Source organism: Typha angustifolia, chromosome 4 (genome assembly GCF_048772165.1).
Source record: "Typha angustifolia cultivar Huaian chromosome 4, ASM4877216v1, whole genome shotgun sequence".
Taxonomy (NCBI): domain Eukaryota; kingdom Viridiplantae; phylum Streptophyta; class Magnoliopsida; order Poales; family Typhaceae; genus Typha; species Typha angustifolia.
Window position 1 is genome coordinate 8,729,179 of NC_133242.1, and position 72,089 is coordinate 8,801,267.

Sequence of the window (72,089 nt, forward strand, 5' to 3'; positions counted from 1 at the left end):
CCAACCCCAAGTTACATAAGGAGTCATACGTAATTTTTATTCCGTGGTGCACACCAGACTGTTCTAGGTGCACACCTACCCTACAGAACTGAAAGTTTAGTATTTTGACTTAATTTCTTGTTCGATCTTTGATATTCTTCACACAAGCATATTTTTCATAAGATATATGTTTTAATCTTACCTTAAATCTAGATTGTATACTATATTTCAAAGTATTTCATATCCAGGAACTTATCATTACATAAAAGTTATGCTCACAAGAAACATTCTAAGACAAAAATCATATAAAAGGTAACGATACCAACCTTCCTATTCATCCCCTTCGTCTTCTAAGATACCCTCATATTCTCTCTTTAAAAATGAAAAGATCCAATAGGTCTCCTATGTATCATCTTAAGCAATTGCTTCAATTCCCCAACTACAATAGAAGTGAATTTTGTATCAGTGTTAGATTTCTATTTCGGTCCCTTAAACTTCCTTCCATATATTGTTTTCTTTGTTTACAACACAACGCAGCAAATCGGTTTTTAGGTTGGGCCCTTCCGTCTCTTGCTCTCCAAACTCCCATCTTTCTTGGGCCTTCTATAGCAAGCCCATTATCCTTAGATCCTTTTGGGTTATGGCCCATAATCGAGAAGTCGGCCCAACCTAAGTCCACAAATGTGTCTTGTAGGCACCCATCTTTTTAGGCCCTTTAGCAACTTGACCCAAGCCTTAAAAAAAAGCTTAGATATGTAATAGGGAAGAAAACCACTAGGTACCCTAGATACTCTAATTCACCTCGAAAAGTCATTCTTAGCCACATATATGATGCAAAAAAAATTGTGAAACTAACTTAAAGACCGAAGACAAATAGAAAGAACAAAAGGATATGATTTAGGTTGGTAACAAAAGTTTGCTCTGCTTTGCAGAAAAGTACGGCATTGTTAGCAAATTAGAGAATAGCCATTCTGTCATTTAAATTCAAAATCAATTAAATAAAACTCAATTACTAGCCTAATCATTCTAGATAGGAGATCTAGAATGAATAGTCAATTTGAAAGGGTGTAGATCTATCTGATCCATCTATTAGGAGACTGATACTTTAAAAAGATCTACATATTGATCCAGTGAATCAAAGGCTTTATTGAGATCCAATTTAGTTACCAAATCATTTTATTTTTGACACATCATTCAGTGAATGAGTTCGTGAGCCGTGAGAAAATTATCTAGAATATATCCTTCTTTAATAAAATATAAGTAAGAAGAAAGACTAAGGTCATCAAGAAAATGGGCAAGTTGATTTGCAAGTACCTTAATAAATATTTTGAAGGAGCTATTGATTAAGCTTATGGGTCTAAATTTATTGAAATTCTTTTTTCCATCTAACTTGAGAATGCATATGATAAAGGCTTTGGCCCATCCCTTAAAAGAAGATCTTTGTGATGAATGTCTCTAAAAACTCTCATGAAATTATTTTTTATAGCTGACTAGTAGCACTGAAAGAAGAGGGTTGGGAATCCATCTAGTTCAGATGCCTTCTTACGACCCGGATTGATGATTGTTTGTTTGTTTTTATCATCAGAGAACGATTTGTTCATGTCTTAAAGATTAAAGGACGCTAGGTCAAAGGGTTTGACCCAATCAAGATCAAAAGTGTGCTGTCTACTGGATTGAAAAAATTCTAGAAATATTTTTTAAATAACCAGAGGATTTATTGTTGTCTAAAGAAATATGCTCATGCACCTCGATAAAAGGAATAAATTTTATTTTTTATTTTCTACTAGTAAAACGGTGAAAAATCATAGTATTTTATCCCCCTCTCTAAACCAAAGTAGTTAAGCCATTTACTACAATCCTTTAGGAGGAAATTAGACATTGAAAGTCTGCTTTTTAGAGTGGGACAACTTCTTTTAATAGATCAAGGAGAGTAGCGTTCAGTTCTTGGTATATTATAAATTGGAGGCATATTATTTTTTGTATTTACCTTGAAGGAATCTAAGCTTGAGTAAAAAAAATTAGTTATTAAGTTTTCACCAAGGGATACCTCATCTCACCAAGAAGCAAAGAAGAAGTCAAAATTTAATTGGCTCATCTAAACTGTCTCAAACCTAAATAGTCCAAAAGATATCACTATGGCTTTTATGTCTAACTTGATAAAGAGTGATTCAAAGCAAAGAAAGAAAGGATATGTGACACCATAGAAAGGAAAAAGAACTCCTAGTTTATTAACACCACAAAAACAGTCCAGTTTATAAACGATAGGTGTAGGTTGATTGTTACATCATATAAAAAAATTTCCTTTAAGGAATTGATAGGTCATATTCTTTCGTATAGGAGGTAACAATGTTGCAATCTAGTAAGATCTTATTGAGTTGAAGTCACTTCAAATGCACCATAGTGTGTACCATATTCCTATGTCAAGGTGTATAGTTATATTTAAAAATTCTCTTTGAGGTAATCGTCAGTGGGACTATACACATCTATAGTTTGGCAATTACGATTGGAATCTTTGTCATGAAAAAGAAAAAGTAAATAGCGCACTTCACCCCTATGAATCTCTAAAAAGAGGGAAGATATCTACCCAATAATGAATCCCCCCGTCGATTTATTTGTATCGTGTCATTCCCAAAAGTCTAACCTACTAGTCTCAAGAAAAAATAAGAAGGCAAATTTAATATTGGACAAACATAAAATTTTATAATTTGAGAGAGAGATCATATCATATAGATATCATTTCACTTATCTTTTTCATATTTTACTTAGGAATAACAGGCCCGGCACGGCACACAAGTCGAGAGCCATCACTCCTCAATAAGCCCTTAGACGAGAGGAAGAGGGACAGAGAGCTGAAAAGGAGGCTTTTCTAAGCCTATATAAACTAGTTTTGCGGATGAGAGCGCACAAAGAAAAAAACATTTATCTTATTGGTATCTAAGAGAGAAAAACTACTAATCTTGATAGGATTTTAAGCATAAACCACTAATCTTATTATTATTTTAGTGGTTTGATTTTTGATATAGTTTAGTGCTTACATGCCATATCTTATGTTTATTTTCTGATTTGATTGTTTGATGTTTAAATATTTATATGTGATATTTTATTTCTTAGATTGCCATATTATATATGATTTGATTGTGTTTATATGTTTATTTATTGTTATCTCTTTCAAAAATTTACTATTATTTATTGTATAACCCTTTTAGGTGTAATTAATCCCCTCTTTTGAATTTTCTATTTTTATATATAATAAATTTGATAATTATGTGTGCTTTACCTTGTAATGATAAATTTAATAACTAATCAATTTTAGTATACATATAATAAATTTTGTGGGCTTTTTTTAAAAAATTATTTATCAGAATAATCCACATATTAAAGTTATTACTAAAGGTGACCTATTTTGGCTAGCTCAGCTGTCATGTCATAAGTCGCCCTGAGAACCACTAAAGTGTTTAGCTGTTTATGTAAAAAATAAATTACTAAACAATTTATATATAAAGTAACTCAGTACAATTATAAAACTTTGTATACAATATGAAAGATAAAATATTGAACTATTTAGCATTTTATATAACAGTGAAACCATTGAATTGTTTGGTGGTTTATCTTCTATATAAACTATAGAATAATCCAATAATTTTTTTGGGCGACTTATGATATAATAGCTGAGCTAACTAAATCAGATTTCCTTTAGTAAAACTTTGGCATATGAATTACAAAAAAATTTATAATTTAATTGCATTTCATTTATCGATTTACAATAATAGATTTTAGTGTATATCACATATATAAATTGTGTACTCTATTATAATAATATGTATATCAACGATTGAAAATATATACACTTAGTTTTATATGTTAAATAAAAAATAAATATAATTGAATTTCAAAAACACCATAGGTAAGTATTGACGATTAAAATATACCTTATACACTTAATTAATCAATTTTAATATACATAAGCAAATTGTTGACGAAAATAGGTATTCTTAAAAAATTATTTACTAGAATAGTCCACATATCAAATTTATTACCAAAGTCGGGACTTATTTTAGCTAGCTTCACTATCATGTTATAAGTCGCTCTAAGAACTAGTAAAATGTTCAGCAATTCATATAGAAGATAAACCGCTAAATAGTTCAATGCTTTTATTCATAATAAAAAATGGTGAACAGTTTAACGATTCGCATATAAAATAACTCAATACAATTATAAAACTTTGCATACTATATGGATGACAAAACATTAAAGTATTCATAGTGAAACCGCTGAATTATTCGGTATCTTTTATCTAAACTATATAATAATTTAATGGTTTATTTGACGACTTACGATACAATAGCTGAGCTGACCAAATTAGACTTCTTTTAATAATAACTTTGGTAGATGGGTCAAAAAAAATTTGCAATTTAATTGTACTTAATTTTTAATTTACAACAATAGATTTTAGCGTCTATTACATATATAAATTGTGTGCATTTTATTATAATAATATATACATCAACAATTGAAAATATATACACTTAGTTTATATGCTAAATTAAAAATAAATATAATAAAATTTTTAAAACACATAGGTAAGTCTTGAAGATTAGCATAACTTATACATTTGACTAATCGATTTTAATATAGATATAGCAAATTATTGGCTAAAATAAGCTTTCTTAAAAAATTATTATCAAAATAGTCCACATATCAAAGTTATTACAAAGGTGGGGCCTATTTTGGCTAGCTCAGCTATTACATCATAAGTCGCCCTAAGAATTACTATATTGTTCAACAATTTTATAAAAGATATACTGCTTTATAGTTCAATGTCTTCTTTAATAGTAAAAAATATTAAACAGTTTTATAGTTCACATATAATATAACTTATTACAATTATAAAATTTTGCATAACATATAAAAGATAAAATGTTGAACTTATCATCATTTTATATAACAGTGAAACGACTAAAATTATTCAGTAGTTTATATTCTATATAAACTACACAACAATTAAATGATTTATTTGGTGACTTTATAATAGCTGAGCTGACCAAATTAGACTTACTTTATTAATAAATTTAGCAGATAGATCAAAAGTGTATATCATATATATAAATGGTGCACACTCTATCATGTCATAAGTCGCCCTAAGAACCACTAAAATATTGAATAATTTATATAGAAAATAAACTGCTAAATAGTTCAATTTCTTCATGAATAGTAAAGAATATTAAACAATTTAGCAGTTCACATATAAAGTAACTCAGTACAATTATGAAACTTTACGTATTGTATGGAAAATAAAACGTTGAATTGTTTAACATTTTATATAAGAGTGAAACCACTGAATTGTTTGATAGTTTATCTTTTATATATACTACACTATAATTTAATAGTTTTTTAGGCGACTTATGATGTAATAGCTAAGCTGACCAAATTTGACCTTATTTAATAATAACTTTGGCATATAGATCAAAAAAAATTTGCAATTTAATTGTATTTAATTTTTCGATTTGCAATAATAGATTTTCGTGTATATTATATATAAAAATTGTGTGCACTTTATTTAATAATATGTATAGCGACAATTAAAAATATATACACTTAGTTTTATATGCTAGATCGAAAACAAATATAATTAAATGTAAAAAAAAAAATACCATAGGTAAGTCTTAAGGATTAAAGTATATCTTATACACTTGATTAATCAATTTTAATTTTAATATACATAATAAAGTTGTTGATGAAAATTAGCATTTTTAAAAAATTATTTATCGGAATAGTCCACATATTAAATTTATTACCTCGGTTGGGGCTTATTTTGGCTAGCTTAGTTGTTATGTCATAAGTTGTTCTAAGAATCAATAAAGTGTTTCGCGATATATATAAACCGCTAAATAGTTCTATGCTTTCATGAATAATTAAAAATGTTGAACAGTTTAACGGTTCACATATACAATAACGTAATACAATTACAAAACTTTACATACTATATGGATGATAAAACATTAAATTACTTAGATTTTATATAATAGTAAAACTGCTAAATTATTCTGTAGTTTATTTTTTATATAAATTATATAATTATTTTAATGGTTCATTGAATAATTTATGATATAATAGCTAAACTGATCAAATCAAACCTCTTTTAAAAGTAACTTTGGCAGATGGATCAAAAGTCTTTTATAATTTAATTGTAGTTAATTTTTCGATTTGCAACAATAGATTTTAGTATGTATCACATATATAAATTATGTGCACTCTATTATAATAATATATATATCGATGATTGAAAATATATACACTTAGTTTATATGCTAAACTAAAAATAAATATAATTAAATTTCAAAAGCACCATAAGTAAGTTTTGAGGATTAAAACATACCTTATACCTTTGACTAATCGATTATATTATACATACAGCAAATAATTGATAAAAATGGACCCTCTTAAAAAATTATTTATCGAAATAGTCAATATATCAAATTATTATAAAAGGTGGGACTGCTTTAGCTAACTCCATTGTCATGTCATAAATCGCCCTTAGAACCACTAAAGTGTTCTGTTATTTATATAAAAAATAAATCATTGAATAGTTCAATGCTTTCATAAATAGTTAAAAAAATGTTGAAAAATTTAACGGTTCATATATAAAGTAACTCGGTACAATTAAAATACTTTGCATATATAGAAGATAAAATATTGAACTATTCAGCATTTTATATAATAGTGATACGGCTTAATTATTCGGTGGTTTATATGCTATATAAATTACATAACAATTCAATAATTTTTTAGGGAACTTATAATATAATAGCTGCATTGACCAAATTAGACATCTTTTAATAATAAATTTGGTAGATAAAACGAAATGGTAAATTATTTTAAAAGAAACTCATTTTGGTTAAAAACAGTTCATACAACTGACACTATCTTACTATTACAACTTTCATAGATATTTTAGTGTCTTACTACTATTGGATCACTTATTTAACCCAAAAATAATGGTGAGTGGAAACTTTATATTTCAACTTGTTTTTATAATTAGAGCAATCTATTGTATGCTAGAAACAATATTGGTCATCCTAAGAACATGATGATTGACGTACAAATTCATACGTTAGAAATATTCATCATATAATAGATTAATCTACTATTCATATCAAAGGAATATTATTAGGTATTGAGCACTGCTATTCAACTCCAAACATTGGATAACTTTATTTAGTTGTAAATATCATGATTTTCAAATATTGTAGTGAGAAACTATTTATATATATGCAGAAACCTAATGTTGATAAGACTGAAAAATTAAATAGTGAGAAAATATCCTTAATTCAGTCTTAATTTTGCCAACTCTTTATAGAGGCATTAGTTCACGCTTCTAATTCATCTACACTTTATTTTTTTTATCTTAATTGTGTTTCTTGTTTGCTTATCTGAGAACTGATTTTTGTCATTCGAAAGCCTTTCCAAGCAAGTGTTGTTAGATATACTGTTCCCTTTGATGTGCCAATTAAAACTATATGTAAATCCTATTTTGCTTCATAAAATCAAGGGGAAAAGGTATTTGATGTGCCAATTAAAACTATTCAACTTATAAGCATTTTATCATAAAATACTAATATCTTTGGCGGTTAAAGCAATATATAAATTGTTGATTGTTTAGGGCATTTTTTAGTTGAAATGAATAAATTTCAAGTCTACAAACTAGACATTAATCAAATCAAAGTTTTATTTATGATAAGATCAGTCGCTTACAAAATCAGTGTTTTATATTTTTATATTAAACATAAAATACTAATGAGATCAACAGTTTATGCTTGTAAGATCAACAGTTTATTTAGTTAAGTTAACAAATTACACACGTAAATGCTTATATGAATTTGAAGGAACAGGTTGGTGCATTCAACGTTTTATGTACAATATAAACGCTCATCAGTTGATAAACCCCTGATATCAACCTTTCATCTTGTTAACTACAAACTACACACTGAATTCTCCAGCATATTAAGTTTGTGCTGTAGTCCATTTTAATATATAGAATCTGGGAGAGGGCTAGTTGGGTCAAAAACTCCTATTTTGGCACCTGATAGTCCTGAATCAGTTAAACTTACCTGATAGAAAACAACATGAATATGCATACACAGACACAGAGAGACGTAAGCATACATAAATTCGAGTACAGACAATCTGTCACATATACACCCACTTCAGATTTGTAACACAATGCATCTAACAAACTGACATATCAACATTTTGATAACGTGATAATCATTTTTCCAATTTCCAGCTCTTATTCAACAATGTAACTCCTTTTACAAGCCCATTTTGGACAGAAAATATATTTGTTAGAAAAGAAAATGAGAACATGATCTACACTGGACCAACTAGGTTGAGACACCTCCCTGTGAACAGCCTAAATGATGCAACACTATACATATCAAAGAGTTTACTTTGCAAAACTACCAACTATTTTCTATGTATCCAATGCTTTAGAAAACCTAACTAATCAATGTGCTAGTGTCTCTTTCATTTGCATACTTCCATCATCACCTGAAATAGAAACTCAGCATCGTGAGTTACAGGATTTATAAAACTAACAATGGTGATGTAATGGTGTGTCCTGAATTGTAGTAGTCACCATCAAAATCATGTTCTACGAGTTGATTGATGTGTTCAGTGGTGGCAACTATTTTACAGAGAAGGGTTATGCCCTATGCTGGGGGCAGAGAACGCCGGCAAGTAGGACACTCCATCTTTATATCCATCCATCTTTGCAAGCAGCCAGAATGGAATAAATGATCGCAAGGTGTCATCTGCAGGAATGACAATCAAGTGAGTATATTGTTCGAGTCTTATGATTTTCAGTGCTCTAAAAGGATTCTGTAATACCATATAGTCATTCGTTCGTTGTGCAAGGTCAATTCCTGTCATGCATATCACACAATCGGTAGCTTGAGTTGTATCATTCTCAAGCTTCCTATGATAGCTGTATTTTTCAGGTAAGATCTGCAAACATTGACCAACAACTATATGTTATCCAAACTATAATTTACTCAAGAACTTATAACAATTTCTGTAGTCTAAGACATTAAAAACTTGATAATTCATAATAAGAACATCCTATTTTACAGCATCCAGCTGTGCAAACATGTATTTTAAATGATGATTGCCTAAGAAAAACCAAGGAAAAGTTGCTCAACTTTCTCACAGCTCCTCATTGGCAGCTTGCACAACGTCTTAGTATTCCACTTAAAAAATAAAAAAAATAAAAAAAAAACTAACAAGACTCAAATACAAGTTATATCATTTTTCAATTCTTGTTTAGGAAGTTAAACGAATGAGCAAGATCATAGTCCATTTTATAACAGGCAATTGAAGACATGAGAAAATAGTCACATCTAGCTCCCCTTCCCCAAGGATATCAGAGATGAATTTTGCTTTACATAATAAAATAGAGATTTGATAACTAACTATATCTAGAGTCTATTATTGGGAGCTCGAGACAGCCATGAGAAGTAAACATAGAAATAAGATCGACGACATGTTTCTTGAACTATAGAAATAATTTAAAAGGGGTTATTAGGTTGAGAGCTTCTCTAGATATTGCATTAATACTAATCCAAAAACCATTGTTTAATTTGGTGTACCAAATCTGAAAAATAATATTTTAAAAAATTTATTAGACTTAGATACAGCCTTTTGATATCCACTTAGATTAAATTGATGCCAAAAAAACTGTATTTAGTCATCCCAATCTGACTCATCTTTTTCCTCTCATTTTGATCCCAATCATCTCCTTCCTCTCATTTCGATCTCAATCCATCTCTCTTATCTCCTCATTTTCATCCTCAATCCTAACTCATCTTTCCTAACCTCTCTTCTATTCTCCTCTAATTAGACACTTGTTTACTAAATACGTCATAATGAAATATAATCAACCAAACATGTGTTTCACAAATACAGCGTTATGAAATACAATTAACCAAACAAGCCATTTATTTTTGTAAATACAACATCTAGAAAAACATATATTTTTTAATACATGTATTTCTAAATATAAGAAACTAAACAACACCATAGTGTCAGAGAGAGATTAGAAAATTATCTTGCCATGAGCATTAGATATATAGTAAATAAACGGTAAATTATCTCATTATGCATGAATTCAGTAAACAAAGAAAGAATTTTGAATATCAAATTTAGATACCCCTAAATAGAGATTTCTAATTCATAAAAGAGATTTCTAATTCATCTCAACAAATTATGTCACACTTGAAAAGACATGCCAGGGAATTTCAAGCAAGTTAATAGAACACTCAAATGTAAAAGAGATTTCTAATTCATCTCAACAAGTTATGTCACACTTGAAAAGACATGCCAGGTAATTTCAAGCAAGTTAAACACCTTCCTGCATTACTCTCCAAGCAAAGAGAACTTCCAATTCCATTTATGATGCCACATTGCAGCATTCTAGTAATGATTTATATCCACTTATTCCAGTTTTTCAGCTTAACAGAGCTTCCATAGGTGACCAAGTGTTAATCATTTTTCTGCCTGTAAAGGTTCTTTGGTAGTTCTATTTTTTTTTTCTATTTCTTTGAGTGGTTCAAAGCCAATTACCCAACATTTTCTGTAGCATAGATCTTATCAGTTTTTGATGGAAAAAATGGAAAATGTTACATATCTTATTTATTATTATCTACTAAGTGAAAAAAAAATTACGGTTTCTGCAAATCATTACCTAGATTGTTGAGATATTGCCCAAAAACAAAATTAAATTTTTACAATTCAACTCTTCTATTTTAAACTAAAATTTTCAAAAGCCAACTTCCTTTAATTTCTGTCAGCTTCTAAGAATATTCTCACATGTTCCAACTTCGAACTAAAATGGCAGTTTAATTAAAAAAGGGGACAAATTAATGAAACTTAAAGGGAGTTGCTTTCTGCAAAAATAATTGAAAATCAGAGGTTTGGATTCTCAGTTGCTGATTATAAAGATATTTTCTTCAATATCCTGATAATCCAGGTGGCATTATGCAAAAAGGCCAAATAGCTATTCTAGAATGAAGAAGAAAAGAACTTCTGTCATGGTTGATTAAGCTTCGGAAATGCTAACCTGATGAGGAATGAACCAACGAGAACCAAGGTAATGCTGTGATATAAGGATTAATGCTTGCATTCCCATGAATGATCCCAAATATATGCACCATTTCATATCTGGCTCAATGTGCATGAAGTTGCTTGGACAACCAAATATGTATAATGGAATTGCAAGCCGAGTGACACTCATGCCTAATATGTACTGAGGGTGTAGGGGCTTTCTCGTATCCCGGATGACATTTGTGACTATTTGCGGTGTCCAAAAGGAATACATGATGAAAAGAATAGGGCGTAAGAAATTGTGCAACTCGTACATGATAATAATGCCTCCCAAAAGAATGCCATCTGAAAACAAAATTTGGTTAGGCATGTTGACAGATAAAAGTACAATTGAACACTGACTTGCAAAAAGATATGCCAAAGTAGAAGTAATTAGGCATCGACAAGGAAAGAAACGATAAAGAAAGTATGAACATGGACTTTGTACTTGAAGTTTTATCATCATAGAGTAGTTATATATTGCACCAGTATCACTACAAATTAGTGACAGGAAAATAACCCAATTCGCACACACACAAAGAAAAGAAAAACTAGTATCTGACTAATTAGGAAATAATTTAGCTTAATTATAAAAATATGCTGCAATGATGAATGTATTTCTGCCATATACGGATAATGGCAAGTCTCAAATGTAACTTGCCACAAAAAAAAAAGGAACCAGGCTGCCACACTAGCTAAACATCCCCTTTTTTTCTGGCTTGATGATACTGAATGGTAGAAAGAACAAATTATGATAAACAACAAGTTTATATGGCACAAGCAGAATGAATAACTTAAAAAGTAGAATAAGATTAAAACTCATTCCACTTATTGAATAGCTTTTGCAATAATAAATTGCAATAAGAAAAAGAAATTCTATCTGATGCACTAGTTGGTCAAATTCTACCAGCAAACTTGCACAAGAATTTTCATGCTACACTTCTCGGTTTTAGCTTAAGATCCACATTTTCTTCAACATGCCTCTATCAGACAAGTGACATAAGCATGCAATCGTATGTATCAGATTTGGACCAATAATGACAAAACTCTAAATTAGAAGGGTCATGTCATGGTGTATGCTCTGATCACAGCACCTTGTCTATATTCAAATTGATCAAATTGCTCAATAGAGGAAACATCATATTTGTACATTGATCCTTATCTTGCTGTTATATTTTTCATGGCATGATCAGTTTCTGCCTTTGCCATGAAAACGCTCTAGCTTGTACTAAACTTGGTCAAGTTGTCCAACAAACCACACCATCACATTTGGACACGGATTCTTTATCTTTCTGTTCTGGATTTATGTCTGAATCGGCTTTTCCTGAGTTGCCTTTGCCAAGAAATAGTCTAGTTCATATTCAACCTGGCCAAGTTGCTCAATAAACCAGACAATAATATTTTGACATTGATTCTCATCTTTCTTTTTGGGTTCTTTTGTCAGGATCAGTTTTTGACAAGTTGACTCTGCCATGGAAAAGGTGTCAATACATGCCCTGTTGTTGGACTTCAAGCCAGTCAAGACAATTATTTACCATGAGCTGGTTATGCTGTGACCGTATTTCCATATGTATACATCCACATACATATAGTCCTGGCTTTAGTAGCTGCAATAACACCTACATCTCCTAAATCTCCTAAACTATCACAAATTTTCACAGACACCCCTCATTTACTTTCTGTTGCACTTTTTGCTACCTCAACTATCTAATATCTCCAAAATGTCCTATCAGTTTGTTGCTCATTTAGCTTTTCAACTAAAAAATGTCACGTGGCTATCATGTAACCAATTTTAGACACTATGAGGATTGTTTTCCTTATACCCTTATTTTAGAGGGAAGAAAGAGAGCTGATTGCAGAAGGACAAATATGGAGGGGAGCAGGAGATGTTCAATAGATGAGAGGGCCAAAAGATTAAAAATAGCTGAGAGGAGGTGACAGTTCAAGAATTCTAGGTATAATTAACCCATTAAACGATTAGCAAAACAATTTACTTGGAAAATGAGGAAAATTGAAAATGAAGTTGAAAAAAAAAATGTACTTCATTACCTCAATAGCAAATAAAGCCAAAGCTAGAAATAATATACAATTAGGAAATGTAAATGAACCATGAGGAAATTCTGAATTCTGATATATATTATCATGGAAAAGCAAGATTATATTAATATTGATAATGGTAAATGAAATGGAAATGAATTATCTTTACAAATTGGTCTATTTGGAAAGTTATACTACTAAATTAATATTAAGGTCACCTTTGCATGCTTGCAGGTAGTAATGGAATCATTGACAGATTTTCTTAGAAGCATGAAACAGGCATATTTTTTTATAACAGAATGGTGGTGTTAATTAGGCAACTATCTACTGGATACTGGAGAAAAGAAGGTGAATCTCAAACTTTTCTCCAATCCACAATGTAAACAATAGAAGGTATCTAGGAAGCACGGATACTTCCATAGCCTTGCCATAGCTATATCAGATACTATATTGCATATGATACATATCAAATACTTCTCGATATGTAGCATATGCTTCCGCAAAGTATCCAATTTTCAAACAAAAAAAAAAATTAACATTATGGATACTTCTAAGATACTTTTTGGATATTTCAGAGAGTTCTACCAAAATGAGCCAAATTGAAGGAGACTATTACCTTTAATTTCTTATCCGATCATGAAGATTCTCTTTGTGAAAACATTAAGTTTGCTTGTTTATTTTATGACAAATATTGGAAATTATGTTACAATGGTCAATTTCTTATTAAGTAACAACTGTTTATCTTCCATCTTATTTATAATAGTAGTGTAATACACTATGTAACATAGTGGAACTTATGGTATGAATGGTAGTTCTCTTAAAGGAAAATTGGAGGTATCCTTATAAAGTTATAAACTATCAAACACAAAAATAATGTATAATTCGTCAATTAAGAAAATGCAAGTATACATATATGAGCTAAGTATCCTAGGCTTATTGTACCCTTATTTTTAAAGATATGCTATATTGTGTCTAATCCATATCCAATATTCATATCCATGTTTTGTATCAAGTTATGTAAAAATAATGGCAGTTAGCAAATTTACTTACAGAATCGACTATATAGAATAGAGAGTTCCCGCCTCATTGTTTCCCACCCTTCTCCACTGTTCAAAGGTCGACTTGCTTTCCATATAGCAAGGAGATATCTCATCTCAAAAATAGAAAATACGACAAATTTGAAGAAGGCAGCTGTTGCAAAAGCATTAAACAGTGATTCTGCAGAGACAAACCAAACAATTAATAGCAATCTAAAATTTCCATTCACTCCCAGAAAATTTATCAAGGTAATATGCCTAAAAATTAAATGACAAAAAAGATTATCAACAATTGAGTATAGTAATCTCCATGTTGAGAAACACTAAAGAGATATAATTTGCTTATGATATTTGCTAGAAGAAGAGTCATCATTGAAAAACATAACAAGGCAAAATAATATTTGCAGAAAATTGAGGTAAAATTGTTTTGCTACAAGATCAAATATATGCAGAAAGAAGACAACAGTAAATTGTATCAATGGCAATGAGAAATCTGATTATCATCCTGGAGAATTTCCACTTCTATTCATGTTCTAGCCACATCAAGTGTTGAACTTTTAAAATGTAATGAGATAAATCATACATGTTTAAGACCCAGAGGGATTTGACATACAATAAGATGTTGTTTGGAAACCCTAATATTACCAAAGTAACTGAGTAAAACTCTAAAGGTAATTAAGTTTGCAGAGTATTCAATTTCCAGGACCTGTTTGAATGACAAAATAGAGTTAGAAATACTCTTCTTCTACACCAAAAGCTCTGGAATTTTTGGATAAAAATAATATAGTCTGACCTCTGTAAACAGAACTCTCGAGAAGAACACTCCTCCCAATTTGCCTGTATATAATTTTTATTTCTTCTCACTGATAGCTTTAACTCAAGCAAGATATATAGGTGATCTATATCAGCATAATATAGAAAATATCTGAAAGAGGCTTTTATTTAGGTTATTCCTCCTCAATTACAACATAAACAAAAGGTTTGCCCCTAAAGCATATCCACATCTGCTACCATAACTCTTTTACAACTAAATTAATGACTGTTTATTTTGATCAAATGTTCCACAATATGACAAGTTACTAACTGAACTAGTTACAATGAATTTACTTTAGTAACAAGGTTGACTAATATACTTATCCACATTTGAAGTCAAGCAAGCGAGCAACTAAGCAGAAACAAACATTATGGCAGTTTTTTCAGATGCAGTGCAGCATCAAAAATTAAAAACAGTAAAACACATTTAAAGTCAAGCAAAGTAAGTAACTAAGCAGAACCAAACATTATAGCAGATTTTTCTGATGCATTGCACCATAAAAACATAAACAACAACTGAAGTAAATTTACTAATTAAAATTCTAAAGTTTGATGTTACAAAACAAGCAGAGCATTTTCATGGAAAGCAATTGATTATTATTATTATCCCTTGATATTTTTATAACATTTGGCCACTGGCATACCATCACTGAATAATCATTATGCTATTAATCGAGGAAGTCACAGAATATATTAGCATCTTCAGAAAAGATGGATAACAAGCATTTCATCTGTACAAAAGGCTAATGGTGACATATAATTAGTTATCATCTTACAGGCAGATTATTACCTGTTAGACAAAAAACCAGTAATGTTATATAAGAGTTACTCCTTTTCTATCTAGAAAACAAGTATTTCATTTGTACAGAAGACTAACAGTGATAGAAGGCTAAAAGATGAATAACAGGCATTTCATTTGAAAAGAGCTAATAGTGACAGAAATTAGGTATAATCTTACAGATAGATAACCTTTTGAACAAATTACCTTTTAAACAAAAAAGAAAACAAAGATGTTAAAAGTGAGTTACTACTTTTCTACCCAGAAAAATGGCTCACTCATCTTTTTCGTGAGCTGAATGAGTTTACAAACAGCTATATATTCCCAACAACCCAATTAAAATGAGAATTTTACTGACTGACATCACCACTAAAGATGCTACTGGAGAACATCATATTCAAAGCTATGTGCTATGCTAGCCTAACTTTTTCAATGAACTTAATTGGCATGGACAAACAGTACGCAGAAGTAGGAAGAGTCTTGCAGGAATGTTCTTGGCTGCAAGACTCATCCGTCATTTCACAGTTTGCTATCAATGCACATGAGAAGTCTCATACAATGGAGCAAGATTCACAAAAGCATAACTTCCAATCCTCTGTCCTGGCATCCAATTCAAAGTAAATATGTTGACACCCATAAAATCCCAACTTGCTTTTAAAAATAATTGTAACAAATCCATTTGGTGTACTTGTAAGTTATAATAATCCAAAAAATTTAAAATTATTTTTAAAGTAAAAACGTCAGAGATAATCTTTTATATATATAAATAGATTTATTTTATTCTTTATATATTTTTAGGATCTAGAATAGATCAAAATCTTTTATATATTAGGTATCTCCTTGAATAAGAAAAGAGATTAAAATCTAAATCCTACATTATTAAAACTTTCTTTATAGAGAGAAAAAGACAGCAAGTACAGAGAAAAATTGGAGAGAAAAGAGAAAAAGAGAAAGGAAGAAGAGGAAAGATCTCATCTTGAACGCTACCGTCTCTCCGCTGGATATCAAATCATAATTAAATTTAGTGTGAGAGATGACAATTCTCTCTCATACCTAGATATTTTACGCAAACAATTTCCACATAAACCACAAATGAGCGGATTAACTTAGTTTTACTCCACTAAGTACTGGACTTCTTTCGTACCTAGATTTTGATGCAATACAAATTTGGTTGCCTAGTACTGAACGTCTTTCAAACCTTTGGATAAAAAAATATATTAACTAATTTGGAGTTATTGATATATATCTAGTTCTTTTAGATTTTAAATTTTGTGGAATTTAATATTAAGCCTTTGTGCATCTCAAGTTCTATTGAGGTATATGATCAGTCATGATTTCGAATTTAGATCATGACGGTACTAAAATCATACAATATGGAAAGGAGTTATTCCTTTTGCAAATAATTAGTTAATTACTAGTATATGCTTGCTTTTGCAAATAGTTACTAGGATCATAAAATGTTATAAACTACCAGTGGAATCGCAACAGGGATTGTTAGAACCAAAAAAAAAAAAGAAAAAAAAATATTTGGGTTGAGAGAGGAGGGTGCACGTGCTCTGCACGTGCAGCCCCTCCCCCCTCCCTCTCTGGTACGCAGCGAAGCGCGGAAAAGAAGGATTTCATCTAATCCGAATCGGATTAAATTTAATCCTCTTCTAATCTATAAATTAACCCTAATCCTCTCTCTCCTCAACCCCCCCCCCCCCCCGGCCCTCTTCTCTCTCTCCTTCCTCCCTTCTTTCGCTTCTTCCTCACCGTCGGAGTCGTCGCTGTGGGATCGGATCGCCGGAGCACCGCCGGAGGAAATTGGGACCACTACACTCCTCTCCGGTGAGCCCTCTCTCATCCCTCTAGTTTAATTTAAATTTAAATAGGTAAATCAGAAATACCTAATTCGCGGAATTCGGCCTAGTCGGCAAATCTGGCCGGCCGGCAGCTTCGAGTCGCAACCGCATCGTCACCGGAGGCTTCGTGCTCCAAGCCTAGTGTCGGAGATGTCTTCTACGGGGCCCTCGTGGCTCCGATCGGCGTTGGCTTCCGCGTCGGCTGTCGGTGATGAGTTATCCTCCACCTCGTGAGGACGACAGAGAAAGAGTAAGAGAGAGAGGGAGAGGAGAGGTTGAAGGGTGGTCGTGATGGGGTCGCCGGCGAAGGGTCGCCAGCGGTCACCCTCTCCCTTAGTCACCTTCTCGCGTCGACCGCGAAAGGGAAGAAGGGGTTGGCTGGGCTCGGGTGAAACCCGAGCAAACCCCCTTTTTCCTTTTAAGTCGGGTTCGGTTCGGGTTTGGATTTTGGATCCACAAACCCGAACCGAACCACTTAAGTTTGGTGGGCTAGGTTAGCCCATAGCCCAGTCCACCTAGTTTTGGGCTGGGCCTCGATCCAACCTGATTAATTAAATTTTTTTGGAATGGGCTGGGCGCAATAGCCCAGCCCAATCCAATGGGTAATTTTAAACCCATTTTAGTTCTTTTTGGTTTTTAAATTTTAAAAATATTGTTATTATTCAAATTAAAAATTTGAATATTATTTATTATTTAAAGTGGTGAATTCTAGTACGTGAGCTAAAGATTTGAGGTTTCGGTTGTCTTACCTAGACTCAAGTGAGTGGGTTCACTCACATGTTTATTTTATTGTATTTTGTATTATTTTGTCAGAACATATAAATTTTCTGTGTGTAAATTATTTATTTCACCCTTATGTGTAAAAATTAAATTGTTGCAATTTCTGTGTGCAAGTCCATTTATTTTATCCGTACGTGCGAAAATTTAATTGTTTTATTTTCTGTGTGCATTTAATTATTATATTCAGTACATCACCACACTTCATACTAATATTGAAATTTGTGAAAAGAAAAATGAGACTAGTATTAATACGACTTAGAGAACAGTCCCGGTATAAATCGTTTGCAATTTTCCGTGGTGACTCAAGTCTATCTGGAAGTCCAGGGGAAAGTCCTAAATTAGATCACTGCGGTGACTTTCTTAGATGACTCTGGCGAGGTTAGGGAACAGTCCTAGGAAGAATGAGAAAATTTCCTAGGTGACTCTAACTTCTCTCAACGGTTAGAGGAAAAGACAGTGTGTTGATCACAGGGTGATACCCTCTGATGACCCTAACCGGATCAGCTATGAAGAAAAGTCCCGAGCGTCATCTCGAAGTGACTTCTAGTTGATGTGGATCCACTGGGTTTAGACCCATTGAGACATATGACAGTATAAATATCAAAAAGATGTTAATATGTTTAAAATGTGCAAGGTTACAAGTTGTGACATCTCTCTATTGTTATCATTGTTATTATTTAGAGAGCATGCCTATTGCATATTGTGATGGATATTGTTGCTTTTAGTTTAATTTATTCAGTATTAACATGATTTAAAATTTATTTCGCTTTCAAGTGGATTCCACTCACTGAGCTATAGTTGTTGGCTCATGGGTTCTATTGTTTTTTGTATTTGTTTATTTATTTCAGGTAATAGTCAGCGGGGCGACTAAGCGAGATGTACCCGGATTCCACCTCCACTTAGGATTCACCTATTTACCTTTACGCTCTTTTAGATTTTGTACTTTAGATTAGAAGTTTTTATTTTTATTTAGTTTAGAGACACAAAAACATTAACATTATTTTTATTTTGATTGCAATTAGTTATAAAATTATAAATAAGCACATTCTCATTTTATTTATTTATTTTGTCATCGTATACGTAGAGAGTATTATTAAGGCTTCGTGCATCTCAAGCATATTGAGATGGATGGCCGGTCATGATTCCTATTTTAGGTCGTGACAGGGATCATTGTTCATTAACCACATAAATAGGTAGAATTTCTAAGTGCCAATTAGGATGTGCATAACATGTAAGCACTTGATAATATTTCATAGTAAAGTAGTTGCATAGTCAACATATGGCAATGATAAAAGAAATTCACTCCTGGTCATTTAAAAGGTTCATTGAGAGGGAATTTGGTCTGCTGCAACATGTTGCAGCAAGATGCATTAATTGCAGTGCTTAGCAATGGAAAAAACATCTATTATAAAAATTGGCAAAGAATTATCATGCAAACCAACGATGGTCGTGCCGGTCGGCATGCCCCGCCGTGCCAGTGGCACGCCCTACATGCCACTGGCATGCATTTAAGATATTTTTAATAAACTTTTTAGGATATTTAAAAATATTTTTCCGTCTTTGATAAGTCAATCTTTAGTTTTTGGTTTAATATATGAATTAAAACATTAAAACCTACATTATAGTGTTTTATCTTTAGATTATTTTTGTAAATAGCATATTTTATTAAAGATAAAGCAACAGTTAAATATAAATATTATTTAACACAAACTATGATAGAATGCATTCATTAAAACTAATATTAATGATTGAACACTCCATAATATATTTGAATACATAATAGTCTTTACACAAATAGAAATTTTATAATTCTCCTATAATATGATATGAATATCGTACATGCACAGCAATAAATGGCACTGGCACATACAAATCATAAGCATATGCTGATTGTAGATATAAAGTATAATAATAGTGTTCTAGCTCTGGTGGGTATAATTGATATGATAGTAATTATGATGAACTCTTATTATCCTATGGGTGCATCTCTCATAATATTCTGCTACCTACAGACTCAAGTCCTCTGTAAAAAGAATACATCTCTAAGAAGATTGTGTAACAGGAACGCATGTCTCATCTCCATTATCACCATCACCAGACTGAGTCTCGTTATTATCACCATCACCATCATCATTATTATCTCTAGTTTCATTATCATAATTTTATCTAAGTCTTCTAAATGATCAATTGATCAGTTGATTCGATAATGACTGATGAAAATAAAAAAAAAAATTTAAAAAAAAATTGGCTCCACATGGCACAATGACTAGTACGAGGCCGTGCCGAACGGCACATAGCCGAGCCAGCCCGACACGGGTCAACACACTTCGGCATGGAGATGTGTCACTGACACACCTCGTGCCAAGTGCCATGCCATTACTGGCACGGCCATCCATGATGCAAACCACAGAATGACAGACTTGTGCAAATGATTAAATCTGGATATTTTGAAGCAATTTGTGATAATCCACAGAATGACAGACTTGTGCAAATGATTAAATTTGGATCCTTTGAAGCAGTTTGTGATAATCCGTATAACATGAACAAGAACTACGATGGCCTGTATAAGGTGTGGGCAATTACCAACATCAATTTGCCAGGATGGCTACCAATAGTCAGCATTCAATCAATGATAATCAAGCATGGATACTCACTAAATTTCAAATCTATGGATGCTGCAAGCAGCTTTGAAGGAAAAGAACAAGTAAATAATGTGATATATATGATATAAGTTTGTTGAAGGAAAAGTATGCTAATGAACTGTACAAAGTAAATAGCATGAAGAATGATATAAGTGCCTAAGATAGTAAGATGTTGCAACTAAATATCTATGATAAATCCTTCAACTATCAGTACTCATTGCTTGATACTCATAATATGTAATGATGTAATGGCAGGATGATAACTAGTCTTAAAGAGACTCACCAACTAATATACCAGCAGTCAAATGCAAAAGACAGAGGTATGCATCCATAATAGCTTGTTGCCCAATCATCAAAATAGACACTTTAGCTGCACCCTGCAAGAAAGATTACAATTCCATATTTCTTAAAAATATCATTTTATGATTTTGGGCCTTTGGCTGACTAATGTAAAACAAAAAAAACATTTTATACACACTTCACATTGCATACACAACACAGACTGCTTATTCTAGAAAAGAAGTGCACTTCGAAAAAAAAAAAAAAAGACAGAAGAAATTCTTACAGATTGGGTGTTACTATGCTCCATTTGTCTGATCAACAGTAGCACTTGAAGAAAAGAGATCTAGTGTACTTGTCTTAAGGAACAGAACCATAACAATAATAATTATTAAAAGGACAAATTGAATCAATAACAAAGCAATTTTGAAGGATACAAAGGTGACCATCAGTGTATAATTAACTGCTTTGTTATAGTAAACATCAATGTTTAGTGAAGTTGCATTCACTAAAATTGGTGGTAGACAGTCTCCATCATTGCCAACAGCAGGACTCTCCATCAATCCCTCCAAACGGTACCTATCATGGTCTCCATCTATTAACAAGAAAAAACAATTATCAAAGTGCAAGTTAACAAAGATGGAAGTAGATTCACAAACTAGAAAATAAATTGGTTAAGAAATTGGATAATAAGTAGATCCAAAGTGAAATGTTTCACTTTACACAAGAATCAATACCAAAACCTAATCACGGTTTCTAGACCTTGCATAAAACAATCCTTTTATTACATTCAAAATACCAAAGAATTATGAATGAAAAAGAGAAAAAGACCAAACATAGATTTGAATTGCTTATATTTTAATAGAAGGCTTTGTGATAATTTACTGTTTCTGTTCTCTGTATTGCTGAATTCATTTATCTTACATTTGATCATATGTCCACCAATATTTGCTTGCAATTTTGGGTTGCATTAGTTATGAAATTAATTTCATCTTGTTGCCTTTTTTCCTTGTGGTATTGCAATATGCAATCATTTTTCTAACAAATGTACAGGCATGCCACATGTCCAAGTAACACTTGAACTTAGATCCAACTAATTAAGGCATTATGATGCATAACTGCATATGCCAAAATTGGATTATATCTGCTTGCCTGCTTTCCTTGTGGTATTGCAGTGTACAGTCTGTTTCCCAACAAAATGCAAGAGATTTGCTGTCTAACAAGATAATTCTCAACAATTTAAAGCATGCTCTTGTTCTTCATGATGTTCTTACTGATAATCAATTTGAATCCAGATTATGCATTTAAAGGAAGAAGAATTTGAGGAATAAATGATATATATCTGGTTCTGGATCATTCTCATTCTTAAGGCACCCTCAGCTTGAATATGATCAGACTGGTTATGTTGTGAAATATGAAGTTATGGCGGACTTGTCCTCACCATCAGAACAATTCACATTGATATCCACAAATGTGCAAATCCTAATTGCAGTTGAGTTAATTTATTATATTTGTTCCTTATTCCAACTTTTTGAGCAACGTCAATTATCTGCTTCAAAATTATCCATCCAAAATGCAATTTATTCATGTTCAGTTTCCCACTTCCCCTGTATCACAAACAATAAAGGGCATCAATCCCATAAAATCTTACTTTGACTTATGGGGTATTACTATCAGAACTACAAGATGTACACTCAATGGCCAAGCATTATAGAAGATTGGCAAAGTTAACAAGAATAAAGAGTATTAGACAGAATCAGGGATTCCAGCTACCAATGCAATGTAGTCAACTTTATCTGTTAGAAGTTAGAACAACTTCCATCAAGTCTCTACACTTATCCTTTTTTTCCTAAATAGATAAATTTACACTATTTCTAAATCTTAGATAGATGGCACAAAATGGAAAAAATAAATTTCCTTTTATAAATCATATAATGTGCTATGTAAGCTTCGCTCATTACTGAGGCTGATAAAAGAGATTCTGACTATGAAATAGTTGAGTAGGATATTCAAGTTAATTCGTTTCTCAAATAGATCTCTATTTAACACTAGAATCAAAGATGGTCAAAGTACTACCCAATGTCTACAGGAACTTCTAGAAGGCTGTTCTAGTGATGTGACATCAATTTCCAATTAGATTATTTACTTTATCTATTTGAACAATTATAATATTAGCCTAACTTGTGGGAGATGTCTGCACCATTTTGCTTGACCATTGGACTGATTATTAGTCTAGGTAATCAAGCCAGGCTAGGTTCAATTTGTGAGGTGCCCAATCCTCATGGAATCCTCATGACAACTCTTACACTTCTTCTCAACCCTTAACCATTCTGAAAGAACCTTGGAACTTTCCAGCAGAGCTTCTTAACTATCTTAGGACTTTCCAACATACTCCTTACTTTTTCCAAAGAATCTTGTGACTTTCTCAAAAAAACTCCTTAACTCAAGTTTCTGATCAAACAATTATTCCCATGGAAAATTATTTCAAATCTGCTATAGTTCAAAAACTTATTCCAACTACTACACGATTTGCAAAGGACGCCACATAACAATATTATTACATATGACATCTGGAAATTACTGACCAGGCCAGATATTGTGAAACAAGAATGACATAATTAAAGGATTCAGATACCATTTTGGCTTGATGGGACACGCGAAACCTGAGCAGCTATCTCTATGTTACAATGCTTCTCCATATCATATGTAAGAGCTGATAAGAAAAGATATAATATTACAATGGTATTACAATGGCACATAATATGGGGAAAATTAGACGTAGTAGCTTACAATATTTCCTTCTACTTTTGCTTCTGGAAGATTCTTGAAACACTTGAGAGGAGAAAACTCCCAACTGTTTGTAAAAAAAGAAAACAACATTAACTTCAACTGCTTGAAAAGAATTGTTCAAAAGAGAGTAGTTGATAACAAGTTCATGGATATCCTAAGACACAGGCCAATTAAGGTGCATAAAAGAACATTGGGGTCTTGTAATGGCCGAAATAAACAACCATTAACCTAGAGAATAGAATAGTCATTCATTGCCAGCTCAGCCTAATCACACAAAAGGATAACAAAATTTATGCATATCCACAACAACATAATAATTGAAAGAAGGTGCTGCTGTCCTAAAAGCAAAGATCCAGAAAACCAGAACAATTTCTTCTGAAAAGTTGAGATAAATTTAAAAAAAAAAATAAGGAACATCAAAGGAAATTCCACAAAAAGCATGGAGTTAATATCAGAGAGAAAATGATACAGAAAGTCAAAATTTTCAAAGATGCTAGGCTAAGAATAAAAATAAAATCTCAAAAGTCTTCCTTGATCATTTTTCTACTCACTAATCTCTTCATTTAAAGGAGTTAATAAAAAGCAGAGAACTATAAGCTCATGAAAAGGAAAACTAACCAAATTGAATTAATAATTTTCTTTGTTTTCCTGAGGGATGTCATAAGGTTGTTAGTCCATCCCAAATATGATTCTTATGGATCAAAGTTAGTCCAGTATATTTATCCTTCTTTTAACTTATTACTTTTCTGGAAGTAGCTATTCAAATTTTAAGAAATAGAAATATTCATTAATCATAGCTCGTAGCTGATCTATTTACTAATTCTCTATGACAAACATCATTCTTAGTTTTTCAGATACGTATGCATATGTGCATATGTGCGTATATATAAACAGAAGGCAAATCAAGCATTTATTGTTAGTTTAGTATCCTTCTCCCCCAATATTATTATTATCCATCAGAGTTACTGTCACATCAGACAAAACTGAGCTTGGATAGAACTAAAGAACTTGTAGTGAGGACACTTGTACTTCTCCATCGACCTCTCATCCAATAAATTATGCAACGTGCTCTGATAAATCATGTGAGTTTCATGCCTCCTCCTATATAGTTGCTTGGTTGTTTGTCATCATTCAATTGATTGAATATGCCTTGCATAAATCATGTCAAAAGATTCAAAATAATATTATAATCTGCTCCTAAAGTTCATATAGTTTTGTTTTTCATTAGATATTTTGAACAAATATAAAATCATCTTAAGATCTTCACTAAATGTGATATTCATTTTCTAGATTGATTATGAATTATGATGGCTTTAAAGAATGGAAGGAACCTATTATTTAGAAGGGAGGATTACGGCAAGATCTAGAAAACAAGAGGCTTTCCAACATATGAAAAGGACCATAATACCAATTTTCTAGATATTTACTCATCAACTACTCTAATCACTTAAGCTGTTAGAGAACATTAGTTTTTATTTTATATTTTACCACTCACTCTCAATTTTGGGCTTTAGACATTTTTGATAGGCCCAAAAAATAAACTTGACTTTAACAAGGTGGAAATTTTATATTTAAAACAACAAATGGACCTAGCTAAATCTGAACTTATGACCTCCTACTTTCGTACCATGTTAACTCACCAGCTATCAAAACAAAGAGGTCCTAAGTTCACATCTTGTTAGGCATACCTTATTGATTAAACTTAGGTCAAAAAAAAAATGCCTCCTACCATTTACGTCATGTTTACTTTTAGCACATATTAAATAAGCCCAAAAATGAGTGTTAGAACGCTGTTGTCAAACCATCAGCATAGGAGTCTGGCAAAATTAGACCTCTTTCCTCCTCCTACATCACAAGCAATTAGTAGGAAGAAATGTAACCCTCCTATGCTCATACAGAAAGAATATGAACTTGATATGTTCCGCGATTAAAATACATAGTTGTATCCTAGTGTGTAAATTATATAGTTGTGTAAGTTTGTATTTTATTTAATCAAGAAAGCATCCTTCAACATGTGATAGAATATACACAAGGTCATTTCCAATTTATTCACCAATGAAACTAACTAATTATTGTTATAACTCTAAAAGCTTAAGCTCAATTTTATATTGAGACATTTTGATGGACCCAAGAAGTGAACTTGATTTAAATGGGTAGAGATTTTACATTTTAAAAGATAGATGGGTCTAGCAAAATTTCAACTCAAGACCTCTGCTTTAATACTATATTAACTCAGTTACTACTCTAAAAATTTAAGCTATTAGAAAATGATGATTTTTATATTTTATATTTAATAATAATAAATTGTTAGTTCACTAACATACTAAATATGGACCTCCACAAAATCCATCTCATTCCCCAAAAGTTAATATCTAAGGCAGCATGTCTTAAAAGCACAAACTTCTAGGAAATCCTTGACATATCCTTGGACTCTCAATAATGTAGAAAATTCTTTAAGCATCAAGAAGTATCCAGACGGTATACATTATGAGATAATAACAAAAGTATAAAGTATAAAGCCTTAAAACTCATAAACATCTTCTAGAATAACCAAATCCGAAAATGAAGAAAATAGCATGAACACAAGAACTAAGACAAAACTCTTAGTTGACAAATGCTAACTAAACATGAACTTCATTTTATGTAGCCTGACACAAAACGTCAAGAAACTACTTTAAATCTTAATTACAAAGCACACTCACATATGCAGTAAGAGAAGTGTTTGTTCCTCCGTTGTCCTTAAATATTAAGATCATTTAATTAAATAAGACAAGGAATTGCACATAAGTTTGTGGTGATATCCAGAGGTCTAGGACATAACTCATTCAAGAGTAAATAAAACATCATCTTCTTAAAATAAGATCCTTTTGAAGGACCAACACAACAATATATGTACTAATTACCAAATGATATGGGTTGGACAAAAAGTATTCCTCTTCTTGAAGTGTCTCGCTCTCTCCTCCACTACAATGTTTGATAAAGTTGTATTAGTTCCAACTTCCAATCTTAATGAATGACACAAAGTCTATAAAGCATGGAGACAGAGATTTTTCTGAAGAGACAAGATCAAGAGGTGCAAATCAAATAATATAGATAATGCCCAAGACTTTCAATAAGTATTATGAAGGCAAAAAGTTTTAAATCAATTCACAAAAAAGGAGAGAAAAGACAATATTCAGAGATACAATCATCAGTTCGTTGAGTAGGTCAATCTAAAGTGGATACAGACTTTGTGCATAAGCATACACAAAATATAAGACCAACATAGTTGTCACAATTTAAAGTGCACGATGGACAAAAGCTGAACCATCTGATTACCTGAAAATAATGAACCAAACTTCAATAATTGAAACATAAAATAGATAATTGTAGAGACCGTTCTGCCACATCCTAACATGAAGCAATACCTCAGCATATGTAGAAGAGGATGCACAAATATTCAAAAATAAATAAGAGGGAAGATCTCTAGAACCTAAGAGATCATCAATAAAGAAGATCTCCAGAACCTAAGAGAACCTATGGATATAGTGAGTGCAGATAAAATGGACACTTTGATCATCTTCCTACAAGAAAACTTTTCAACTACTAATTTTATCAAAATAGCAAGGCAACATTAGTGCACATAGCTAACAGGAGAAGAACTTAGTATTGGCAAGGAAAATGTAATGCATCCAGAATAATGTGGCACCAGATGGGCCGCAGTCGGCACACCCCATGCCAGTTGGCAGGGCAATCCATGCATGAGACTATGCAAAACCAAACCCCTTTGTGAATGGCACTGAGACCTAACAAAACCTAACAGTGTCTCCCCAATAAAAAGAAAATCAGGTCCTCAAAAGAAAAATATCTGGCATGTCTTCATCAGAATATTTAAACTTTAATATACTAAGATTCACATGCCTCTTTGTATGTCTTGGTTTCTCTTCCTTCTAACTCGGAGGTTTCAAATCATTTCACATAATAACATAAAACATAAGGAATTGAATATGTACATGTATCTATGAGGCATCTAACAGGAAACATCAACTAAGCATATATCTGAAACAGAAACTTAGAAGTGAAAGAGCACATCAAATACAAAGAAGATACAAATTATCCGCCATTAGAGATAACTCAGAAAACAAAAAGAATAAGAAATTGACTAGCTTAAGCTCTACCTGTTTGCTACCATTCTTAGTTGCTTGAAAGGCCATATGTATACACCTTCTAGTCTTATTTGAGCTGCTCCATGATCATGTTCATTGTCAAACACATCATGGAAAGTAATTGATCCCTGTCATCATCAATTAGGGCAAGTATAAATTGTTTTAGATTATCGAACTAGAATAAGATTATGCTGATCTAGTATTTTTTTTTCTTTCTTTTTCTTTTTTTGCCCAAAGCATGATCATGTTAAAATAGTTATAAGCAGATTGAGCAAAGAAGATGATTAAAAGCAGGTGCAATTAGAGCTGCCTGCCCAGACAGGTAAATAAGGTACAACAAAAGAAGTTCAACACAAATTCTCTTCTAAACCAGCATTTAGCATGAGAAGTATTAAAATGTCAAATAATAAAACTGCCAAAAAAAAATACTGAAAGATACAATGACAAAGAAAAATGTCACAACACGGCGATATAAAATAAGTCCAAGGCGAAAACTAATAGCAACCTAAATATGACAGTACATGACATAACAAACACAAACAAGAATAGTTGGAAAATAACCAGTAGATCATAAGTTCATAACGAAAGATATGCACAAGGAAGTTGTACAATGTCGATTTCTCGATATAACTGTTAACATGTTAAAAACTTCCATATATTCATCTGCCTACTTATTGACCAGATTAGTAGATTACCTAGGTGAACAAAAGTAGTCAACATTACATGGTATTTGGAACCATTAGATATAATCCATGAAATTTCAGCATATGAATGTGCATTAATAGCATCATGAGCTACAATAGAGATGAAACTGAGTTCCTCTGTCAGACCTATCTCATTATCAACCTATCTTAGGTGTATCAAAATAAGTGATGACCAATTGGATAATATTTTTAATTGCATTTCATAAGTATAATAATCATCTCTATCTGGACCATAATAGATAATAATTACTTACTTATAAGTTAGCCTTTAAGTAGACTTGATAGTTGATTCATCTTCTACTGTCATCTACATTGGTACTAGACAACTTATAATAAATGTTTACAAATGCTATGTAGTGCAAAGGAAACATCAGTAGCTCTGCCCTCTTGGAGAGATCAAATAAACCCTGAAGAGATTTCTGGCAGATGTCCAGAATTCTCAAAGAGCAAAGTGAAGATTTTGATCTCCACTGCTAAAAGGCATCATAAGAGGCAAAAAAAAAAAAGTTTTAGAAAATCAAATGCTTCTAAATCAGCCTCAAGTTCATGCATATGCCATATAATTACCCTTCTATTTGCTTCTAGCTGCTGACTTTGGATTATACATTATGCAACATTTATGGAAAAGTCTTTCTTCTTAGCTACTTTAGTGTAAGAGAGCACAATTTGAGTGGTGCAAACTGTATATTTTGTATTGAGTCCATTAATTTTATGAGGAATACAGTTAATGGGAGCCCATAAACATATTCCAGCAAAGGAGTATTTTAATTCTTACTAGCAGAAAAGAAATCATGCTTCAAAGTATCAATCAAGACTCAAGCGTAAATTCAGTATCCGCCATTACCCATTACCAAAACAAAAGCAGGCCCGAAATCAATTTTCGCTTTGTTTCGCCCTAGTATCGACTCTATTTGTCCAGTATTAGTCACAACGGTTGTAGACACATATTTTGATTTTTCTTTTTTCTTTCCTTTCATGCGGACTATATTGAATCACATCGTAAGTTGGATCTAACTTGAATCCAATTCAAGGCATCAATTATTGATGTACTAATGTCTCGGGAGCCACATTTTACATTTCCTTCCCATTTTCTTTCTATTTTCTCTGTTTTCCTTTTTGTTTCTTTTTGTTTGTCCTTTTATTCTCTCCACCCTTATTACCTTTTCTTTTAAGGCTTCCTATGACCACCAATGTTACAAAGGTGGTTGTTAGCCTCATCAGCAAGTGGCTTCTTGCCACTTCTGTCCCAAGATGATGACAACAGTGAGCACATAAATATATCGAATCTATCCAGAATTCAATATTATTCTTAGTATTTTCACTATTCATACTATAGTATTAATATCTTATTTGAATAATATAAATTATCTTATCAGTCACTTTTTATGAACTTTTAGGATGTTTCTACTTTTTATACCATAGAATTTAAGTAATTAAAAAAGTAGCCTAAAATTGAAATGGAATATTGCCGATACATATTATTTCTTCTAACAACCAATATCGATACCTATATTCAGAATCATATACTAGGGCATCACACTTCAAAGTTCAAACTTGGTACTGAAAGATATCAAAACAGCAGATCTCAACTTATTTGCACTCATACAGTTATATGTCTACAAACATTTAACTATTTAAGAACCATCAGACATTAATGAAACCCTAGTTGGCTAAATTAGAGAAGGTTGGAAAGCCAATTTGGGTACAAGAGCTAGAAGCAAGGTTCAAAAATGTTTTGGGATATGAACTGACTAGGTAGTGCACATGAGATTGTTTAGAGATTCGTATTTCTCATTCTAGATACTTAAAACAGTTGGATATCAGATTACATAGATTCATATTTCTCATTCTACTTATGGTTATCCATAATTTAATAATTAGAATGCTTTTGTTCAATTAGTTACTTGGAACTTTGACATGAACATTCTTGGGTTACAATATCTCAGAATTCACTTGTGAACTCTGACAAAAAATTTATAATCCTTTCCTTCTCTAATTTATGCTTTCTTTTCGTTTGTCGTGTAAAATGTTTGTGCCAATTTATCATACTTGCTAACATTTGGCTACTTATGTTACTTGGGCAATGATAATTACAAAGTATAATCCTGCTCATGGATAGGTTCTTCATTAAGAAAAAAAACAATAATTTAACATTCATATAGTTTATTAGTAATTATTATTTTATTATAAGTTATATACTATTTTATTATTTTTGTTGTTAGACAAAACATAGCGACATAACATGCATCCGCGCATCGCTGCAAGGAGTGTGCCAACCATGGCAAACAACCTAAGCACATTTGTATTTCTTCCCTAATTGATTCCTTCCTCTAAGAGCAACCATAACCCTTCAAATTCCCCTTCTCATCTCTAGCTCTCCCACACAATCTCCCAACAAGAACCAGGGCATGGCAGTCAAACCACTACCCATGGTGAGGGCATCAAGCAAGTTGGGATCCCTCCCCCCTTTCTATCCTATCTTCTCTTCCCTTAAAAAGTCACCCATTACTAGCACATTTCTCTGCATTGTAAACAGCAGCTTTCCAATGCTTAGCAGAGGTCCTATATCAGGAAGCACAATAAACCACAGCCAACCAGGTAAATAAAGAACTGCAACCCTGTGATCCACTAATTTAGCAATATGCCCCCACCTCAGTACCATCTGGAAACAGCACAGATGGTACAGAAAATCCATCATTAACATCACATGCCTGTAATTAACAACCCAGATAAGGGAACACTATAAGTATAAGAAATCAAGTTGTGTTGTGTTGTGTTGGATAAGAAATCTCATATACTAAGTTACCAGTATGCATCCCAATAAGTTACCAGTGCGCACCACCTCAGTACCTTAATTTTTTTTCCCAGTCAAAAAAATATATATCAGCCACTTGGCCACTTGTAATTAACAAACAAAATAAGGGAACTCTATAAGTCTCAGAAGTTGAGTTGTGTTGTGCTGGTTCGTAAATCCCATACGTAGAACCATAAATTTATACAGAAGAGGCAGAGTAAAGAGTGATAGCAAGCAACAGTAGAAACTAGAAAATGATAGTTGACTTGATTATGAAGCTACATACCAGAAAACAAAGACTAAAGAATAGTTAATGTTGTGGACACCACCTTTAGACATGTGTACTCGCGCAGGCAGCATGCGCAGGTGAGCAGCTCACCGGGTGACACTCTGGTTGGGCAACAGGTCATCATGAGAGAGATTTTTATGTTGAGGGCATTTTGGTCTTTTACATTAGGATATTTTTAGTCTATTTTTCTTTTGTTCTTTTCGCCTATATAAGGTCTCATTTATTTTAGAAATAAGGTCAATTTTAGAATAGACATTCATTTTTATTATTTTCAAAATGAGATCCTTATTCTAGAAATAACTATTCTTATGTTCACTTATATTCTAGATAGAATAAAAATATAATAATTACCTTTGATGTGATACAAAGTGAAAGAAAAGATGAAAAAGATTTGTATTGTTTTTTACAAAATTACCATAAATACCATTTGACTCGATATAAACTAGGTTGGTGAGATTGATATCAAAAATAAATAAGTAATTAGATTAGTATGTGGTATAAGATGTAATCTTAATGAATAGTATTTGTATTTTAAAATGGGGTTATTATGATGTTTAGCTGCTATTCTAAAATAAGGAGTTGTATTCCAAAACATAAAAAAAAAAGTCAAATCTAAAGTAAAGAGAAGCTAAAGGTTTGAGGTTTTATTGTTGAAGGTTAATGAAAATTTTCATATTTTGATATTGTCTACTCTTTCTCGTTGGTGGATTCTCCGGGCTTCTTTACTTTGTTCTTTGCTCGTACTCTCGTTCTACATTCGCCAAACTCAACAGTCGCCAAAATCGAGTTGTTCGTGCTACGTCCAATAACCGACCACCAACAAACCAATCATATTCCCCGCCATCATTGCCATAAGTAAAAAAAACCAAAAAAGCAAGAGAGCATTTAGAAAATAATGAAAGTCAAATTTGGGTTTATTCCCTTGACCTTGAAATTCTGAATTTCAAAATGTGAATTTCGAGTGATTTGCCATTTCCTTAATATCCTAACATATTTAGCGTTTCCTAAAAATTTTCCTTCCTTAATCCTCTCGTCAAATCCCAACTATACATAACAATCCAACTCATAAATCTACCCAAGCCCAACTATCCATGACAATCCAAATCTACTAAAAATCACTTCTTTTTTTTGCCCAAATTTACCAAATTTCAACCCCCTCAAACACACACCAAAACAAAAAATTCCAATAAAATCCCTCACCTAAACCCACAGATCCACATCCAAAACAATCCAAAATACAACCAACCCAATTCGTGAACCCATTAACTCATCTTCTCCCTCATGCAACCAATCCAATCCCTTTTCCCTATCTCTCTCAAATCCCTAGCAGAACACCTCCCACCGCCCGCCCTACCTTCCATTTTGGACAATTCGAATCGAGATCAGTCAAATTGGCCAATCCATTTCAGCAACGCAAGACACCTCCCACCGCTCGCTCTACCTTCCATTTTGGACGATTCGGATCAAGATCAGTCGAATTGGCCAATCCATTTCAGCAATGCAAATTGGGATCGATCGATACTTCAATCCATGATTTGAAGTTTGTCCATGGTTTTAAGGCCCATAAACCTTTAGATCTTCTCCTGATACCTCATTCTAGAGTCTTTGATCGACAAAAGAATTTGCAGATCATGTTCTTTCATTACATCACATGTTGGAAATTATGTCATGGTTTGTGTCAAACCCAACGTTCTAAGTATTGGTTACAAGATCGGTTGTTTGAGAAAACAATATGGATCATTCATATCAACTATATCGGCAATTCTTTTTGGCAATACAAATCAAGATCGGCCAATATCATAGTCATACTTAAATAATTTCCATCTGCAAAGAAGTTGCAAACCCATAATGCTGGACTTTTCCAGATATTGAAACGTGTAGGACCTAATGCCAATATTATTGATATTTCTTTTAATTATGGCATCAGTTCCAATTTTAATATTGAGTACTTAGTTGCTTATAAACCTCCTTCGACTATCCAAGTGATCTTTATGACACACCTACTTCTACCCCTCCAGATATCTCTATTTTTGACCCTACCCACTTCCTCTTTTTCATCCACGCGAAAGGAAAGGATAGAGGCTATTTTGGATTAACAGATAGCATCTAATATCGATGAAGTTCATTGTTTCCTAGTTCGTTAGAGAGATCATCCAAATTTTGATAGATGGATTACTCGATAGGAGCTACAACATATCAATCCAGACATCTTAGAGTTCTACCAGAGCTGTCCTCAGTCCCACTTGATTGAGTCGAGTCTCTCTGGCGTAAGAAAACCTAGTGCAAACACCACCTTTAGACATGTGTACTCGTGCAGATGCAAAAGGACAGCCCACCATGTGACACTCTTGCTGGGCGACAAATCATGAGAGAGGGACTTTTATCTTGAGGGAATTTTGGTGTTTTATGTTGCGGTATTGTAATCTATTTCTCGTTTGTTCCTTTCACCTCTATAAAAGCTTGAGATGTTTTGTTAAGGGTTAATGAATAATTTGATAATTTGAGGTTGTCTACTCTTTCTTATCAGTGAATTCCAACACCCCATTAGTGGATTCAGCAAGTTTTTGTTATTTATTTTTTGCATGTACTCTCGTTCTACATCAATTAAATCATTCTAAATTCCAAACAGCATAGCAAGATGACAAGCAAAATAGTTGGTGCTTCACTTAATATAAAGCAAGATTAAATATTTTATCAGTTCCATAACTTTGCTTTTTAACACCATATTAATTCAGCACATACAAGATAGAAATATGTCTACAGTAAGTAGACATAACAAAGATAATGTTTCTTCAAAAAAAAAAAAGGAATTATAATGGTATATCGCTAATCATTCTGAAACTCTGAAACCTTATACAATTGTTGTACCTTACCTGAATGTAGTGTATCCCACTTATCTTTGTCGGAGTGCTCATTAATTCCAAGACAGACACACCATTAGGTTTTGTAAAGTCCAGAAACCTAGAAGAGCCATTTGAGCTTTCCACAAAGCTCCACCTTCCTGTAACTCAGGATTATCACAAGAACAATTAGACTCTAGAATCATCTTTCCGGAGATGCTCCTTATACATATTCACAGAACAGTAAGAAGTAAGTAAACTCTCTCGCAGGTCACATTTTGCATAATAATATCGTTTCTCATGCTTCATGACATACTAATTTAGGATCCTATGTCAAACTTCAACTTTAATTGTAATTTTCTTGAGCAATCTTTTATGAAATATATCGACAAAAAGATGCAATAGAAAGTTCTATGATTTTATAGTTCCAATCTAGTACCAACAATTGCACGAAGGATCTCTAAGATACATTAAGAAGATCCACCAAAATGACATTTCCAAGATCCTGGAAAGATGGGTTATTATCTACCAAGAATAAAGGGAAATTGTATTGTATCCAACCACTTTAGCTTGGAGAAAAGAATTCTTATGAAAACAACCATCAGAATAGTAACGATTCATCATTTATTTTACTTAGTAGTCAGAATTTGAATAGCTAAATAATGCAATTTAGGTCTCCCAAGGAATTCAAAGAATATAGTGAGTCTCTTATAACCTTCCCGATTTCAACTCATGTAATTTAGCTGTTTCGTTATACTTTCTCATTGAGGCCTCTCCTATTAAGGTGTTGCGGATGATCATTATTGATTAGAATTCTGTCTTTTAACTTTTCTGATTGTACCAAAAAAGGATAAGGTGGCCATGGATGTATAAATGGGTTTAGAAAGATTGAGTGTTTGGTTGTACACTAGAATAGTGGTATCATTATTATCTTTGATGTGACAAAAAAAAAAGCAATGGGTTTAGATGTCAAATGACCAAATTACTCTTTATAGTTGACGGATGAGGAGAGAAGAGAAGGATTGAGATGATAGTTAATTAAAACGATGTATTTTTAAAAGCAAAATGGTAATTGGACTTTGTTAATAAGTGTAAAATAGTTGATGGATGAATAGAGGAGAGAGGAGAATGGGTCTTTTAAGTAGGTTGTCCCTAAACCCATTTTACCTTATTTTAAGGGAAAAAAAAACTCAATCCAAACGCAGCCAAGAGTCTCAAAGTTGTGCGCCTCGTTATTGTTTATTTCATTAATGTAGAATTATGTCTCCATCACTTGTGTCTTCTGATATGCTAGCAAGATTGTATAATGAGCACCTAACTCAGATTGTATAATTAGTTAATTACATATTGATACAACTAGAGCTGGATCAAATTGTATTGAAAGGAATAAATTTACTTGAAAAAATAAGGCTTTCTGCCCGGGGGCGTTCGAACACCAGGAACTCGCATTCGAACACACCATTCAAACGCCTACACGCGTTCACAAAGACAGAGAACGAGATTTACGCGTTCGAATGACCTCGGGCCTATTCAAACGCCTGCACGCGTTCGCAAAGACAGAGAATAAATTTTGCACGTTCAAACATGCCACGACGAGAACGCTTAGTTTTTTAGAGATTTATTTTATTGTTTGGGTCAAAAGGGTAGCCTCTAAGTACCGTGGAGTGTACCATAATTGGATTATATTATGAATGAATCTTCTTTCTCTCTATCTCCCTTCCTCTCTCTCCCTCCTCGACCCCTAACTTCATGTCGACTCCTAGTCGATATCAGCTAGATCCTTCCCCTCGTCTATCGCTACTCTACTTCTTCTAGGAGCAACCCCCTTCTCCCCCCTCATCCGACCTCTTCTTTAATCACACATATCCCGATCACTATATTCATTCCACCTTCATTCCTTCCACCACCATTAAAGAGCTTCCTTCAATCCAAATACCCAATCTAAATCTCTCTTGAGTTTGGTTTGTAACACATATTTTTGTAAACAAAAGCTTCGTAGTCAAATATGGTTTTTTATATCCCGATTCAGTGGAAGAACGAAAGTGCAAGTATATATGCAGTAGGGCAACTACATGAAGCATTTATCTAGAACCTTAAAAATTAAAATCACTCAAAAGATAAAATACAACAATAACAATAACAAATAACAACAACAATAATAATAAGAATTAGTATTCAAGAAATAAAAATGAAAATTTGTAAAGATAGAATGCTAATGGCAATGGGAGAGGGTAGGATCAATTGTTAGTCTTACTTACCTTTTGTAGGTTCTTCTGGAGAAATTCTCATTGGAGTGAATGATAAGAAATTGGCTGTGCTTGACTGGAAATTTGGACTTATGCTATTTCTGTGAATATATGCAGCAGAGATAATCAGGTTAATTGGGTTTTGACTAATGTGTATGGCCTAGAGCCAGTTATTATTTTCATCCTTATCTTTTTTACACTTGCCGTTGGATTGTCTTTCTCTTCGTAGGAGTAAATCTTAACCGTAGATCCCTTTCAAGCATTCAAACCTTAGCCACCTCCTACCTCCAACAGCCACCCTATTACACAGCCGTCCACCACCACCCTTGGCCGTCCATCACCCTCCGACGACTGCCACAACATTGAAATTACCGTTCTGCCCTCCCTGACCTATCTCCACTATTTTATTTTTATCTTTTCATCCCGATCTCCGATTTAGATGAAACCAGAGCCATTAGAACCCTAACTCACGAGGCTAACTCCACCTAAATTTTCATAATCATCCTACGGACGGATCGTTCCAGATCTGGTCCGTAACACCCCCAAGAATGGAAAAATAAAGTTCTCTGGGATGATCTTAAGGAGATAAAGAAAACTAGAATGGAAAGTATTGGCTATTGAGGGGGAGGATTTCAATGCTACAAGATTTAAAAGAGATAGAAAAGAAAAAAAAATCTTGCACTAAAGATAGGAGAATTTTCAACAATATTATTAATGATTTGAAAATTATGGAGATTAGATTGTCTGGCAGAAGATTCTCTTGAACAAATATGAGAGAAAATCCTATTTTTACTCTCTTAGATAGAGTTTTTACCTCCACTGAGTGGGAGAGTTGTTATCATTTAACTGTGATTAAAGCATTACCAAAGATTTACTCTAACCATGTTTCTTTGCTAGTGGATACTGGAGATATGGGTTATAAGTTCACTCTTTCAAACTAGAACATTTTTGGTTCTGTAAGGCTGAGTTTGATGAACTCATAAAGAAATGGTGGTCTCGCAAGACTGTAGGTGTTCCACTATTGATGTCTAGGCTAAGAAGATTAAAAAATTAAGACAAAGTATGAGAGAGTGGAGTAAAAATTCTAAAAAATAAGGATCAGGCTCAAAAAAATAATTTGCTTCAGATTGTCAATCTGTTAGACATTCTGGAGGAAAATAGACAATTGTCTAAGGAGGAAGCTCAAAATAGAGAAAATGCAGTGATTCAATTATATCAACTGTATAAAGAGAAGGAAATGAGATGGCAACAAAGATCTAGACAGTTATGGCTGACTACTAATGATCTCAATACTGCTTTCTTTCATAAGGTGGTATTTTTTCAATTCAAATTGATGGTGAACAATCCATGAATCAAAAGGCTATTAGAGAGCATATGACTAATCATTACAAACAGTTGTTTGGAACTGTAAGCATCTGGAGATTATTGATGACTGAGGAAATTTGATCTCATGACAAATTGGAGGTAAATAAAGTTGAGGCTTTAGTGGCTCCTTTCAATGAAAAGGAGATTTATGAGGCTATGTTTCATATGGCAAAAAATAAAGTTCCTGGGCTTGATGGTTTTGGGATGAAATTTTTTCATCATATTTTGGGACAATATTAAGACGGAGATTATTGATTCGTTTAATGCTTTAATTCTAGGGATTGAACTGTGTTATAATTTGCCTAATTCCTAAGAAGAATAGAGCAGACATGGTGGACTTTAGGCCTATCAATTTGTTGAATTACAACTACAAGCTGATTACAAAGGTGTTAACTAACATATTATGTCATGTGATTAATGAGTTAATCACTGATTATAAAAGTGCATTTATTAAAGGCGAATACATTCTTGACAGCATGGTTAGTGCTTGTGAAATAATTTTTGGGGTTAAAAAGCAGAAGACTGAAGACATTATATTGAAGATAGATGGGATTTCTGGCTAATATTTTAAAAAGGAGGTAATTTTCTAAAAAGTGGATTAGTTGGGTGATGCAGTCTGGTACAATTGGTTCTTTTTTAGTAAATCTGAATGGTGAGTTAGGAAAGTATTTTAAATGTAAAAAAGGATTGAGGTAAGAAGATCCACTATCTCCTTATCTTTTTGTGCTGAGCTAAATAGGATGCTAACTAAAGCAAAACAATTTGGTCTAATTACTGGATTAGGAACTGATGTTTATGAGAAGGACATCACTAATCTTCAGTATGCTAATAATATTTTCTTTCTGAAAACTAACAATAAGAAGGTGTTGGTTTTAAAGTTTTTACTTATAGTTTTGAAGCAGTTTAAAAATAAACATTGAAAAAAGTTCTTTAGTTTATCTGGTAAAGAATAAGGAGAAATGTTAAGAATTGTCGTCGTTGTTAAATTGTAGGTGGAGGAGCTTCCAATAAAATATTTAGTCAATGATATTATGTCTGTTAAAGTCTCACTATACAATTATTAAGACATTCATGATCAGTAGATACTGATTTTTGTTCAAAAAATTGTGCAACAACAGAACATTCAGAAATCTCAAACAAAAACATCTCAGACACCTAACAATAACAAGGTTGGCTTTGTTAATTTCTTTATACACAATCATCTTTCATCTTAACTAAAAGGTCAGTAAAAGAATGGTTAATCTTTGCTTGCCTGATTCAACCTACAGTCTTCATAAACTATTCCTCTATTTTCACTGTATTCGCGCTCAAAAACCAAAAGATATTTCTTCCAGTAAAGATCTCTTTAATTCTTACTTAATCTTGCTCCATGATTAGCAACTCAAGCTTGGCAAGAGTAGTAACTTTCTCAAAATTTGCTTCATGGCACTATAATCTTTAGATGTTTGTCTAAGTTCTTCAAATCTTTATATCTCTATAAGCTAAATCAAATTAACAAACAACTTTGTTGGAGAGAACAACTCTTTTGGCAGCTACTCAAATATAAGCATCTTTCATAAGTTATAACCTTCTGATGCAGACCGATCGGGTTAGCTCGAATCATATTAAGAGGACGTTGGACTCGATAGATCAAGTCTAGTTATCTTAATTATTATGTTTATGTGATTTAGTTCCTAGTAGGTTATAATTTTATTTTATTAGCTAAATCTAGCTCTATACAGTTTCAGGAAAATATTCAAAAGATATTCGTCAGGTATCCAAATATTAGTAAACCACCAAGAGCAGATCGACAACCTTATGATTTAAAACTTTCGTATCCAAAGTTTCTGAAGATTCAGACTCTATCTTGGGCAAAACAAATGACTAATCCAAGATAAATAAAAAAAACTGGTTTAGTTAAGTTTGTATATGACTTTTGATTTATTCTTTATAAATAGGGTCTTATGGCTTGTATCTTAGTTATTCAGGCTTGAATGAATCGTATTGAATGAATTAGCTTTGCCACAAGACTCTTCTCCCTCGACTCCTTCCTCTCGTGCGACCTCATTCTTTATCGCCGAGCATCATCCTCGACCGCGATTAATGTCATCACCGCCTTTCCCTTATGTCAGATCAGCCCTCTCGTCCCTGAGAGTACAGTCCACTGCTTCTACTTCATCTAGCGTTATGTTTTATCTCACGACCGCTGCCATCTTCCACCTTCCATAACCCTAACCTTAACCACAACTTCATTATCCACCTTTCACGTCCATCTCGCCACACCTTAACCTTTGGTCAATATTTCGATCATATCTCTTGATTTACTCATCTGATCGATTTGATTCTAGTTGCGTTGCATCCCTAACTTCCAAAGGAACAACTCACCAGAATTTAAGTCTTTTTAACGATTAGATCGATCGGCATTGTTCGTCAAAGTTTCGTATTCAAATCTATCTAGAAAACCGATACGAATCGGGTCAAGCCAGTTTGTACCACCTTCTTGTTTGGTTTCACATGGAACTCTTTGCTTAGTAGTTAGTAACACAGAATTAAGGTTTTCTTAACTATCTTTTGGTGCAAAATTATGTAAAATAACTTTGTTAGAGTCTATAAGGACAATTATTTCTTCTAATCTTCTTCTTCTTCTTCCTTTTCTGTTTTCTTCCTTTCAACAATTTGCACAATACTTTCTGCTGAATTAAATTCAATACTTTCTTCTTTCTTTCTCAAATCAAATGTCATCTTCAATCTGATCTACTCCACTTTTTAGTTGAAAATTTTCAATTTGACTCAGACATTAAGCAAAACAAAACTAAATTACAGCATTACTACAAGAAAACCCACAAAATCGAAATCCATATCACATAGATCTGTCATTAAAAATGTTTAGTTGTTCACTTCAAAAAATAAAACCTCTGGATCAATACTTAACAATGAAAGAAACAGAAAACAGGAACACAATTTTGAGGACATATACATAGAATAGATATCTGTTGAAAGCCTGAACCAAAATTCGAGATATAGAAACACTTAATCATTTTCTTGTGTAAAATTCACTACAAGGAGATGAAAAGGATACTGACCTTTATATGTTCCTGTAATATTCCATGGAGAATAGGAATTTAGCTCATTGTCATCTCTTTTAAGGAAAGCATGCTGTAGAAGGAAGCAGTTACTAAATCAATTGACTACTAGACAATCAGAATGCTAGTACAAATAAAAGTCAAGATATTCTATTATGAAACAAAGAGTAGTATTAACTTCTCTCAAATGTCAAATAAATAATGAAATTCTTTATTCAAGAGAAAAAGAGGAGTAAGAGTGCATTCCTTTGGCTTGCATAATTAGGATTTAAATGTATCCCAAAGAATCTGTTTACCAAAGACAGAAGCCAATAAAAGGGAAAATTCAAATTCATCGTACTTCATAATATAAGCCATTTAGGTCATACTGGTATCATAAAAGCAATATAAATTAGCACTTCTTAAGACTCCACATAAAATAACGAAATGTATCATCTTATTAAATCAACATTCAGATCAAAGGATATTGGGACATATAACGTTACCAAGTTATTTGCTTACTGCATTACCCTATTCAAATGCTTTTCAACAAATCAAGAATAATCATCATCAAGCCTCAAGTTGATATAGTCATAACTTCTGATAGGATTGCTCATCACTCATAGAAGTGGCAATAGAACAAGCTTTGCCATGCTTGGGTCAAGTCAAAATTTCAACTCATAATCAAGCCATAATAGAGTTTATATTAGGATTCTAGGAAACACACAGACCAACGGATCTCAACCCATCAGCCAAGCTAAAGAAATGTAGAAATTAAAAAATTAGACTGGGCTTTGGGGAGATGTAAAGGAGATGCCAACAGAAAGAACAATATTGGAAAATGACCTAAGCATTTAGCTTTCTCCTTTTTTGCAAACCTAGCATCTAACTCCATCCCAAATCTAAATTATGAACTATGGTGAACCGTGAATGCACAAAATTGGTAATTGCAAGCTGCAACACCTAATCACTAGTCAATATTAGTGTGTCACTATCCATTCTTCATATCAACACAAGAATCAAAAAAATAAAACGGGCATCCTAGTGCATAGATGCTCCCAACAACGCAAGGTCTCAGAAGGGGAAGATGTCTATAGTTTATCCCTAATTACTAAAGAAGTTATTTCCTAATTTGACCCACAACCTCTTAAATGCAAGTGCAAATCTTACGTATCACACCTAGTGAATTAGTGATGCTCTCTCATATTAACACAAGACTATGACAGTTAATTGATGTGATTCATTCTCTTCTTGAAAATAGTATTTGCAATCAGAGGACTGTAGGACAAAGAAAAACCCAAAATTATTTCTCATATATCATTCTTCTGTCCATAACCAAGGCCTTCAAGTACTGTTTCATATCCCCCTCTTGTTTTTCTTATGGGACCATTCAGTCAACTCCTATACAAAATTTCTCATAGTCAGATATCCTTCTTTCATCCAAATCTTCCCAAAATTCTCACTGTATAAGGTCAGCCACTCCTACTTGAGGGGCATAAGCACAAACGATCTTCAGTATTTCTACACCTTATACAGTTTCATTGCATTACTCCATCTTCTACTCTACTTCTGCAATATTGTCTTACAGATCGTTATCCACAATTATGCCTACCCCATTCAGTATTTTTCCTTTATCCATTTATAAAAGCTCATAACCACTACTTTCAATATTCCTAGATCTTCTCCTACCCATCTGGTGAAAAACAAAAAAATCGTGGTGTGGAAAAAAGATAGCGGTGAAAAAATATTCCTGCACGGTAAAAAAATATATTTAAAAAAAAAAAAAAAAAAAAACAGAAGAGGACCATCCCAAAGCTCTCTATGACACCCTACACTGTTACAAATATGCAGTCCGAACATGATAATTATTCACAATTCACTAAACTATTCACAAACCAAACGACATTTCGATGCACTTCCATCATAAAACCAACATATGCTCCAATTCCACCTTAAAAAGATAGCTGTGTGGTAAATCCGCAAGTAAAACGCGCTTAAAGAAAGCTTTGCAAATAAATAATAATGATAATAATAACTCTGAATTCTCCCCACTTACCACAAAAAAGAACGCAGAAAACCAACAAAATTAAGAACCAAAAAGTAGCCAAAAGACACAAACCTCATCGCCCCAAGACCCAGAAACGACCGAAGCCCTCTCCCTGAGAGGCCTCAACGCCTCCAGATGCCGAATTAACCCAATAAAGAGCAGCAAAACGATGACTCCCATTTCCGGCACCAATCGCCGATTCCTCCGACCTCAAGCTGGCAACATAAGAGGACGGATTCCAGAATACGCTCAGACCAAGAAGAGGAGGTTGCTTGCGAAGGAGTCAACTACCAACCAAACCCAAAAATAATAGAAGAGACTAGGAGAGGTGAAAAAGAGATTAGAGAAAGGGAGAGCTCAACGAACTGACGAGAAAACTACGACTCCCCTACCAAAATTACAACGTTGACCGCTCATCGTCGGAATAGTAATTTGAGAGCGAGAAATCGGTCAAAGGAGAAGAGGCGTGGAGAATTTTCTCGGTCGGGATTGGAATAATGGAATCGAATCGGCGACGGAGGGACTTCGTTTTCGTTTCGTTTTGGTGGGGGTGTGGGGGGAGGTCGCGAGAAAAGAAGAGAAGGGTAAGATTCTCTGCGTGCAGGGATGTAGGAATTTGTTAAGTCTGCGTACTTGGTCGTTCGTGACTGACTGTTGCATAAAGTTCCTGCATCGGATTGCCGAGAATCTGTCCCGTGTTTGGGGTTGGTTTAGTGTAGGTGGCTGGCGCTTAGTTGTGAGAACGTTGTTGTATTACTTGTATATGTAGAATTAGTTAGGGCAATAATAATAATTTGGTTAGTATTTGAGTATTACTCAATGATGGCTAATCTATGTTTAAACAGACAAGATTTAATTGAGTCTCTTACCAAACTAGTACTCCCTATGAACTTTTTCTTACCGGTTTGGTCTATAAATCAAACTTATTTTATTGAACACAGCCGGTTAAAATAGTTGAATGGTAAAACACTTTACTTTTCAAGATTTTTACAGTAAATTTAAATATTGAAAAGTTTAGCAATTTATTTTTAAAAAGAATTTGATGAAGTTTTCTTTGAATATAAACAACCACTTAAAATGTTCATTATTTTAATTAAAAATGCCGAACATTAAAGCATTTTTACCATTCAGCAATTCATTTGGAAAAAAGAAAATCCACCAAAGTGTTTTGAACAAAAGACACTGAAATTTTATGCATTTTTTTTGTTTAGTTAAACGCTCATTATCCACGCAATATACATATGTATTTGGAGGTTTGGGTGTTTCAAGATTAGTTAAGTCTACCAAATCGATAAGGGAACCACTATATATAACATGTGGTGCGCCCTTATTCTGGATCATCTTAGATTATTGAATTAATTTTGATCTCGACTTCTTCCTCCTTACTTGACTACCTCCAAAACCGTGGCTGACCCTAGCACCATCTAGGGCTACTCACTCTACCGCCTACCTCCTCGTCCAACTGACACCTCTCAATCCTAAAAGACGACCCACTCCTTTTACATATCCCTTTCTCTATTATCCTGCACCTACACTCATACCGCCCACTATCTGCACTCAGCACGCGTTGCTTAGGTCATGCTTCACCACTACCATGTCAACCTCTTTTCACTATCCATTCTAATAGATTCGTCCATCATCTTGAATTTATCACATCTGAGAGTGACAAAATATAATTAATCTTATAATTTAAGCTTGTTGTGGCCCGCTTCTTAGAAGGATTAATGAAGTTGTCTAACAAATTACTTATATATTAGGGAATGCTAAATCCTTTATCTATTATATTATTAATTTATAGGCTCATAATGTATCAAAAAGAAAGTAGATCAATATTATTATCATCTAATTAATAATATTAAATTCATATGAGTCAAGTTGGATCATTAGAGACTTAATAGCCTTAATATCAAGGGATTTTATATAATTTTGACTTAAAATTTTCAAAATATTATAATTGACACTACATTATTTAGAATATTATAATTGCCACAGAAATCCTCCTTATGTTCATTTAAAAATGTCATTCTATTAGTCAGTTGAACCCAAATAGTGATGATACAACTTACACCCCCAAAAAAGAACTATTTTATCATTGCATAAATCCAACTAAGAATAATTTAAAAGCCAACCCGGTATACCATCGTACAACCAAGTATATCTTATTTTATGTGAGACAAAAATTATTGTTAAATATATTTTACACTCTAAGCTTAAACGGAACGGTATTTATTATCTATCAGGAATATTCTGTTAAAAAATTAATCATAATGTCAACTCTAATAAACGAGTTAAAACATTTAGGATTTGAATCGGTCAAAAATTTTAAGAGAAATTTGCATATAGCACCCTATCTTTTGATAAAATTATAATTTACGTCCTATATTTTTACTATTTATAATAATTTAGCGAATAAGTGTTAGTTTTGTTAGTTAAACTTAACTAAACCTTTAGGTTAAGTTAACTATATTATTTTTAGAAATAAAAATATTTTAATTATTTTAGAAATAAAATATTTATTCTCGCGGTGTTAGTTTATTTCTAATGCAGAGTGTTTTCGGCATATATTTACTAAATCATATAGTTTAATTTATAAATAATAAAAATATAGTATATAAATTTCAATTTAATAAAAAGTAGGGTGTTATATGCAAACTTCTTTTGTAATTGATTCCCATCGAGATCTCGAACTCATCACCTTCCTTTTTCTCTCCCCTCTCTCTCTCTCTCCTCCACCGCGTTCTTCTATATGGTAACAAAACGTTTACCAAAACTAACACAGCGAAAGATACGTTAATCTTCTTTCCTTTGGTAGTACGTATCTCGGTCAGTATCCGGTTAATTCCTATATCTATTTATACTTCCGCCATCACCACCCACAACTTACTTGAAACTCTCATGTGCATGGAGTCAGAGAAGGCCTCTTGCTCCAGTGACGTCGTCGCCTTCTTCATGGCGAACGAGGAGATGAGAGGAATAGTGGGAGGGCAAGGTGGCCATGGCGGCCAGCATGGTGGTGGCTTCGTCGTAAGGATGATGACCGACGAGCAGATCCAACAACTCCGGAAGCAGATCTCCATCTACGCCGTCCTCACCGAGCAGCTCATCGAGATGTACTACGCCGTTCTGGCGTCGCAGGAACCCACGGCGGCCGCCGGTACTCTCCTTCTTCCTCCTCCTCCTCCTCCTCCTCCTCCTCATTGTGAGCGTAGATTTGAGGGGATAAATTCCTTTTTTTTTTACCTTTTCATGCATGTGAAGCAGAATTAATTATTCTTAAACATCAAGACTTTTTAGGAGCTTAATTATTTATATAAAAAAAAAAGCTCTTAAACGTTGGGCTTTTGAAACTGAGTTATTAAAAAAATACCAATATAAAATTACAAATAACACCTTACATTTTGACTATAAGTGTATCAAGCCACACCCTTAAATTTAATTCAACTAAGAAAGCATCATTCCATCATTAACTCTTTCATTTACTATGACTTTTGAGATTAGATAAATAGTGGCTTTAGATTCGTCGATCTCATGGGATTTGATGCTTGGTAGAAGATATTTTTATTTCTAAAATATCTGATGGCCAGGTTAGATAATATATTTGTTTATCAAATGCCAGATTAGATTATATCTATCAATCAAGTACTACAGTGTGACTCGTTAATTTTTTTAAGCAAATAAGAGGTTTTATCTTCAAAAAAATGAAAAGAGAGGGTTTTATTTGTAATATAATAAATATAGGGTGTTATTTGTAATTTTCTCTAATAACTTTTTATGGGAGAGATTGTTTGATTTTACAATGGATTGGATCATATTATATTTGTGATGAAATTATCTAAGATTACTAGATGCTACATAAGCTTTGTTTTCAGAGATTTAAATTTGCTGGAAAGGAATAAAGCCTGCAAGAGAAATCTTAGACACCCACTTCACATCTTGTGCCGAGATTCAAAGTTTTAAAAGACGGTAAGGATTAAAAAAAATAAAGAAATCATATTTAGAAAAGACATTAAAATTAAAGTCTACACTCCAAACAATATACTAATCATCAACATGTAAAATAATATGATTTTCAAAGTAAATCTGATGTACAGCAACGTCTTGATTGTAGAGTTGAGAAGAAAAAGTAGTGAGAAATAATTAAACCCGAGGAATCTACCGATCGAGGTATCGGACCGACGTTGGAATCCAACAAACACTCAATAGACAAAAGCTCTTAAAATATTCATTAACCCATAAAAGATGATTACAAGTCTTTATATAGGCCAAATACAGTAAAAGATAAAAGACGAAAATAGCCCTAGAAGGTGACTAAAAGACAAAAGATGAAAAATAGCTCTAGAAGGTGACTAGTCACAACCCTCGTTAAGCCAAAGGGCCACGGGTGCAGACCTTTTATGCTTACGAGAATAAACGTAACAAAAAGTGGTGTCCCCACCAAAATCTACGTGTTAATATAAATTTTTGTAAGGGAAATTTACATATAACGCCTATTTTTAACCAAATTATGGTTTACATCATATATTTTTTTCTATTTATAAATCGAGTCCTATGATTTAGTAAATATGTGCAGAAAATATTTTGAGCTAAATTTAAACTAACACTTTGAGAAATAGAGTTATGTTATTTCTAAAATATTTAAAATGTTTTTATCTCTAAAATAACTAAAATGCTCTTAGTATGACTTAGTTAAGGGTATTTTCATAATTCTTTTAGTATAATTAATTTAACTCGGATGTTTAATTAAGTTTAACTAATATATTTAACATATGTTATTTTCTGTATATATGCTTTAAATTATAGGGTTCCATTTATAAATAGTAAAAATATAAGGTATAAATTATAATTTTATTAGAAGAGCCAGGCAATGCTAGATATTGATCCTCGATAGAACTGTGAATTCTACCAGAAAACATAAGTTTGTACACTCTTCTGCTGCCATGAAAAGCTTCAGTCTGAATGTTCTAGTTGCACTTGCTTTCTAACTAACATCTCATATACTCCTAAACTGTTTACATAGAGCTACTACTAACTACATCAACATCCTATGGCTATATTGATGAGCTTGCTGATTGATCTCCAGGACCAAGTCCTCTTCGGAGCCTCTACAATCCGCTGCTCGGACCGGGAGGCGCTAAGTTGACTGCGAGGCAACGATGGAGCCCGTCGCCGGTGCAGCTGGAGATCCTCGAGACCATTTTCCGACAAGGCCATGGTTCACCATGCAAACAGAAGATAAAAGAGATAACTGCAGAGGTAGCACGCCATGGCCGAGTCTCTGAAACGAATGTCTATAACTGGTTCCAGAATAGAAGAGCTCGTCTAAAGCGTAAGCAGCAGCAGCAGCAGGCTGCTACAGTTCATAGCAATTCCTCGACCAGGATGATAACAAATCTGGATAAAGATTACCATGATAACATTAATGTTCTGATGGTTGACAACTACTCAAATAATAGCACACAATGATCATATATGGTCATTGTCATCAGGAGAGTTCAGACTAAACGTCTCTCTCTTTTTCTTGGTTTGGTTGAAACTTGGAACATTAGCTCATTTAAATTTACTCACTTTTTCCCCATTATATTTAGTCATGGTAACTTAGAACTACTATTGGAGAAAGAAATTTAGAGGTAAATCTACTTTACCTCCTTATATTTTTGACAAAAATAGTTTATCTTCTTAACTCTGTTTTGTATCACTATACCTCTTTACACTTTCAACTAATTAGAAATAACAAAATAACTTAAATAACTCTGTTTCTATTAAATAAATATATATTGAGCAATAAGTTTACTATAACTTGTTGATATAAAATAAAAGTTTAAGATGATAAAAATAATTCTTATTCAAATTGATAATAATTTTTCAGTAAACGGCACTTCGCCCCGGAAAACTAAGAGTCACAACTTAGTTAAAATTACTAAGTGACATAATGATACAAAACAAAGCTTATTGGAGTAAATTGATTTTGGTATAAAGTAATAGGATTCTATACAAATTAATTATTTACTAAAAGAAATTTCTATTCATTAATAAATGAAGGGAATTATCAAATAATTTACGTATGTGACATAGTTAACCCAAAAGTAACCTAGACTTTGAGCATTTTCTTATTACCTATCCTTATATTATTTGTCATTCAAAATAACAGACGGTGTGGAGAAACTTATACATGGTTTTGAATAGTTGAAATTCAATTCAAAATTTTAAATTACATTATTTTAATTAGAAAATTTTAGTTTAAATAGAAAATCTATCTATCCTAATTAAACTAAAATCTGCAAATAGAAAGCACTATACATTTTACTAACCAGATCTAACACTACGGTATTTATGTAAATATTTAGAAAAAGTATAGGGTTCGAACTGTAAATATTTAAAATTTAAGGTGTAAACCAATAAAAGATGAAAGCGGGGTGTTAAATGAAAATTTCTCCTTGGGACCCACGAAAGGATTGCCTACGAAAGAAAAGAATGTACATCTCAAACAGCGGATGAATCCATATTTTGATTTGGAATATGTATTTGGATATAGACACAGGAGGTATAGCAAAATTTAAAATCATATCATAATAGAATGGTTACAAATATTTTTCAATATGGATTGGATAATTTTTTGATAGAAAATTGAATCTTAATTGGATGTAGATTGAATTGTAAAAGAATTATGACATTTTTTTGGATGCAATTAAGATAAAGTATTAATATTTAAAAAAATAAATAATTTTTTGACATGTCAAATATATATAAATTTAGTAAAATCAATCTCTAAAAACAATAAAGAATTTATTGATAAGAATATTCATATTCATAATTTAATAAGCAAATTAAAAATTGTAAATCATTCAAAGAATAATACGATTAAATGAATATCCATATCTGTATTAGAAAAATTATATCTGACTCGTATCGTTATTTTGATGTTTTTTACCGATTGGATCAGATAGAAATTTTTTATCCAAATCCGATCCGAATGGATCAGATATTAGTAAGTCGGACTCATTTTCACTCCTAGTGCAGATTTCAACTTACTTCCAAACACATTTTTTTTTTCTGATTATTACTATTTTTATTTTTCATAAAAAGTGAACCACCTAAAAAGAAATAAATAAGAACTAATTTACCCAACAAACTAAAAGAGTGACCAATACTCTATACTATATTAACTATTACTTCTCATTAATTTTATACAGTATTATTTAAATTTATTTGACGATTTAAAAGAAAGAAATTAGTGGTCAGTATTGAATCAAATCGCAAAGGAAAGAGACTTAAAATGTATTTAACCCACAAATTTACTAGTCTTAAATTTTATTTCTTAAACTCACATAGATATCCTAATATTTATTAATTTTTTATTATATAAAAAAAACTATTTGGCTTTTTTGCATTTCAATTTTCACTTTTTTTCTTCAATTCCTTCGTCCAAATCTATATTTGTTTCTTCTAGTTATAATAAAATGTTATATTTAATAATATTATATAGGAAATATGTAGTACAATGGTGACGATAATTGATTTAAGAGATAAATTCATTTTCACTCCCGTAGACTACCACCCGACTCCCTAAATTCTTTTAGTGCACACTGACTCTTAAACTATCAGAAGTACCTCACTTGATCCCTTATGCTGAGGTTGTGTTATCTATTTCCATTCATAAATTATCATGTGATGGTCAGGTAACAACTAAATAGTCAGGATACCCTTTTATGCACGTGACCGTTAGAATAAAAAAATACGATCCATATTACAAAATTAAATTCTATAAAGGATCAAAAACTAAAGATCCAAAAGATCATCATACCTCTAGTCATTGGTGTTCAAATTCACACTTCAAAACTTATGATTTTTCTCCCGTTAGCTTTGGATCTTCTAAGCTCTCAAACATTTTAGTTTGATGGTGTGGCTTTTCTGAATTTAGTGAATGAGTTTATGGACCAAATCCACTATATAAGAAAATCTTCATCTCAATCAATGAGAAAACCTTTATTTAATTATTGAGAAAATATTCTAACCATTATAAATATTAGGAATAAGAGAGTGAAACATTTGGATTATAATAAATTGGGTTAAAAGGAAAATAGTTACATTCTCTCACTTGGTCCATAACGATGCTTTAACTCAATCTCATTGATTTATTTTTCTTAAGAAATAAACACACGAATCATTTTATAATCTTCACTTAGTTATTTTTCTTTTCTAGCTTGAGGCCAGGTCGTTGGCCTCAGTGAGTAGCACGAAGTTATGGGTTGTGCCGTTGTTGATCATTACTCGAGTGACTTCACCGTTTACCTTCATGTCAATATACATTAGACCCTTCTCCTCAAGGGGCTTGCCATCCCAAGTCTGTCCTTGGATAGCATTGATGAGTTGAATGGTTTCAATCATTTTATTATCGTCATTGTTCTCTTCCTCCGTGAGTTGGATAGCGTGCAAACATAGCATGAAATCTTTGCATTTTAGGGCTAATATGTCAACCCTTGGTTCCGTGTTAAAGATTTTCGTGGCACTTTCCTTGTGGACTTATTGGTTGTCATTGTAGTTGCCATCGTTAAATGTCAGCAATTTTATCTTGGTAATATGATCGCTTCTCTGCTTATACTCGAAAAGCTTTTTTGTAATAGAGATAGCAGTGTTGAGGTCATTAACTCCTCTAGCAGCAACTCTTTGTATGCCCATGGTTATAATCCATCAATGAAAAAGAACACACGATCGTCTTTTGACATGTTTGAGATGAACAACATTAAATGAGTGAACTCTTTGACGTAGTCGATAAGAGTCCTGTTATACTTCAATCTCTGCAAGTTCTTCTGAACCAAGAACTCAATATTTTCAAGGTAGAATTGCGCCTTTAGCTCGTACTTCAAATCCACCCAGGAGTCTATATGGTAAAGATTTTTCTCGATCTTCGCCGATCGTTTGATACCACAGCATGACATCATCTATGAAATACATGGATGCGATTTGGACCTTCTCATCCTCTAATCGCAATGCTTTAAGGTACTACTCCATGCCCTAAAAGAAGTTCTTAAATTTCTTTGCATAGCACATACTATTGAACCCTCGTGGCTCTAAGATACATAGCTTAGGTGCGTTTTTTATAATATTATCTCCTTTTGTGACAGCCCTCTTAAGAAGATTTACTCTCAACTTGAGATCGTCAAACTTGTTGACTTTGGACTGAAGCTCCTCATAACTAGTTACCTTAGCCACACTTTCAACATTTCGTTGATTAAGCTCCACCTTAAACTCACAAAATTGAGGCTTGAAAGAATTTATTGTAGCTTGGACTCTTTTTTCCGCCACGCGTATATTGTCTCCAAAGCTGATGTTGAAAATTTTCAACATTTTTAATTGATTGTCGACGTGCCTAAAACAACTCTCAAGAACGACCATGTGATCTTCTACGGGCATAAACTTCTTTAGAGGCTCCTGTTTTTGTTGCGTTTTGGGTGCTTCTTTTTCTCGAGCATGACGTCAATGATGACAGCTTTAGAATACGACATTATAACAGCAATCCATTGATTGCAACAACACTTCGTCGATTAGCTCTGATACCACTTATTATATACTTGATATTTTGAACGTTTTGACAAGTCCGCGCGGCGCTCCAACTTCTTCACAAGATGAAGTAAGTTTCGAACTAAAGTTAGTATAGAAATAAAAAAATGGAGAAAGCCTTAGTAATAGTTAGAGAAAAGTTATCTAAACAAAATCTCACTTTTTTTTTACTCAAACTTTAGATAAAAAAAGTAATGGTTTAAACCTTTTATATAGAAAAGAAAACATAGCTACTAAGTTACCATAGCAAATATCTTTTCAAAATATTTAGAATGGAATGAATAAGATTAAAGAGATATTGTCCTTTGCCCTTATTGATCCAATAATGGATAAGCTCGAGTCTAGTCTAACTACTGCAGTGCCTTTTGAGTCGGGTTTTGCTACGCATTGCTAATGCTTTTGAACTGCTATGATACTTCAGTTTCAACCAAAATTTTGATGGAGCATCATATTGGGGTCGACTTCATTAAAATTGGAGCAGATCTATTGCTCCTGTTGCTGGAGGAGGAAAAATAAAATAGGTCTAGTCAGTTTTTTAAAATATTATTTTTTAGATTTGATTCACCAAACCAAACAATGATTTTTAGATTAGATACTACATCTATTAATGCAGCATCTAAAAAAAACTCTCAACCAAACAACCCATAAGACAGACTTAGCTGAATCTATTAGCATTTCATATGTAAAATTCAAAATATACCGTCAATAAATTTAACATTATATATAAAAATCATTGATATAATATTATTTTATTTTGTTAACTTATATATATAAATGTTGAGCTTGCTGGTATTTCTATTTAAAAGTAAAATTCGAATTTTGTAAGTGTTTTACAAATAGTTACAGTGAAATATACCCATTTTGGTAATAAATTAAGAGGATAACCTATTTCGGTAAAAATAATTTGAGAAAGGGCCAGTTTGGTCGAAAATTCTTCTATTCTTATCGTGTAAGCATACCCATCTATTAATATTAAAAGATAAGAAAATTTCTAATAACACCTTTTTTTTCAACTATACTATATAAAACGTCCTTGCTTTTTATTATTTATAAAGTAAGCTCGCATTTTCTTAATAAATAAATAAAATCTCACTGAGCTAAGAACTTAACAAGCATATAATAAGATGAATAAAAACTGAACTATTTCTATTTTAAATAATATTTTTTAATTATCTTTATCAAATTTTTTTTAATATTTCTGGATTCTTTTAAGTTTAGTTGTTATGATGTTTTAGATGCAATTTTAGAGACTTTCTAGCTCCTTTTTTTTGTTGAAAATTAGTATTCTACTTTGTTTTCAGCTTGTTTTATTTAATGATAGATTTTAGTATATATCTATCATTATTAGTTGATTGTAGCTTGGTATATTTTTTCAACAAATGAGGACCTAATTGTAAATAATAAAACATAGAGTTTTATTTAGGAATAATTACACTTTGACGTTCTCAATTATCACCTTATTCTACATATATCCTCCAAACGTTAATAACAAGGTGTTTTCTAGGATATAGGATATAACCATAATTTTATTATAAGACATGGTGTTATATGCAAATTTTACTTAAAAATATAAAAGAGGTATAGTTGTCACCTCTGAAAAATTTACAAAAAAACCCTTACATAATAGGCTTTCTATGGTTCAAACCCTACCGTATCATTTTTCCTAAAACAAATGCTATCTTTCACCAAAAATATTCAAAAAAGCTACTGAGTTAACTTAAACTAACATTAGCTTAACAAAACAAGAGTATTCTATTTTATTTTAAATTAATATTTTAAAAATTACAAAGTTACCCTACTATCTTATTATGTAGAAAGATTTATAATTAAGTTTTAAGTGTAACTTTAGAATTTAAAAAATATTAATCTAGATAAAACATATTGTAGAGCCTTTTTTAAACCAAACATATTAAGCTAATATGAGTTTAAATTAACTCAGGGCTTTTTTGATATTTTGATCAAAAAATAGATTTTTTTTAGGAAAAACAATAAGGTAGGGCTCCAACTACGGGTGAAAACGGGTCGAATTAACTCCGATCCGACTGGCTATCCGACCTTATTTGAATCAGATTCAGATAAAAAATTTCTATTCGATTCGGATAGTTTTTGAAACAAATTCGGATACGGGTCGGATATCGGATATCCATTTACCCACATATTATTTTGAATAATTTATAATTTTTAGTTTACTTATTTATATATTAAATATTAATATTATTACTAATAATACATTATATATTATTTATAGAGATTAATTTCTCTAATTTTACATAACATACAAAAAAATTATTTGTTGTAAAACTCTTAATATGGTTTTAAATTTTACTATCCGTCCAATATTCGTGTCCAAATCCGTATTCGTATTCGGACTAAAAATATAAATCCGGATATGGGTTGAACACTATTCGATCCGTATTCAATCCGTTTTGACCGCCGGCTCCAATCATATAAAACCCAAAGGCTTTTTTTTTTTAATTTTTTTCCGTTACTATTATAATTTTGGAGGAAAGAAGAGAGAGATTTCAGTTTATTAAAATATTGTTATACTTTTAAGGGGTATTTTTTTTCTCTACGGTACGACAGCGGTGAGATATTTCATCAATTAAGGAGGATTTATATATCACAAAAAAATTTAGAAGAGGTATGTGAAAAATAATGGTAATTTAGGATCTTAAGTGTAATTATTCATTTTATTTAAAACAATAAAAAAATATAATTTAATTTAAAAAATAAAGAACCAAATCTGGAATAAATTGGGAGAATAACAATTCAAGAGGTGGATAAGTACCCGAATAGACCACCCGAATAGGTGGGTTGTGTGTGCGCGCGCGAGTGCTGCATTCGCTTCAATGTGATCGCCAAATCCGGTCAGCGCCCGAGCGAATTAATCCCAACTCTCTTCTCTATTTACCTTCCCCTCCCTTCCCTTTGGCTTCCCCCCGTTGCGAAGAGGAGAGAGATTTTAACAAAAAGAAAAAGAGGAGAGAGGAGAGAGAGAGAGAGAGAAATGCCTGCCCAGAAGCGTCCGCATGCGGCTTCCTCCGACCACCAAACCGTCGAACATCTTGCGGCCACTGCGGAGGACTCATCTATGAGACCTTGTTCTCCTCCTCCTCCTACGCCACCACAGCAGAAGCAAGAGGAGGAGGAGGAGGAGGAGGAGGAGGAGGAGGAGGAGGAGGAGGAGGAGGAGGAGAAGGTGGAAGTCAAGGTTGAGAAGAAGAACGAGGAGGGGGAGGGGGAGGAGATGCATGCGAATCCCAATCCTGAGCGGCCGCAGGAACAGGACGGTGAGGACGAAGGGCGGGCGTCTCTCTTTTTTGTTGTTAACTTCTTATGTCCTTCTCGATCTCATGCTTCGGGGTTGTTTTGTTTGGGTGCGCAGATTCCGATGCGGACGCCGACAGCCAATCGTCGCTGAGCGCCGCCGACAAAGATGAGTACGTGCTCCCTCTCCTCATCTTTTTAAGCTATAATTTCGCTATGTCGAACCATGTTCCGACATTTTCTTGAAGAAGATGATGTGATCGTTTCTGCTAAAATGTTGCTATGAGATAATGCAATCATTTGAATAGGATGAGACAATGCCTGTTATGGTTACGTTGTAGGTGATCTTCAAGTAGTTCCTTGATGGAGGAATTGAATGTCTGTTCTGATTTGTTGCTGTCAACAGCGGAATAGCTGCCAAATGTTTTAGCACTTGCAGGTCTAGTGTTTTAATGATTGTTGGACTAGTAGTCAGGGGAAGTGATTATGAATCAGCGTATGGTTGTTAGTCTGTAGAATTGAGCTGTCATACTCGTACCAGATTATATGTCCTGCTGTGACTGAGTAGGTTGAAGCAAATATTCGATCAGGCCAATGTTGCTAAAGATGGAAGGGGTAAGAAGAATTTGATACTCATCTTATGCTTCCAACTCACTTTGGAAGAGTCGTAGATCACTTCTAGGTCCTAGCAGCAAGACCAGAACCAGGTCTTGAGGAAATTACACTTTTAACTTTTTACATCTCTTTCCCAACAATATGGTTTTGAGTTGTCCAAAAAAAGAAAAAAAGACTAAAAAAGTAAATTCAACTCTGTTATTTTTGAAAAAAAATTATGCTTTATGTTGTTTAGATTAACCCTATTGATGATAATAGATATAATTTGTAAGTTAAGTTTCTGCAGGGAATGTTTTCATGATTACTTCTCTGACAATAGATGTGTTAGCCTTCGATATGTCGCGCTTTGACAAAGTTTCCCTGTTGTTATAGTATAACCTACTTGATGCTGATGCAAATTTGATTGCCTGCTAATAGCATTGAGTTAACTCCTAAATTTAGGTTGCAAATTGAAGTTGGTCACTACATTCTTTTCATCACCTCTCGTGCTATCCATATGCTACTTTTTTGTTTGAGAATACCTGCTCTTTGTTGTTGATGATCTTGTTGGTTCCCCTATTGTTGACTCAAGTAGTTCTCTGTAAGGATCAAACATGAGTTTAAAGCTCTCTTGAAATCCGATCAATTTATTCAATCTTCTTGTAGAACTGTTAAATTTTGTGTAGCACATGTAGAAGATTTTCATGGAATTCATTATGAACCACTAAGCTGGGTATATCTCAGGCATATTTACCTTATTCTCTAAGATCCGTTTTGCACATTCTATGCCCTTGTGACAGTATCCTTTTCTTTTAGTCAGTTCCTGGCTTTCAAGAAGAAAGGTGCAAAACGCCAATGATCTGAAATAAGAACCATTAGAATTAGCTTGAAAGTTAGAACCATTGGGAATCATCCTGGGAGGATGGTTGACATTTCTCCCATGTGCATGATTATGTGAAGCACAAACATCATATGTAGAAGACAAGGAAACTAGTAGGAAATAAAAAACATGTGCAGCCAGAGGAGCATAAGCTGAGGGATTCAGACCAAAATCTCCACAATTAATTTCAGGTTGTTACCAGCCCTAATATTTTGGCCTAAAAGGTTAACCAGCTAGCAAACTACGGAGGAATATGTTTAACATAGAGTGTACACCTATTTTGAGTAGGCAGTCTCACCAAGAATGTGAAGGGTTTACGATGTTCTGAACATATAGTGACTTGTACTTGGTTTCCAGCTGATTGAACCTGAATAAGTGAATATCATCAAAATATATGATTTTTGGAAATTCAAATGGTTGGATCTTGATTTTTATTTGTGTTTAACTTATACTTTTGGTTCTTGTGAAGGTACTTGGGGTGTTTCAAGTCTTTTTTCAGATCGTTGACTTTTTCATCAGTCCTGTACTGCTAAATGATTTATTTTCTTACTATTACTATGAAAACAGTAATCAATATCACATTATCTTTTATATATGTTTTTTCATTGCCTTGTCTTCAATTACACACCAGCATGAATACAGTGTAGGGCACTTGATATTTCATATTAAAGTGCATCTTCAAAGCATAACTATCTTGATATTGGCAAGGGAAATTTTAGTGTATTGTATCCCCCCCCGCCCCTCCCCCACTTCTCTCTCTCTCTGTGTTCCTCCTTTAATTCCCCCATTCTGTCCCACCAGACATATCGTTATTGACATGATCTCCTCCTTACAAAGAGAAATATGGGAATTTACATAAGCAAATAATCCTTTTATTTTAGCTTAATTGGCCTATTTGGTTTTATTGAACCTTTGGATTGGCCTATTTATTTATTTTCTATTTCTTTTTTCTCCTTTCCTCCAGGTGCCAATTAAATTCTAGGTGAGATTAAATGTCCCCACTAAGGGGACTTCTTTTATCTCTAAATGGGTCCACTTCAAAGTGGGGTCTGCCTCAAGGAATGACTTTGTTTCGACTGATTAGATTTTTAATGCAATTCTATACAACATCTGGGCCCATCTTAAGATTAGTGAGATTTTAAAATAAATGTTTAATGACTTATATATTTTTAGTTTTTGATAAGACATTTTTATAAAGGCTAAACACCTAGATCCCCGAATTGACCTGATTTAACTTATATCCCTAAATTAAAAATGTCACATTAAGAACCCTTAAAGTATCATAATTTCTACAGGGGGTTACATTGTTGTTGAAAAAGTTGATTTTACAAAATTAACTTCTATCCTTGTACTTGGGTTGTAGAATAAGGGAAGCTATATCACCATCAAACTTGACATTGGGTTGGGATTGAGAGAGAAATATGGGGAAGGTGAGGGGGAAAATAGTTTGAGAGAGATTGAGATTTTGAGAGGAAGAATAGTAATAGAAATCATACAGGGTTGCTACTAGACGAAGGAAATGTTGAAAGTAAAGGAGAGGGAAAGGATCGTTAAAGATTGGGAGAAATATAAGTCTGGGGAGAAAGATGAGGGCAATTTCAGTATAAATGGAAGCAAAAATTGGTCACATCAATTCTGGACAAAAAAAAAATGGTTGGCTAAAAGAAGGGTCATTGAAACATTTGAATAGTTTAGGGGTTATATATTTTTTTATAGGGTATGACATGAAGCACGGATAGGGGATATGAATACAATATGATATGGACATGACAATATGACAAATTTTAAAAAATAGGATAGAGACCCAAGATAGGACACGACGAAATAATTAAATAAATATATGAAATATATATAACTGATTGATACATCTAAAGCAAAAGTTTGCAGTCTAATAATATAATACACATACATCAAGCTATAAATATTCATGAGAATTTTGAGATAATAAGAGATTGAAAAACAATCAAAGTGTACAAATTCTAAAAAGCCACAAGATTTATCAGTATAAGTCACAAAACATGTCCAAGTAACTGAGTTTCGTAAAAGTTTAAAAACTAACAATCATTGTAAAACAAAGAGACAACGTAAGATGAATCATTCGTTTTTTGCTGGTGGTGGATACTCAAGTATTATAGTCTCCAAATCTGATTCGTCAAGTGAGAGATCAACAAATTCTAATATTCTCGCACTATTAAAAGAACTCAAAAGAATTTCTCCTGACGTCTTGCATCTTGATATCCTCTTTTATATAATCTGATAACTCCCTCATAGACAACGAAGATTAGTATGCACAAATACTAAACCTTAAGTTTTTTGTAGAGTTATCTTATTCCATTTCATTGATTGGATAAAAAAATAGGTGTTTGAATTCTTTTCATAACATGAAAAAGATAAATGTTGCTTGAATAACCTAAGTGCTAAATTTTGAAGAATAGGAACATACACACCATGAGTAATCCACATAATTGGATCAAAAACATTTCTATCTCTAGTAGAATCATAATCAATAAACTTTCAATTGCTGTAGAGAAATTGGTATACTCTTAGTATATGATTTCATTCTTTTGCATTCAGGAAAAGCTTTTTAAGCCTTTTTTCTTATATTAGAAATTTCTAAATCTATGAGGTGATGAATGATTTGGATCCTCTTGAATCTATAATTAATCTATAATACTTAAGGTTTGAATAATCGAGATTGGGATCTGGATTGGCCTTCCGAAAAAAAACGTATCAGTTGGATTGGCCATATCAGCCGTATCGATCACTTGGATCGGATTGACTTTTTAATTATGTAATATTCTAAATATTATGTAAAAATGTAGGAAAACTTTTAAAAATTTAGAAAAATTATAAAAAAAAGAAAAAAAAGAAAATCTATGGTGCAATGACAACTCCCAATAAAAAGAGATTAGAAAGAGAGCGAGTGAAAGAAAACCAAACAAAAGAAAGAAAATCCATGGTGTAGTGAAGAAGAAGAAAGGAAGAAAAGAAAAGAGGAGAAAGTGGAAGAAATGAAAAATAAAGAAATAACATTAAAAAATTATATACGAAGTTTGTCAGAGTTTGTTGGAGCTAGATCTCTTCGTAAGAGAAACAATAACTATATAGTAAAGAGAGAAAAAAAGAAAAAAAGGAGTGAAAGAGAGAGAGAGAATGAAAGAGAGTTCCTTATCTTCTTTTCATGCATAAACATGGCCGTCCTCACTTTCTCAATTATGATATCTCACATCTCATATATTAAATGTAAACATGATTTACTTGTGTCTGCAATCTATAGTATATTATGGCTCTGTGAAAATAAGTATATATTCAATTTTATCCCATTGAAGATCATGAAGAACTTTATTTTTAATAAATTGTGCTTTCCCCTACCCTCATGGCAACTCCATTTGTCGTTGATTACTATTGATTGAAGATCTTTCTTAATCTTGTTGAATTTTTTTAACATTATAATCACTGAAGCAAAGCGAGTTTCCGTAATAGATTGAGAAATTCATTAAAGATAGCCAACCTAATCGAATGTTGCACAATGAAAATTTTGATGCACATTACATTTTTTGTAATTACTGAAATCTAACTACACTCGTTAAACACAATCTTATTTGCGTCAGAATTCTTTGCTGTGCATATATTCTTTAAAGTTAGATTGAGAGTACGAACTACGCAGAATGTTACGATTCGATCACATGGGTTAAGTCGAGTCAAGTGAAGTCAAGTCTAGTTTAGTCATATGGGCTATTAAGGCAAGTCAAAATAAGTCATGACAATCTTTAAGATAAGTCTAGAAAAGGCAAGTCTAAATAAGTCATGACAGCTCTTAAGGTAAGTCTAATTAAGTTAAAGTAAACCTTTAAGGCAAGCTCAATTAAGTCATGTAAGCCTTTTAAGGTAAGTCCTAATTCGAGTTGTGTCAGCCTTTATGACTAAGTCCGAGTAAGACTTATTGTACCCCACATCAAGATATAGAGGGGCATGGCTTCTTTGTTATTCTTCCAAGAATCCTAAATCCAAGTATTAAAGCATTGAGAATTAATTGAGTTTAGTTATTTTCTTATTACCGTATTTATCGTTTGATCGTAGCTATTAGATCGTCTTTACCTTTCTATAGATCATCTTTACCTTTCTAGGAGTAGATCATAGTCGTAAAACCTCCAAAGCTTCCAAACCCTAGCCACTATCTTTCTCTAACAGCCACCCTACCCTACGGCCGTCCACCACCACCCTTGGCTGTCTACCACCCTTTGACGACTGCCGCAACATCGGGTATTTACCATTTTGCCCTATTATGACATATCTCTATTGTTTTATTTTTAACATTTCATCCCGACCTCTGATTTAAGTGAAATTAGAGCTATTAGAACTCTAAATCACGAGGCTATCACCATCCAACTTTTTATAATTTTCTTATGTCTGGATCAGTCCAGATCTGGTCTGTAACACATAAATTCAAAAAAATATGAGAAAACTGTCTTAAGAAACATCCATACTGTTTTACAAACAAGTGCATTATCTATGACTACTTGAAATATATTATGAGGTCCAATCTCTTTATTGATTTTAATGATCAAATTAGAAATAAAAAATTTGTCTTTATATTCCCCTTCATAATTAACAGGCCTCAGAAACATAGGGCTGCTCGTAGTTTTCGCTAAAAAATTTATAAGCGTCCTTCTCTGTGCATTAGTCTAACCGTCACATATAATTCTCATATCTTTTTCTCTCTCATGTGCTTCTAATAGGGTTTAGCAACATTTCAATTTTGCTCTCTCTTGTTGAAGCTAGGTAGAAAATTTCTTGAAATGTTAATATTCGCTATAAACTAAAAGCTCTAATATAGTAAAAGTTTCTAGCCAAATAAAAAGACAACACAACTAAATAGAACATGCATGCAATCTCAATGTAATTGGTTACGAACATTCAAATTAAATGACTACTAAATAGCTATTATTCTTGTTGCCCTTTTTTTTCCTTGATGGTTCTCCTAGATCAAACCCTATAGTTTCAGCAAGAAAGCTAGTTTTGGTTGAACCTGTGTAGGATCAGTTGAAACGGATCAGGACCGTCCATAGTTGATCTTGATCCAGGACTGAAACCAGTCCAATGACTAGTTTTAGCTTGGTATTGGCTGGATTGGCCAATACTTGATATGTATAGGGTTGGGCTCAGTTATATTGACTGAACGGACCGAAATCAAGAGAGAAAAAGAGAAAAAGAGGGAAAAATAGTGACAAAGAAAGGGAGAAAGAGAGAAAACTGAGAGAGAAAGAGAGGGCAGGGAGCTTGTCAGAGAGAGAGAGAGAGAGAGAGAGAGAGAGAGAGAGAGAGAGAGAGAGAGAGAGAGAGAGATGAGGGAAACTATTCATCTTCACCTTTCGCTGCTCGCAGTTGACCTCGTCGTAATTGCTCATTACCGACCTCGTCATCATTGCTCATTCCCGACCTTGTCGCCCTCGAGCTTGAGACATCGCTCGCACCCGCGTAGTGTGCCCTAGCCCAAGAGAAAGAAACGGGTAGCAAGTCAGGTCAGGTTGAATAAAAACTTAAGTTGTGGATACAAGTCATGCCTCAAACTTGAGGGGCGACAAGGTCGGCGACAATGAGGTTGGCGGCGAGCGACAATAGTAAGATTGACGACAAGGTTGATGGTGAGTGGTGAAGCGCTTAGGAGGGTGCCGTGCGGCATCACTCATGCCATGTGCCGGTACATTGCAGGGTACGCCCTGTGCCAGTCGGCATGACCATCATTGGTTATGAGTGTTTAGATGTAATTATCTCTATATTTAATATTTGTTATATGTATTCCATAGGTGCATATGAGGATAAAGCTACATATCTCCTTGGATCTCACATTAATGGGAGCCTCATGCACACTAGCAATGATATAGGCCATACACTCATTATGCTAATTTACTATCTGATACATGCTGAGATGATTATTGATTTGTAAATGCTAAAAAGATTGTAAAACCACATAATGGCATCCTTAGGCGTTAATGTGCATGAAATAAATTTTCAGGAGAATTTATCATAACATGATTATTCAAATTCCTTATCTTTGTTTTTCTCTTCATCCTGTCACTTCGCTGTTCCTTTTATCATTCTTTTTCTTCATCCTTGCAACCTATCTTGATTAGGTATTATATTAGAGTCTAAGAAGCATCTTTCCTTTCTTCCTCTTTTCACTTCTCTATCATTTGGTAGGTTCTGAGTCACTGAGTGTAACCCCTTTCACTTTAAATTCTTTGTCTCTCGTTCTTCTCTTCATCTCTTTCATCTTTCTTTCCTTTGCTTTTGCTCGGCCTGTGGTGTCAAGTCGAGTTCGCTATACGGAGGAGAGGGTATTTAGATGGTCTCCTAGGATGGATGTTAGCGTCTCTCTCTCTCTCTCTCTCTCTCTCTCTCTCTTGCATTCGTAATCTCTATCAGCTTGTGATTTCTCTCTTTTTAATTCTGAGGGGCGAAAGTTGGAATTGTCCAGGAGAAGGTAAATAACTCCCTAATGGATTTTTTTCTTCACTCCTCTTCCTTTTTTTGGTTCCTGGAAGAACTTAAATGATGTTATTTATATATTTCAGATAGCATATTGCCTATACATGCTTCACCTCTTTTGTGTTGGTAAAGCTCAAATATTAGTAATACTTTTACTTGAATAAATTTCAAATGAATGGTCAATTTGTTGATTGTGTTTCAGGATTCATCATTCCCTACATGTGAACTTATCACATGTATGCCATAAGTGGAAGACAAATTTTATTTGTAAGTTCTTTGCTGTTCAAATGATTTTATGAAACTTGCTTTGTTCGCAGGTTTATACTAGTCAAATTAGCAGAGATACGCAAAGAAGTGCAATGCCCTATATGCTTAGGTATGAAACTGTAATGTTCATGTACATGCAATACTATCAAAAGTTATCTTCTAAAATTAAATAAGTCAGGTTTCTTTCAGCAGTTGATCTCAAAAAGATGTTCTTATACTTTTTGTGGCTGTTTGTGTTCTATAGTTTTAAGGGATCCTTTACTAGTTTGCCACCTGAAAGTTGGGAATGTACATGTATAAATGCATGAACTATATGTATCTTTCCTAACTTTTGGATTTGCAGAAATTCCCTGGACAAAATATTTCATATTAGAAATGGTTATTAGTTGACATATTAGAAATATTTCATATTAGAAATGTTTTACCTCATTTTTTCCTTTTCCTAGTGCAAGATTCCCAATTGTAATTTTTCAAATTCTTGTAAGTTTTTTGTTAACCCCTCAAACAATGAGTGGATGTACGCAGCTGTGGGGATTTATATTATATCCTTGCAGCTCATTTTAGATTTATTTGAAGAAAAAGATTCGAGGAACTTGTTATATGACTCTGTTTTTCCATTTTCTGCTGGATTGATTAGAACAAGTGGAAATCATGTATTTCCCTTTGTTAAATTTAAAACTAGTGGATGCTTCGCAATGTTCTATGCTTAAAAGGTTCTAAAAGAGCATGCCTCTCATATAGTCATATATATATTGTATAGTGAGATGAGCAGGTCAAGCAATTTAGATATACATACGTACCTGGAATACCAATACTGAGACATACCTCAGGGAAGGAAACTAGGTTTGTTCAAGTCTATAGCGTGTCAGAACCAAGAGTGCACAAATAGCTATTGACCTAGCAATGATGGCAAGTCCAAATCAATAGTGCCAATTTGTAGCATCCATCTAATGAAGCGAGATTAATTTCAAGAATTTATGACCAAACTAGCCCTCCCAATTTTTTTTTTTGGTTCTCGTCTTCTACTGCAATTTAAAACTTAAATATGAGTCTAGGCACATTTTGAAAATGCTGGCTGGAATAGCGATTTCTAAATATATGATAATTTCAAAATCGCCAAAAAGATTGCCATCTTAGGAGAAAATTTGCATATAAATCACTATTTGATTTATCGATCTCTGTATAAATTGCTAAACTAATATGTGATTCACATGGAAAGTTTTTCTCAGAGACGGAAACTTTTTAACGATTTTGAAATTTTTATATAAGTTGCTAACTAGGTCAGTGACTTATATTTAAAAATCACTGTCGCAGTCAATGGTTTCAAAAGACATTTAGCCTTATATTTAAGTTTTGAAGTGTACTAGATGCGTAAAAAGAATTAGGGGCAGACTTAAAATATTCAAAAACTCATATTTTCAATGCAAACTAGTAATCCTTAGAAACTCCTCCTCAACTCTAGTGGACTATTATTGATCTCAAAGTTCTGATTTGACCTAATTGGAGTCGTGCACAACAGCTAAATGTTATGTTAGTACAAATTATTAATTGGCTACTCCAATTAATCAATTGCACTTAAATTAACATGAATACAATGCAAATTGACTCAAAACAAATTTAAAAGCCTACCTTTCCCAACATTGTCTCCATCTGCACCTTAAGTATTTACCATTCTCGACATAGTTAGACACAAAACTGACTTGTGGAATTGTTCTATTTCAATGGATGAAGAAATTTAATATACTTAGCCTCATTCATCTTGCCCAATTGTCTTTCTAATAATAAGTATTCTTTGTATATTCGCGAAGTTGGAGAAGGGAAATTAGAGAAGGATAAGTGTCACAATCCCATCTACTTCAATATATATAGGTATGCCCTGCGGCAACCCAAAGAGACTCAAGAGTGCAAGGCCTAAAGAATACTCTCTACAAGAGTTAATGGTTCATATGGAGGGGGAACAAATGCCACTTAGCTACAACAATCAAATGCTACAATATAATAGAAATAATAATGAGAAGATGAAGAAGTATAACAAAACAGAAAGGTGTGACTCTTGGGAGGTCCTCAAATAGGAAAGGTTCTTTGATACATTTAGTTAAGGTCTTTTCTTATTACATTAGTTGTTTATTTTTATTAAAATAAAATTCCTGTAGGTCGCGTTCGAACGTAGAAAGGGTCGCGTTCGAACGCCCTTGCGAACGCCTGCATTAGGTTCACAAAAATAGAGAACGTGAAATGTGCGTTCGAACGCGGTCGGGCGCATTCGAACGCCTGTATCGCGTTCGCACATACAGAGCATGCCTTTTATGCGTTCGAATGCGATCGGCGGGATTCTACTAGGATTAGGGTTAATTATTGTTATTAGGACTTATTGGCTAGCCTCTATAAAGATATGGGTGGCAGCCAAATTCATTATGTATTGGATTATTGATTTTTTGCCTCCTATCTTCTCTCTATTCTTTCTACCTTAATCTCCCTCCTCTCTCTTCACCAACCTACCACTTTTACCATTGGCAAGGTCTCTCCTAACTTCTAATCTCCCTCGTCTGTCAAGTCCTTCCTCTTCTTTGGGATCTTGACCATTTCTTCCCTTTCGTCTTTATAATTTAAATAACACAACCATCCACCTTTATCTCCATTATCATCCTTAACCCACTTCACCCATCACCACCACTATTATCCGTAATATATCGTGTTTTCATCCTAATTGCAGTTCGAATCTGCAAAGGGCATAAATACGAAAAACGTAGATCATGGAGTTACAGATTGATTTTACTTGGTTTCGTAATTTTCTGATTACGGGAAAATATTTGGTGAATATTTATCCTCGGTTGCGCGGACTGCTTCCTGCAATAAATCCAGATCTTGAAGGAATCGTTCTATAGCTTTATCATCCTCACCTATTTAAACAAAGAAAATATGTTACAGAATAGGAAAAATATAAGATTTCTATAGAAGAGAATTCAAATCCTACAAATTTGCTTATTGTCACATTGCAAAATTTCTTCTTAGGTTATTTTACCTGGTAAGGGACATGATAAGCTATGTAACCCGAGAAAATAATCCCAAGAGACATGTAGCCATTTGATATCAATATTTTTTCAAAACTAAATGAAACCGTCTATTTCATTGGAATATAACTCAAACTAAAACAATATCCATAAGAGCAACTAGAACGACATATAATATGCTTGAAATGGAAGCTATATGTGCAAGTATGGCCTTTGGTCAAACTTGGGATACAATAGATAAATAGATCTTAATCTGGAAGCTTTTGAATATCTTCCTATTGTGGCCACAAAGGTCCACTCTTGCTTTACCTTGCATATTGATTTGGCTAGCTTGATGGGATTTGTGAAAGTGCATGTTGCTAGACTCACCATACTTTTCTTACTCTTGATCTTTTTGCACCTTATTGAGTTTTTTATATTAGTTCTACATTGAGGTGTTTTCAATCATTGACATTGCATGTGAGTGGATGTACACTAGTTGAAGTTGCTTCTTACTAGACTTGTTGCATCAATTGATATTCCTTTTGTCTAGTAGGCTGTTTTGGAACTCTTCTGATTGGTCTAGTTTGACCTTTGTCCTAGAAGCATTCACTTATTTGTGTTTGGTTGAAAAGATCAATGAGGCTACCATTCGGGATAAGAGCCACCTTGACATGAGCTTACAAGGAAAAATCTTCTCTTGTTTGAAATTTCAAAAAAGTAACAATTCGTTGAAAAGATTCAAGGCAAGGATCACCTTACCTCAATTGCGTAAAGCCACCATTGCATGTGTTGCTAGAGGGGTGAGATTGATGTGCATGTGTATTAGGATTGGTTTAGCAAAGATAGCCTTGTCAACACTTCATGGCATGACACAACACATGTTGTGGCACCTGCCGGCTGTGCCGCAAGAGAGAGAGAAAAGGATGAGGGAAACTACTCACCTTCATTCTTCGTTGTTGCCGCTCGACCTCATAGTCAGTCGAGCAGCGACGAAGCTGTTAGGAGGAGTGCCATGCAGCACCTCTTATGCCACATGCCTATCGGCACGGCCATTGTTGGCTTTGAGTACTAGTGTTGATTGTTAGAAATCATTTAGTAACCTCTTGCACAATTTAGAACTCTTTTGTAGTAAACTATACTAACTTGCCACTTAGGAGGTGTACATGTTATCTCATTTGATATTGTGACCTCTGACCTGGTTTCAACGCCTAGGCTAGTGTAGGTGTCATCTCAGGTCTGGTCTAAATGATTTGCGTGAGGGGCTATTGTAGTGTGTTGCATTTTCATTTACATCCCGTGCTGTCTCAATGAGTTCTTGGCCTTTTGGTTCGAATTTGGAGCTTAATAATTTGGTTGAAGTGTTTACGATATGTTTGATGTCTTTGTGCAGAATTTCCTCAAAAGCTTTTGATGATTTAATTGCACAACCTTGGAAAAACTTGCTGAATTTTCTGGTTCAGGTTTCCACTTGAATGGGTTTTGAACGGATTTGGGAAGTGTTCGAAATAGACCGCTGATTGTATTAAGTAGCATTTGAACAGGTTAGTGCCTGTTGTATGACTTTTGGATGCTTGAGTGTTTTAACAGCGTAAATCTGAACCATTTAAAACCTACCCGAGCTCACTTTCTTCTTTGTCTACCTTTCTCTCCGACCATTTTTGTTCGAACTGAGAATCCTTTAAGGCTGTTTCTCCAGATCTTTCTCAAACCTATCATCCTCTTCGCAGGATCTAAGGTATTTTAAGGTTTTTTAATCACATGATCTTGTCTTGATTTCTTTTTAGGGTTTTCATTCAATCTCATGATCATGTTGGATTTTGATGTTTTGATCGTGTAGAATCATGGTGAACAAGAAAGTTCTTGCCTCTAATAGATCATCTAGATCCTTTTCTCTCTAGCGAAGCAAAGGAGTGGTATGCTGCTAAGTTATCTTCTAGACCAGTTCTAGCAGAGATTGTGATTTCAGATTTTGGGGAGTTTACCTTCTTTATTTGAGAGGAGGGGTTGGAGAGATATCTTAAGGGTTGAGTGGGAGGCGTACACCAAATTAGTTACACACTCCAGCGAATGAATGATCCTTTTGGAGCACAACTCCCCTTATTTAGTGGATTTTACCCCTGCTGAATCAAAATTGTTGATATGGAAACTTTAGCTCCCGTAACTCTCGAGTGAACCGCTTCATCTTGCTCGGTTTATGGCCCTTTCGTTCAATTCGAAAAGATTTAATCTTTCATTGTCGAGTTTTTACTACTTTCTGCTCGATGGAGTAGTCCTCCACCAATAGTTCCTCACACTCCAGTAACAGTTTCATCTGTTGATGGTAGTACACTTTGCTGTCCTTGGTCTTCACCTAGGATGAATGACCCAAAAAGCTTCAGGTTCTCGTCATTGATCATGGAGTACATCTCCATATAAGTTGGCAGGTCAAGCTGGAAGATGTTCTCTCCAATTTTTTTCAGTATCATGAGGGTACACATTGTATAACTTTCGAAAGGCCTTTGGAGCCTTGGGAACGCTAGGACTGGGGCCTCGCAAATCTCTATTTAAGAGTTGGTGGGTATCATAGAGTCCATTTTTATATTTTGGATGGAGAGTTGAGGGTTGATCTTTGAGTGTCAAGTCTAGTTATGATTTTATTTTTCTATTTTCATTATTTATTTGACCTACTTTTATTTATTTTTGTAACGTTTGTACTTAGGTCTGGTCCGGGCTCCATTTATATGCCCGTTTCAACTCCTTAAACTCATGTTTCAATTTATTAAATTTTTCATCACCTTCCTTAATGAAAGCAAATAATAATGAAAGCACTCAATACGGAAAAGAAAGCATGCAACAGTAAATTTTTTTTCAAATTTTGATTGTTGCATTTGGTTCAAAGGCTCTTAGGTAAGATTGGAAAGTGGCCTATTCATTGTTCCTGGAAAATAATTATATGAGGAGCCAATTATGCATTTTGGTCCCCTAGAAATTTTTATTTTATTTCTAATAAGATTTTAAATCAATTGGGGCTTAGTCCGACCATCTGCTGGCAATTGGCCCACCCAACAACATAGGCATGAACTGGTCTGGGTTAGAAAACTTAAACCTAGCCCAAGCCCAGACCTGGTTTAAAACTAGTCCGGGCGTAGACTAGGCCAGGTCTTGTCCATACTCAAATCCAGGCTTTCTTTGACCAAGCCAAGCTTGACTGGTCCATTAGGATTCGTAGCCTTGGTAAGACTATGCAAGGATGCTGGTATCACAAGAAAGTGGTGAAGGAATTTTGGGCAAATTGGTAGGCTCCCATGGAACCATGAACTTCAGTCACCGCTTTTGGTTTGGGCCAATTTTTGATAACCTTCTCCTTCTTTAGAATAATTTTCAGCTCATTTTCATCGACTATGAACCCGAGATATACAAAAGACTGCTGTCTGAATTCACACTTCTTATAACGTTCATTCAGTTCAACTGATGCTTTTGTAATACATTGAGAACTTTTCTGTATGCTCCTCTTAGCTTCTACTGTAGATAGCTTTATTGTACTGTAGGTAAGAATATTGTCCAGGTGCAAGAAGTTGAACTTCAAAGAAAGATCGCAGAATATTGTGCAAGTAGCTGGTGCATTACATAAAGCGAACAGCATCGCCCACCACTCAAACAAATTTTTTGGGTCTTGAATGCAGTCTTTCAACTTGTTCTCTTCTCATACTCCACTGAATTGAAATTAAAGATGATAAAGGGTTAAAGATGTTGGAGAAAGATGGATGGTATTTGTGCCACTTAAGAGTAGCACTACTCACCTAAAAGGACATACTGATGACAAGCATTGAAGGGTTTTTACAAGGAAGTTTTCATCAGGGTTTTAAGAACATTTCCTGTCATACAATTAGGAGAGATACTATGAAATATTTTTGAACAACAAGAATATATTCTTTTAGCGAATTTGAAATCTAAAACTTCTTTCACTAATGATATTTGGACTTCACTTAAATGTTGGTGTTCTGTGTACAAATGCACATTTTATTGATGATGATTGGAAGATTTTTTTTTTGTTTTGATGATTTAATAGAATGCTCCAAAATGATCCATATCTATGGAAACAAGAAGACTTATTTTTGGTTTGCAACACTAATTTTCACCAAAATTATATGGTTTCATCTGAAACTGGCCAAAATGATCCTGACGATGCTTTCTGTGCTTTGGGTTTCCTGTGTTTACTTAACCCTAAACCCGTCCCTCAGTTCTACTCCTATGGCCGACACAAAAAGATGTGAGCATGCCTCTTTACATCTCGTGAGGCTATGATTTGTGTGTGAATTCCTCCCTCTCTATATCCTATACTTGAAGTGTGAAAACTCATCCTGGCTTGATTCAAGAAACTGCTTTTCATGTATGCAATGCAAAAGGTAGTGTACAGTATGAATTATTGCAGTCCAGTTTCCTTAATCTAAAACCTATGAATTTCTTTCATATTGT

The 72,089-nt window shown here is 33.4% G+C and overlaps 3 protein-coding genes across 7 annotated transcripts in view; 2 read left to right on the forward strand and 1 right to left on the reverse strand.

The window, feature by feature from the left end:
- Window positions 1-8,227: 8,227 nt before the first annotated feature.
- LOC140759039 (transmembrane E3 ubiquitin-protein ligase FLY1-like) lies at window positions 8,228-44,136 on the reverse strand. 5 transcript variants are annotated; one of them, XR_012104197.1, is made up of 15 exons: window positions 43,659-44,124; window positions 41,561-41,633; window positions 34,921-35,048; window positions 28,273-28,388; window positions 27,019-27,079; window positions 24,116-24,179; window positions 23,961-24,038; window positions 21,763-21,920; window positions 21,612-21,671; window positions 21,330-21,423; window positions 14,203-14,370; window positions 11,093-11,421; window positions 8,866-8,982; window positions 8,615-8,789; window positions 8,228-8,526 (listed from the first exon to the last, which is right to left on the reverse strand). XR_012104197.1 is itself a non-coding variant. In XM_073095496.1 (15 exons), exons 2-15 carry the CDS (start codon window positions 43,764-43,766, stop codon window positions 8,688-8,690), a joined length of 1,656 nt encoding a protein of 551 aa, XP_072951597.1. In that variant the 5' UTR covers window positions 43,767-43,801; window positions 43,979-44,136; the 3' UTR covers window positions 8,228-8,687. The 5 variants fall into 5 exon arrangements, 4 of the variants coding, with proteins under 4 accessions (XP_072951597.1, XP_072951595.1, XP_072951596.1 ...); XM_073095496.1 differs by having other exon boundaries at window positions 8,228-8,789; window positions 43,659-43,801; window positions 43,979-44,136; XM_073095494.1 differs by having other exon boundaries at window positions 8,228-8,789; window positions 43,659-43,873; window positions 43,979-44,136.
- A 2,189-nt stretch (window positions 44,137-46,325) lies between these two features.
- On the forward strand, window positions 46,326-49,121 carry LOC140759652 (WUSCHEL-related homeobox 8-like). The gene is made up of 3 exons (XM_073096267.1): window positions 46,326-46,409; window positions 46,498-46,740; window positions 48,667-49,121. The coding sequence occupies exons 2-3, from the start codon at window positions 46,536-46,538 to the stop codon at window positions 49,047-49,049; spliced, it is 588 nt and encodes a 195-aa protein (XP_072952368.1). The 5' UTR covers window positions 46,326-46,409; window positions 46,498-46,535; the 3' UTR covers window positions 49,050-49,121.
- Window positions 49,122-56,054: 6,933 nt separating this feature from the next.
- The window catches only part of LOC140759165 (putative E3 ubiquitin-protein ligase RING1a), an 18,516-nt gene continuing 2,481 nt past the window's right edge, over window positions 56,055-72,089 (forward strand). The window contains exons 1-3 of the mRNA XM_073095651.1: window positions 56,055-56,434; window positions 56,530-56,584; window positions 64,692-64,750. Of these exons, the coding sequence (XP_072951752.1) occupies window positions 56,152-56,434; window positions 56,530-56,584; window positions 64,692-64,750 (397 nt within the window). The 5' untranslated portion in view covers window positions 56,055-56,151. The remainder of the gene's footprint in view (window positions 56,435-56,529; window positions 56,585-64,691; window positions 64,751-72,089) is intronic.

What these genes read in the sequence shown, in the direction of transcription:
- LOC140759652 (XM_073096267.1), top strand. Translation starts at nt 46,536, where the DNA reads ATGGCGAACGAGGAGATGAGAGGAATAGTGGGAGGGCAAGGTGGCCAT. An exon ending in GGAACCCACGGCGGCCGCCG is followed by an intron (nt 46,741 to 48,666) that starts GTACTCTCCTTC and finishes ATTGATCTCCAG; the next exon opens with GACCAAGTCCTCTTCGGAGC.
- LOC140759039 (XM_073095496.1), bottom strand. Translation starts at nt 43,766, where the DNA reads ATGGGAGTCATCGTTTTGCTGCTCTTTATTGGGTTAATTCGGCATCTG. An exon ending in CAAAAGTAGAAGGAAATATT is followed by an intron (nt 24,039 to 24,115) that starts GTAAGCTACTAC and finishes TTTTCTTATCAG; the next exon opens with CTCTTACATATGATATGGAG. An exon ending in TATTCTATATAGTCGATTCT is followed by an intron (nt 11,422 to 14,202) that starts GTAAGTAAATTT and finishes TTTTGTTTTCAG; the next exon opens with ATGGCATTCTTTTGGGAGGC.